We start from the raw sequence: 72089 nt of genomic DNA on the forward strand, positions 1-72089 counted from the left end.
TGCTGGGACGTCTGCACAGGGTCAGACCAAGAAGCGCAAGCCCGACCAGAGCCAGGCGGAGTGCTTCTTTTGCAAGAAGCAGGGGCACTGGAAGAGGAACTGTCCTCTATACATTGCCTCCCTGGACCCGAACAGGCCGAAGAAGAAGCAAGGTAATTATATGATAACACCTTGCAACTTTTTCATTTGTGATACTACTGCCTGGGTATTGGATACCGGAAGCCCTTATCATATTTGCAATTCGATGCAGGGTCTGCAGGTCAGTAGGAGATTTGATGAAGGCGAGAGGTTCCTGAACGTTGGAGATGGAAGCAAAGTTCCAGTTCTAGCTTTAGGAATCATGAACCTTGTAATCAATTCTCGTAATGTAATTCTGAGTGAATGTCACTATTGTCCAAGCTTTTTATTAAATATTATTTCTGTAGGCCTTTTGGCCATGTACGGTTATCAATTTTTAATAAAAAAAAATATTTGCAATATCATTTTGAATGGTGTTACAATGTTTGTTGGACAACTTAAATAATGGAATTTACTTTCTATCACAACCTGTTAATGTGGTTCAAACCTCCGGTAAACGTCCTAGAATAGATAATGTGTCAGAAGTCTACCTTTGGCACTGTAGGCTAGGTCATATCAATAAGAACAGGATAAACAGGTTGGCTCAAGAAGGAATTCTTGAAGTTAGGTGATTGTGAATCACTTCCAACCTGTGAGTCCTGTCTTCTTGGTAAAATGACCAAGTCACCTTTTACTGAAAAAGGTGAGCGAGCCAGTGAACTCTTGGGTCTGGTACATTCTGATGTATGTGGACCCATGAGCTCAAGTGCAAGAGGTGGATATTTCTACTTCATAACCTTCACAGACGACCTATCGAGGTATGGGTATGTCTATTTAATGAAGCATAAGTCGGAGTCATTTGAAATGTTCAAACTATTCCGAAATGAGGTAGAAAAATAAACTGAAAAGTGTATTAAAACTCTTCGATCTGATCGAGGAGGTGAATACCTTTCCAATGAGTTTCTGACATATCTTGGGGAGAATGGGATTCTCTCTCAGTGGACTCCTCCTGGAACACCACAGCATAATGGTGTGTCTGAAAGGAGGAATCGGACCTTGTTGGACATGGTTCGATCCATGATGGGGTTTGCTGGTCTGCCGATCTCCCTCTGGGGATATGCGCTCGAATCGGCTTGTTACCTTCTAAATAGAGTTTCGAGTAAGTCTGTAACCAAAATGCCATATGAGATATGGATAGGACGTAAGCCAGTACTCTCGCACCTTAGGGTTTGGGGGTGTCCGGCTTATGTTAAACGTTTAATTACGGACAAGCTTGGACCTAGGTCTGACAAGTGTAATTTTATAGGGTACCCAAAAGAGACCAAAGGGTATTATTTCTACCTAGCTGATGAGCAAAAGGTGTTTGTCAGCCTTAAGGCAATCTTTTTGGAAAAGGAGTTCCTTGGTGAAGGGACTGTTGCCTCTAAGGTCGAACTTGATGAAGTTCGACAGGTGGAAAAATCGACACAAGTTGCTGAACCTGAACCGGATTTGATTAGATCAGATCCGGAGCCCATTGTTCATGCACCCTTAAGGCGATCTGGTAGAGTACCACGTCAACCGGACAGATACTATGGTTTCTTGGTCCGGGATGGCGATCCTATCGAACTTGATGAAAATGATGAGGATCCGATCACCTACATGGATGCAATGCAGAGACCTGACTCTGAGAAATGGCTAGAGGCCATGAAATCCGAAATGGAGTCCATGAAGGTCAACGATGTGTGGACATTGGTTGACCCACCCGAAGGAGTAAAACCCATAGGGTGTAAGTGGGTCTTCAAGAGGAAGAGGGGCGCAGACGGAAAGGTGGAAACCTATAAAGCCCGTCTGGTTGCCAAGGGATATCGTCAACGTTATGGTATAGACTATGACGAGATATTTTCTCCTGTGGCAATGCTCAAATCCATTCGGATTATGCTTGCGATAGCTGCCCATCTGGACTATGAAATCTGGCAGATGGATGTGAAGACAGCTTTCCTAAATGGAGAGCTGGACGAAGAGGTGTATATGATACAACCTGAAGGATTCACATCCACAGATGAGTCTAAGGTGTGCAGGCTACAGAGGTCCATTTATGGACTTAAGCAGGCATCCCGGAGTTGGAACATACATTTTGATAGGACGATCAAGACGTATGGCTTCGTTAAGAACGGAGAAGAGCCCTGCATTTATAAGTGGGCTAATGGTCCAGTAGTAGTATTTCTTGTATTGTATGTGGATGACATTCTCTTAATCGGGAATGATGTCCCTGCATTACAGGGAATAAAGATTTGGCTGTCGTCACAGTTCTCCATGAAGGATCTGGGAGAAGCTTCCTACATCCTAGGGATGAGGATCTATAGGGATAGATCTAAAAGGTTGCTTGGCTTATCCCAGTCCACGTACATTGATACTATGCTGAAGAGGTTCAGCATGGAGAATTTCAAGAAAGGCTATCTACCGATAGGCCATGGAATTTCTCTCTCGAAGAGGGATTGTCCGACAACACCTCAAGAGAGAGAGCGTATGGGTAGGATTCCATATGCTTCGACAGTGGGATCTATCATGTACGCCATGACATGTACACGACCAGATGTGGCATACTCACTAGGGGTAGTGAGTAGATACCAATCTGATCCAGGGGAGAATCACTGGAAGGTTGTTAAAACCATCCTGAAGTATTTAAGAAATACTAAGGACCAGTGGCTTGTTTATGGTGAATCGGACTTGAGACTTATAGGGTTTACAGACTCTAGTTTTCAGTCTGATCACGATGACAGCAAGAGTGTGTCAGGATTTATTTTTACCCTTAATGGTGGGGCTATCTGCTGGAAGAGTTCCAAGCAGCACACAGTGGCTGATTCAGTTTGCGAGGTGGAGTATGTCGCTGCATCAGATGCTGCCAAAGAAGCGGTGTGGCTGAGAAAATTCATCACCGAGCTCGGAGTAGCACCCTCCCTTGTTGGTCCAGTTCTGCTCTACTGTGACAGCTCTGGAGCCATTGCTCAGGCGAAGGAACCAAAGGCACACCAGCGGACGAAGCATATTCTGCGCCGCTACCATCTCATCCGAAAAATTATGGATCGAGGTGACGTCGACCTTCAGAAGATCGACGGAAAGGAGAACCTGGCCGACCCATTCACTAAAGCCATTGCGGTGAAGGAGTTCGACGACTACAAGTCGAAGATGGGTATTAGATACTGCACCGATTGGCTTTAGGCCAAGTGGGAGATTGTTGGGAATAGTGTCCCAAAGCCAATCGTCAGCCTGTTGACGGTTGTGCTCATTTTTGTATTAGTACATGAATTATAAATTAATAAAAATTATTTTGATATTTTTCATCACAAAATATTTCATCTTCTAATGAACTCCTATGTTGTGGTGAAGTCCTTAGGACTATTTAGACTCGACAAAGGAGGATTTGTCGTTTAGTCCTTAAATCTGTTCGCGACCAAATGATACGTTGTTACCAAGGATGACAACGTTTATCAAGCATAGGTCGTTGTTAATGTATAAATAGGGACTTAACTTGATAATATTTTTATGGAATAATATTCTACACAAACGATGGAATTGTAAGAGGCATGCTTCATTGCCTCTTGTGAAAGAGCCAATTAAATTGGATTTATGGGAGTTACTTATTCGCCAAGTCAATAAAACAAGACGTAGGAGCAAAATCTCTGAACCACATAAAATAGACGTGCTATTATTATATTATTTATTTGTACCATTTTCATTACACACAATACTCGACAATCAACCAAACTCATGTATGAGCACTCGTGTGAAATAATGCTTGAATTGTTTTGTCATTTTGTGAGAGTTTTGTTTTAGGTTTTCATCTATTAACCTACTCCCCCTTTAGCTAATTGCATATCACTATCACTCGATCTTACAATTTGTATGAGAGCGCAAAGCGCAAGGCTCCTCTGTGCTGCTATTTGACAAGTTTAACATCTTAGAGCAATGATCAACATGCACTTTTCACCACCAAAATCTGAAGGGGATTTAAATGCATGGAGAAATAGGTCTATTTTTGTATCAATTTTGATGTAGCACTTGCAATCAAAGAGGGGAATAAGGCTTTGAGGTATCAAGATGTTAATTTAATAAAGATGGAAAGATAAACTGAAAATAAAAAGATGAGTACATGAATGAACAATTAGGGGGAAATATGTTATTCATGATTGATAGTTAATGTCATATTTATATACCATCTATGCTTATTTGTATAATTTGAGTGCCTATATGCATGAAAATTATTGTAATTTATATGGTAGGCACACTTTTGTTACATGATTGGCACCCTTATAACTTATGTTGGCATGCTTATATAGAAAAATTTAGGATAACACCTCAATCATCTTATAAAAATTATTAGAATAACTGTTATTTTCTATTGAGACATTAGATGATAAGTTAGATGCGATGATGATACTTCACACCAAAAGTATCAAATTTATATATTAATCATGTAGAAAAAACTACTCTACCCAATCATATACGTGTAGTCCAATATAATTATGATATGAAATTTACTTATAATGAACTAACCCATTAGTTTTGGCACGATACCATTTTGAAAAATTATAATTTTTGGCATTAAGTATCAAAATCATTCATAGATTCATTAAAATTGCCTATTTGTGCATTACACATGTAGCCCAATTAAATTTATAGGAATAGACAATTTATACATAGATGTGCATTTGATACATAATTTAAGTGCTTAACTACTAAAATCTTTAACCAATTTAATTTTATAGAAAAAACAAAAATTATGATAATCTTACATGAAAATAATTTTTTAGAACATAGAAACATATGTTCATATGAATTTTTATGATTTTCAAGTTTTATATACTTTTCTATGAATTTTCAATTTAGAGCATTGGAGTTTTAGGGATCCAGTTGATGCAATAGAAATATAGTTGACTAAACCTTTGTTTAGCTGATTGGATGGGTACTTTAGTTGACTAGTATAGAACTGATGATTTCAGTATATTTTGTCATTTTGACATTTTTAAAGATCCACTTCATTTTTTAGTGTCTCATGCCATGTAAAATGTAGTCAAACATGTTTAGCCCAATTTTCATCATTTAAAGTATAATAGAATTAAATTTTGATACATAGTGACACACATAATTAATTAAGCGTATAAAACTAAGTGTTGAATTATTTACAAATTGATCATTTGATAGTACATAGGTGTATATTCTGCTTCTAGAGTGCTTATCGTGCATGGTTGTATGTATTCTCAATCCTTTGATAGAATACATATATGATTTTCATGCTTTATTGTAAATGAGAATTATATTATGACTGAATTACATGTATGATTTATGCTAAATTGTTTACACGCTTGATCACTGTGCCATGCTTATTTCTTCATCTTTGTGATCGTGTTTGCAAAAATGTTTTCACTCTAGAGGTGACAATCTATAGATTTATCCGATTGTTTACCCAACCTTCTTCAATAGTGATGACAAAAAGGCGACAATCTCTTGACACTTCAGAGTAAATTCATTGTACCTGCTTGTAGATTGTGAAAGTCTTAGGAAAAGTGATTCCATGCTTTGCGATTGCAATCGCAACATCCTGAACAAGCCATATTCAGAACTTACTAGCTTGCGGGGGAGTAAAGATATAAAGGAATAGGGATATGTATTTTACATTCACTGGTCTAATCCCCGTCTTCCTTCATTGTACCTGCTTGTTCACCATTTGAGGGAGAATCAAGTCTCAGAAAAAGTGATTCCATGCTCCGAGATTGCAATTGCAACATCCTGAACAAGTCATATTCAGACCTTACTAGCTTGAGGGGGAGTATAAGATATATAGGAATACAAATATGTATTTTACATTCACTTGTATAGTCCCTGTCTTCCTTGTTTGTTCCGAATTTTCATCATGATCGGTGAGTTTTCTTTTAACCACCTTAATCATTAATAGTCTGGTCCAGTCACCGATCCCATTCCTCCATGATGGTTTTCCCTTGTGATGGTTCTGCCTGTACCTATTTCTAATTATAATCGAAACATTGTTCGACTGTTTCGTTTCCTGTCAATTTTACAGTGTTTTTCAAACGCAATGTACATTTTAGTTGTTCGGGTGTTTTCTTTGTTTCTTCTTGCTGCTGTATGGATCGATATCAATCTGACTACTAGACTACTTGCTCAGGTATTTGGAACGGTCACTAAACCTTTAATAAAAGCTGCATTATCATACTCAACACATGGTGAAGACACTATTATGTCCAGCTTAGAAGATATGCGTACCTTACTCCTGGAAGATTGCACTTCGAACAACAATGAAGCTGCCGCAAACACAAATGTGAAGAATAGGATCGGCATGTTGATGAGGTATCCTACTTCGACCATTCACTACATGTGGAGGAAGTTCGATGATGGATTCATGAGACCAGTTTTTGGTGGACGTGGTTTCGCTCCTCCTCCCAGCTCACTGCTCTCTGCCGCCCATGGCGATGATGATGATGTTTGAGTGGTGTCCCTTAAGTAAACAACTACTAGCAATAGAAGTAAATCCAATCCTTAGGATGCACAAGCTTGTATATCTAAAAACTGTAGTTAATATATGACCTTGTTGGCTTAAAGTGAAGCATTCGTACAGTGTATGTGATCATTATAGGGGAAGGATAGGAAGGAACAGCATCTGATTCCTCCTCCATTACCATAGTTTTCAAACAACTAAGATATAGCGTTCTGGATTCTCCAATGCACTTGTAGTTCTGGATGCTTCTTCACATGATATTGCAAATTCAGTGATACTTTTTTGAAATTAAAGAACAATCTCAATTAAATTTTGACATTGCCTGAAACTATCTTCTAGAAATTACACATGTTACTGCAAATTTTAAATGTTTTTAGATACCTTAGCTTGCACCTTTTATAACAATATTATCCACTTCATGTAAATTATAAAAGTAAAATAAATGTATTTAAATTGTTTTCTTAACTTTATATATACAGTTTGATTTTTATTATTAGATTAAGCAGCCATTAGATTAGCATGCATTTTTATAGTTTAAATGATGGATATTTATTATTAGTGAGTAAAAATGTCAATTAAATTAGGAAATAGTGTTACATGTATGATATGGTTATGGAGTTTGTCAAAGAATGATGAAAACAATTAAATATTATCTTTTTTTAAAAAAATTTACATTACACATCATTATTAATTTAGAAGATATTAGAAATATTCCATCATTATAAATTTAGTAAATATTAGAATATTCCAATGCGTCGAATGAGTGCCATTCTACTGACGCGACGCGGCACTTGAGAACAAAATTAATTGTCATACATTTTTGATAAATTAAAATTTTAAAAAATGCTATTTAATAAATAAACTTTTTAGAATCTGTCGTCCTAACAGTCTCATACGGTCGATCTCTTAACTATCTATGAAAAATAAATAAGCTCAAATTTATAGCTAGTGCAGACGCAATAGAAATATTATTGAAGGTCACTGGCCAACAGTGGTTAAATAGATAATGACAAATTTCCTCGTAGCAACATGATTTAATGGCAATGGTAAGAATTCATGTTTATGTTTGTGTTAAGATCAAAGCAATAGAAAGATATTTACAATAGAAATAAAAATAAAATAAAATAACACAATGCTAATGCAATACAATGAGTTTAGCATGATTTAAAATATTGAGTTCCTACTTCATCGTTTTCTCCCTCTAGTGCGACAATATCAAAATAAAAGATTACTAAAATGACTCTTGTGTAGCACCACATAGAGCGATAGAGGCCGCATATTTGTAAAATTTATTTTCTTTTTGAAATACTAAATTAGAACACAACGGAATAAACAAAAACACAAGTATTTAATTGGTTCACATCTCAGGATGCTACTCCAAAATCTACTATCTGTTAGGTAGATCGTTTCCTAAATACCTTTAACTTTCTCCTTTTTAAAATAAATTCAGAGACGAAGAAACCTCCTACAATCAATGAAATCACAATAAGCAATTAATGTATCTTAAAATGAATGCGATGACAAAATATAATAACAAAACACTTGTTACCAAAGTAGAGATTCGATGCTCGTTGGAGTGTATTGAAATTGAGCACCGAAGAGCCTTTGAATCATATCTTTAGAAAGAATGACTTGAGTGCTTTGAGAATTGCTTGAAAAATTAATTATCTAAGCCTCAATTTTGAGGTGTTTTTATAAGATTTTTTTTTTTATCAATTGATCAAAATCTTATCTCGCTCAATTCGTTGATCATATCTATTTTTCGGTCAACTAATCAACAGTAATAGTTGATCAAACATATTAGTGTCAACTTCTTGTTCAGATTTGTTTGCTGATCAAATCAACATCCCTCTCAATCCATTGATCAGATCTATTTTTGATCGTATGATCAACAATATCGGTTGACTAATCCTCCTTCGATCTTATCTTCTGCTACGCAGCATACTCCACTTATTTGATGCCACATCGACCTAGTCTGCCACCTCAGACTTTGATCGACTGAACACACTTGTTCGGTTGATCGAACTATCCAAACACCTAATCAACCCCTTTCAATCAACTGAAATCAATTTTTTGCAAAACCCAATTAGCACAACAAATAATAGATATTTATATCAGAATGCATGTTCTATTGATAGTTAAAATTGTTTGACCTTGACTTTGAAACATATATTGGTTTCTTGATTGGATCATCGTCTAGCTGTAGGATTTTCCCCATCCTAAGAAAAAGACGTTCCTGATAACCTTTTGTTTAGAAGGACCTCTCTTGAACTTACTTTGCTTACATAGTCAAACGTCCGATCCTATTGATCCATTTGAACTTTATTCTGCTTAGTGTTCGATCAATTTACCAGGGTTTTCTTCTAGTTGATGTCTGATCAACCCATTTGAACTTTATTCTACATGTTCTAGAGGTTCATAGAGTTTTGGTCATAAGAGTTTCCTTGAAAGTGACCCCCCCTAATATAACTACCATGAAAGTGGTTGATTCTCTCAAGGCTTTCATGATTTATCATAGAGCTTAAAATGTTTATCCTAATCCACTTTATGAGTTATGATTATGATAAACACATTGATATTTTTGTGCTTTTCTTCACCCCATAGACACATCCGATTATCTTTGGATGAATCCCTTTATAATCATATGTTGAGATAAAAGGAATTGCATTCGTCAACATTCATCATAATGAAATCAAATCCTAGAATTGCCTTTCAAACTAGCTTTCTCACCATCTTCTCTCGATCGCTTTTGGTTCTTTACCACAACATATCTTTTCTCGATCCTCTATATAATCCACTTCGTGAGTTCAACAACACAGTTCCAATGGATAATATTTTATTACTTGACGACACCGTGTATTTGCAGTACAACCGACATTAGTATTTTTATAAGATTTTTTCGGCCGACCGATAAGCCATATTTGGTCGATCGATTAAAATCTCATCCCACTCAATCCTCCATTCAAATCTATTTTTTCGATTAACCAATCAATAGTAATGGTGAACAGATCATATTCATGCTAACTTTTCATCAAGGTTCATTTGCCGATCGGATCAACATCCCCCTCAATCCACTGATCAGATATGTTTAGTCGCTTGATCAACAGTACTAGTCTATCGATCCTCCTTCAATCTTATCTTTCGCCACGCAACATACTCCACTTATCTGCATGGTAACTATCTTAAAATTGTGTATTTTCTAAACTACATATTTGTAATAAAAATATGCATGGTTTAATAACTTTGTATTGTTATACAGTCAAAATTGAAGAATATAATATAAGTCATGAAAATATCGATGATAATACTAAAGCTGCTTCATTGGTGTGTTGATAAAGTTGTTACAAAAGGTCGAATTGCATCCACAGATCCAAAAGCAAAAATGCATCATATTCCTCTTGGTATATCTTGTTGGAAAGTTTGGATAGAATTTTTATGGAGAAGGTGGATCTAATTCGACCAAATGATGAAATGCTTTTCCTCAAGGATATAATAGGAAGCACAGTCGCTTGGTTATCTAATGTGATTGACATAAATTCTATTGATTATAAAGTCATATACCTTTTTATCAAAAAAATCATGTTATTAAATGAATTTCTAGTTACAATTTGGATTGTTTTCACTAAGTGAATTATTATTTTCTTAAGTGTGGAGCTGATGGTTGTATGTGATATTATAATTGTTTGAGTTTTAATTTTATAATTATGTGTATGTGGTATTATAATTGTATTTGGTATTTGTATGTGGTATTATAATTGTGTATGGTATTTGTAGGTAATATTATAATTGTATGATGCTAACAATTATATATGGTAACATGACACTCTAATTGCAATGCACACCGTGCGCTGTGAATGTTGTTGATTGTAACATGCACCATGCACTGTAAATGCTATTAACTGCAATGTGCACCGCGTGTCATGAATGTTGTTAACTACAACGCACAATGTGATGTTGTGAATAATGCTAACTGCATCATGCACCGTGCGTTGTGGATGTTGTTAACTACAACGTGCATCGCACACTGTGAATTGAGTTAACAACAATGCGCACCGTGCACTGTCGATGTCTATGACTTTCAACAGTTTGTAGTTGTGTAGCATATAATGCACATTGGGGATAACCTAAATGCATGTCGCGAAAAGTCAATTTGTTATAGTGAGAAGACTTTTTATTCATTTTTTATTTACTAGTCATCTAAAAAGAGTTTTCAATCAACTGTGTATTGACTTAACCGCATCTAAGTTCAAGTGAAATCTTTTTTCCTACATCCCAAGATATATGTGCACTCACTTTCCTCTTGACACTTTATCTCAACCTACCAAGAAGTCATTCAGGCCTCTGACATTTCATCATGCCAAGAAGCCTTCATGCTTCAGTCTTCATCGTGCCAAAAAGCCAAGAGACTCCTCGTGCCTTTGAGATGTGTTCTTCTTATTGATTCTTTTATATCATTTTAATTCTACTACTTTTTATTACAAATTTTTAAAATTTTACTTTTCCACTGGAAACTATAAGCAATGTAGGATCCACCGGACAAGAAAGCAGACAAGGCTCCATCTCCTTCGATATTTAGTGCTCTTTAATTGTAATTATAGAGTTTAGCTTTATGTAGAAAACAAGGGATCAAAACAACAATCAAGCGAGCATTATTTAGACGAGACGACGAATGAGCAGACTTTTGTCAAACAAAGGGGTTGAAGTGTATCCATGGGACATACAACCATCGATAAATATCAAGAGTGAACCGTTTAGTAAACATCAAATTTCAAGAGGACAGTCTTTAGTAAAATGCCAAAAAAAAAAAAGTATACATGTATATGCTCAAGTTATTATGGATAGTTTTTACATGTGAAAGATCTTAAGATTTCTATGTCATGTTTTAGTCTAATGTTGGGTGGATATGCTAAATGATATATATATATATATATATATATATTTACATGATTCTTGATTTATGCTAAAAAGTATATCCCATGTTTATTTGGTGTTAATGTAATTTGAGATTTTCCACATTTTCAATTTAAACAATCCCAAAGAACAGTTTTTTGAATATTTGTCGGAAAAAATGAGATGCCTTCACTGGAAAATCCTTGGGAATATAGCTGCTATTTTGAAGCAATCAGCGCCGCAACTTCTCTGTAGAAATCACAAATTCTTTAAAACAATATCAATGAATAAATTTTATCAAAGAAAACCAAAAAGCATTCCCAGTAAGAAACTTTCACCTTCTGTATAGGAAAACATTTAGGGTTCCTCTTTGAGAAACACTGAATATTGATTCAGTACTTTACAAACCCTGTGTTTTTCTGTGCTTTGCCCAGGAGTGATTCTATGTCACCTTGGCACAAGCCAAGAGTCTTAGCTACTGCAAAACCACAATACATGCCGTCGACAGCGGCGCTGACAATGCCACCTGCATAACCTGCGCCTTCACCTACTGGGTACAACCCTTTCAGCGTCGTGCTCTCGTAGGTATCTATGTGCCGGCAGATCTGAACAGGGGAACTGGTTCTTGTCTGAAACCACATATAGAAAATGGTCATTGGCAGCACGTAGGCATCAGCATAATGGATTATGCATTTGAAGATAATTTTCAAAGTATAAATCAGCCATGAGGATGAGGACATTATTAGTTTTGGTATGATTGTCATAGAAATTGACTACCAGTGGATCAAGATGATGATTTACTTCATACAATTAATCATCCAAAAGAACCCAATTGCTTTCCTTAGGATTTAATTTACCAGGTTGAATCTCTTGGGACTAGAAAGCTGGACTGCAAAAGTGCAACTCACACATGGATTGACAATCCTACATGGCGATTTGAGGTGGAGGGTGATTCAACACAATTGATGATGATACAAAGTGCAAAGTGATCGTGTGCAACACACCATGCACAATGCAATGTAGTGCATCACACTACTCTGCAATACCACTTGTGTGACGCACATAACTCATTCCCATTTGCACACGATGCCTTCAATAAATTCACCTTTTACCAAGAAAACTTTATGTAAAAATCTATATTTAAATTTCTCAATCTCCTTCAAATTTTAGAAGGTCCCAATAAGATCCAAGAGCTCTCTTTTTTCTCCTTCTCAAATGTTTTGGAAAACAAATTATTATCAAAAATTCCAACAAAAAGTGTAAAAGTGCAATACCAACAATAATGAATGAATGCCATGAGCTCCTTAAAAGGGAAGTTACGTTTGCACATCTGATTTTACTTGAACTGATGGGTAGTATGAAAACAAGGAGAGAACAGTTTTTATTTTATGTAAAATTGAGCAGAGAACTAGAAATAGCTGTGGGTGTCACAATTGTGATGAGAAACATAAATTGTAAAAGTTGAAGTTTAATATGATTATGCCCCCCAAAAGAGATTTCCTGGTGGTCTGTTAAACAATGGAAATGGATTATGATTAATGACTGAGGAAAAAATAGAGAGATTAAAAAAAATTACTGGAAGTTAGGAAAAAATGATGGGGAAAAGAAATCCTTAAAATGGTGTTAATGATTTCAGTGGCTAATATTATCAACTTATCATCTTAGCGAGACTAAACAATAGTATGATGATCCCTCCCACCCAATAAGCTGGAAAATTACAGGGAATAATTAACGCTTGTTTAGGAGAAAAGAGAAAAATAAGCTAACATTTTCAAGAGATGCAATACTATGTTTAACAAAGGAAATTTACATTACCTCTACACCATGAAGGAGAGCATCTTTGGATATGAAGCCTGGTAGCTGAATTCATTGAATCAAACCAATTCAGTGAGTTTAACCTTGCTTCTACAATCACCACTATGATCACAAAAAGTAGATTAGCAATGCAAACCTCTTTATTAAACATTAGTATTGAATGCTGCAAAGCTTCTGTGATGCGAGATGGGAAGAGTTCATGAAGGTTTGATGCACGAACACCCATGCGGTAGCTTGATGGTGGTAGAGATGTTCCTGGAAAGGGAGGCAAATTAGCTACAAAGTTACAAATAACAAAATGTAAAACTTTATGATTACCTGACAATTTATTGGCGAGAAAATCAGGGACAGTTTGCGCAGGGACCACAAAATTTCCACCTCCCATTATAGCTGCCCTTCTTTCAAACTCCCTCTAATTTAAATAACAGTTTCAATGAATTGATATTAAAGCTATCTGGTTACTGCAAAAGAAACAAACCAGCTTCCACAAAACAAGCAGCATAAAAGCCATCATCAATGTATTCAAACCATGTGATGACTTCATATGGAATTAGAAAACATGTCACAAAAGGTTAATATCATAACAGGAGTAATATCATGACATCTTGTCAGAGCAACTATGTGATACAAAGGGTAACACATGTCAAAATAACCACTCTTTAACAAGCATTTAGATTGCAAGTTCACATCCCTGTTCCAACACAAATTAGTCATATAGATCCAATAATTTGACAACTTTAGATGACATAGCATGGGGCAAAAATCCTAACATCACACACAGAGAAAACGTGAGATATTATTTTCTCAAAAGACAAGGACCTTTATATATACTTAATCTAAAGATTAAGTAAACAATTAGCCCTCTTAATTTTACTACCAATTAAAATATCAAACTACTTGAAAAAATAACAAATCAAATTAAAATTATTACAACTTAACATTGAAATTTAAAAATTCAAATTGTCGCCCCCACTTTTCTGCATCATTCTTCCGTGAAAAAAGAAGTAACTCTATCAAGGGGAAAGAAGGCACTCGTTGAATCAGGTTTTCAATGTCAAACACAGGTGCAAAGTGAGAGATGCATGTAGGTGTCATTGAGCTTGCCAGATAGTCACTATGTTATATTATATTATAGATATAAGGGTGTAGTTAAAATTTCAAAAACTCTTTGGACTTTTTTGCAAAAGTGCAATTAGAAAAGATCAACCCCCATTTCTTCTCCCCTGTGAGCCTTCTCCGAATTTTATCCCTAACCCTAATTCTTTTAATATGCAAAAAAATGAAAATCCCTAAATTTCCCTCCTTAACAACACCATCACCACTGCTCAATGCCACTATTGCTACATGTCGTCGCCATGCCACTACCTTGCATCGTTGCCACTCGTACAGGATCTTGCTGGAACTTCTAGCGGAGAAAGAGAACAACGAAGGCGACTTGAACCCTTCAACCGATTCAAGTAGAGGTGCTTCCTATTTGTTTCCTTATAACCACCTAATGCATGATTAGATATACAACATGAATAATATTAGATAATTACGAGAGAAAAAAAGAAATCATTAGATTGCTTATCACGAAATAGGAATAGAAAGAAAAAAATTGTAGTGTATGTTCTTGCTTGTTTTATAAATTAATTTAGTGCATGACGGATAAAAAATAAATACTAATATCCTTGAGAATTAAATTAGGCATTTATTAGGAGAACAATAGAGATAAATTCTTTAAGGTTTAAATTATATCCTTGTTAGAAGAAAAATTAATTGCAAACTCATACTCTATTACTTGATCATGTCATTTATGTTTGCTTGCCCTTTTTACTTTCTAATTGTTGTTGCCCTATTAAAATTTATTAATGAGATTTACAATAGACAACCTGAAATTTAGAAATAACATAGGGAAACTTAGAGAGTCCATTTAAAGACACACAAACCATCGTAAGAAATATAAGTGAATGAATAACATAAATAATTATGTCGAAATAATCAGATACAACTAAATAATACGAGAGAGCTTTAGCTCAACGTTCATAAGAAAGTAAGTAATTTCTCAAGTAAATTAACAAGGAAACAAGTAACCCTTATGCTATAGAGCTTCAGTTCTATAATTTATAAAAGTTGTGAGATTATTGATGCTAGATTAAAAATATAATAAATTCATATAATTAAAAAACATTTGCTTTGTGCTCAAAAAGGACTCTTAAGTTTTTTTGCACGATCATAGGCTTCGATCAAATTGCATAAGATGTTTTACTCATTGGGTGAATTGCAAGTCATTCACCCTATTCATATGTGAGGTGCATTTTGAATGAATTGTTGGTCGTTCACTTTATATAGTTGATGAAATTCATTAAAAAGCCAATTAAAGAAGAATAACGAGAAAGGAGTAATAATGATGCAGGAGAATCTGAAAATTTTTATTACTATTTTTGATAATTTTTATTTTTAATAATTTTCAAAATTTTTGGTATTTAGAATAGTTTTGAAAATTTTTATTTTTTTTATATTTGAGGATTTCAAGTCCATTTAGGATTTTTAGGATTTCGAGTCCATTAAAAAAATTTCCTTTCTATTAGGATTTTTTTCTTCCTTTACAAGTTAGGGTTTAGATCTATATAAGCATCTTGTTAGTTGATATTTAGGGAGAGAAGTTTTTGGTTTAATAACATTTTTTAACAGTATCGTTTATTTCCCTATCTCCTGGTATTCTTTCGAATCAATAGATTTTAGAAAATTATTTCTGGCATTCGTAGTTGAGCCAACGAATTCAATATTGCTTGCAGGATAATCACTATCCCGTCCAGCGTTAGTTGATATTAGAGCCAGGTTTCTCTGATGCCATTACTGATTGTCGTCGGACAAAATGGGTTTCTGGTCTTCAATCAACACTTCATCTAGGTCTATCTCCTCTTTCGTTAGCATTGTCATAAATTGGATCACCAAATATTTCAATCATGTCATCGTTTCTACCATCTCCTGTGATCGAACAATTGGAAGAGTAGGACTAGTCGTACTCGATGTTGTCGAAGTTCGAATCTTCATGGTTGTCTTTTCCGCTGTAGGAGGAAGGGGGGATATAGAGGCGCGGACGGTCGGGAGAGTAGGACTGATCATACTCGATGTTGTCGAGGTCTGCATCTTCATGGTTGTCATTGTCGCCGTCGAAGGAAAGGGGGGTGTAGAGGCGTTGTGAAGTCGGTGTTCTCTCAAAGTTGTAGGTGGCGGAAAAATTGATCCTGAATCCCTCGAAATCGGTGCTTTGAACTGTTGGTCTTTTTGTAGGAATGCTTTGTATTGTTGCAGATTCCATAATTGAATTGATGTTCACAGTTCAGGACTTGGATTCTGGTGGTCCTCTGATCTCCTTTTTCTTGTCACATGTGTCCTTGACCTCATGAAAAGTATCTTTCATTTTTTTCATCTTCTCCCAATCAGATATCTTAATTTTGCCTTGTTTGTCTCGTGAGCGTCACAACTGCTCCCACCATGTTGATGCTCGATCGGTGAGTTTGATGACGATCAGTTTGATTTTTACATAATCGGGCACTTCCTCATAATAAAAAATTCTCTCAACTTCGTTAAGCCAATCAACAAATTCCTCAGTCCCAAAAAATTCGAAAAAATCAACTGGAAATCCAATATCTTCATACGGCTTCTTTCGACCATGGCTTTCACGACTGTGATAGGAATTTTTAAAAGTGGAAGAATTAGAATAAGAGAACTTACAATCTTTTAGATTTTGCAACGTTAGATGCTAGGATAACTTTGCAACTTTTCTCTATAGATCAAGAATCTCGTCTTGGGTGCTACGATCATGGTGTGAGACTTCCTCAGCTAGGACCTGTCTGTCACGACCACGATCACAACCACCACGACGATCCATCGGATCTGAGAGCTCTGATACCAATTTATGCCGGGTGGGATAGCGATTATCCTGCGGACAATATCAAATCCATTGATTCGACTACGAACGCCAGAAACAATCTTCTAAAACTTGTTGATTCAAAAAAATACCAGGAGATAGGGAAATAAACGGAATTGCTAAAAAATATTATCAAAAAAATTTCTCCATAAACACCAACTAACAAGATGCTTATATAGACCCAAAACCTTAACTTGTAAAGAAAGGAAAAAATCCTAATAGAAAGAAAAATTTCTTGACAGATTCGAAATCCTAAAAATCCTAAATGGACTTAAAATCCTCAATATAAAAAAATAAAAATTTTCAAAACTACTCTAAATACCAAAAACTCTAAAAATTATTTAAAATAAAAATTATCAAAAATAGTAATAAAATTTTCGGATCCTCCTGCATCAAATAATTAAATGATGATCAAGAATATAAAAATATTAACTATAAACTATGTCGTTGCCTTCAATGATTTTGTTTTCATGAACTTCTCTTATTCTCCACTTTGCCCTTTGTACTCACTTTCCCTTTTCCTTTGACCTCCAATTTTACATACTTGAGGGAATCTTCGAGGTTGAACAGTATTATAAGATGGTCTTACTCAGAGATGCTCAGTGATAGTATTGGAGAGGGTTTCTCTTAAGAGTAATTTATTTTCTTTATGTTGATTGCATGGGTTGTCACTTTATGCATTTTGATATTTTGGTACTTAATCTATACATTTTGTTGTCGCAAGAGTTTAGTTGTGTTAGTTGTGTCATGAGTAGAGTCATCATGTTAAGTTGAATAGTGTGTTAATATTCTTCTGCATTATTAAATAAATAGTTAAATATCCATGCTTGTTATAGCCATATGCACCCTTAAGAGCATCATTTGTGGTTTTTGATGCAATGATGGGGAGGCTATCCCTTATATAGGGATGGAAGTCTTTGGGTCATGACACTAGTGGAAGAAGCTAGATGTCAAGGTTGACAGTGTACATGTTGATCGAGTAACCCACTAACTTAGAATCCAATGTCAAGCAAACTTGGGCAAAAGGAAAGCAGAGTGCTTCCAAATTGCAGTAGTGTATGGAATGACATGAGGAATTTCATGATAAGATGATGGGGATTGTTGATGGATTGAGAGTGAAGATGGTGGAAGGAGGATGCAAAGAGTAAATGCTAGGAGGAATTATGATGGATCAACATGAGAGAATAGAAAAATATCAAACATCAAATGGGAATTGAGCTTATATATCAATTGACATAGCACACTCTGAAAACCCTAGCCTCAGAGAGAGGGAACCTCATATAGACAAGAAGTGGAGATATTATCTCATAAGTAAATATTACATAGACAAAGATGCTTGTGTAGACTTGATCCAAAGACTTAATCAATTACCCCTATTAATTTTTCTAGCAATTCAAATATCAAAGATTTGAAAAAAAAAAATAACAAATCAAACTGCAATTATTATAGTTTAAAACCTGAACAAAATAATTCAAATTATTTGCCCTTTTTCTGCATCATTCGATTTTTGTGAATCATTAGATGCGGAATTGTATCATGTGGTTGTAGAATCCACTGCCCATAAAACCAAACACAAATCCATTAAACTCAGACTAACTCGCAGATATTGAATTGTACATGTGACAAATGGAAAAAAGAAAAAGAAAACAAGCAACCATAGTCAAAATTAAACTCTCTGCTCTAATTCTCCAGAAATTTGTTTATCCTCTATTTCTATAGCATTCTCTTGTAAAACCTTCAAGTAATGCTGGCTCTTAAACTTATGATTAATGTTGAATCAGAACCTAAATGCCAAAGAAATTTAGTTGACATTGCATTGATTGTCATTACAAATGAAGGGAAAATGAGATGATGTTACTGCATTAATAAATTGATCAATCTAGTCAAAGTTTGACCATGCACCTATCACTAAATTAGTATCTAACAACATTTGCTCAAACTGTAGCAGTCAGACTGCATCTCAAAGTATTCAGATAATTTCTGTATTAAAATGAAAGGTATCCTGAAGCACATTGGAGGTATGTGGACTATACCTGAAACTCAAGACCTGCAAGAGGACCATGGGATCTATCAAAATCGTTTGAACAAACTGTTACAACTAGTGCCGAATTTGCCCACTTTGATGCACGTCGAGAGAAGGACATGCCATTTATGCAAAGTTCCAACGGATTTGTGCTAGTTAGAACAACCTGCCAGGATGCACTTCAACAAAATCTATATTGGTTCAATTGCTAAAATACATATATGTTATCATCAAGAACCAAACCAAAATGTACCTGTCCACCAGGACACATGCAGAATGAGTAACAACTATGAGTTGGATCTTCTGGACCATTAGCAGCGTAGTTATCTTGATTGATGTACTTCACCAGCCTGTAATCTGCAACGGGTACTCTTCCACGACCATTTCTGACTTGGTTAGCCAATGCAGAGTACTACAATATATACAAGGAGTTAACTAGAATGCCCATACCAATTCTTAGATCAATATACAAAAAAAAGTAATATATTAGCAGATTAAATATCCACTTCTATCAACCACAGTCCAACATAAGATCTTATTGTCAGATCCTGATGATCTACTTATTTTGATCGAGGACAAGTGTATCAGATAAAATAAATGATACCAATCATGATTTCAATGGACAGGTTGCTGCCAGTGTATCAGATGCCAAAGGCAAAATAAACCCCGCATACCAATCATGATTTCAATATCTCTTGTGATAGGAACATGGATTGACACACTAGTTTCTGCTTTTCTACATGTTATCTCATTTTTATATTATTTCACAAAGGAAAATAGTTTAATGCTAACTTGATGTAGATAAATTTAAAACAATGTTATTCTGGGGGGGAAATGATTACTTGATTCTAATACATTCAGTAGACAGGTGACAGCAATATAACTTCGCTCCAAGACGTACCAGGTCAGCTTACCTGAATTCTATTAATAAGTTCTTGTGGATGTTCAATTCGCAATCCAACCTGAGAAGTGCTATATGATCAACATACAAGTTATTAGAAAGTCTACATACAAAAGAGAATGAACGCATGAACTAATCAAAGAAGAACCCAAGCATCAATTGCACATGAGGATAAGAATTATTGCCTCCATAAATGGTTCTAAAATATCTTTGTTTGGGCATAAAAACATAATGAACTTACAGCAAAATCCTTGGGAACCAACTCTATATCATGCTGAAGTAGCATTTGGTACACATCTCGTGCTGAGTGACCCACTGCCAGAACGACTCCATCACAAAATAATTCGTGATTGTCATTATCAGAATTTTCTGAAGCATCACAAACTCTAACTCCAACCACTTTACAGTTTTCTACAATAAGATCCTTCAATTTGGTGCTGAACTTTATATCAACCTACTTATAAAATTGATGTTATTGAAAGTTAATAGCAAAAAATGAAGTTGAACATAGTCCATGCAAGTCTATAACTAGGTGATCAAGCTTCAAGTGATGTTGCATACACCCAATTCTTTTAGATGATATCGGAAGTTGCGTAGCAATGGAATTAGTCGATCAGTTCCAAGATGAGGCTTCCCATTAATCAAGATATTTGACGGGGCTCCAAACTGAACAAAAGTCTTCACTACCTGAAGAGATAGAGATATAATCCAAAGTCTAAAATTGTATCATCGACAATAAACAAAGAGAATATACAGAGCAGGAGCTGGTAAATGGCATCCAATTACTAATAGCAATTTGAGTCTAAGTATATCAAGTCCAGGTAGTACAAGACCATTCAACATAATGGTGCTATACTATCAAGACATTGCACATGTTCTGTATCTGAGAACTTAATAATTTCTGCCAACAATCAATGATCTTAAATTGTGGTAATGGGCAATAAGAAGATGATGAATATACCAAGATCTAGGAATCCACGAATATCAACAACTGCAAAGCTGTGTAAAATCTCACTTGGTTAAAATGAAAAAATGCATTCAAACAAAAAAGACGCATTTAAATCACAAAGGTACAAGTATATTTGGCAGAAGAAAAGAAAAGAACAGGAAAAAGGGAGAAGCAAAACAAATAATATAGGAACATTTTCTTGCGAATATTTTAAAATGCCAAACCAGAACAAGAGTTTGATCCTCACAGCTTGAACACTACGGCTGTTCCTTCCAATTCTTGTAACAAGTTTCCCATCACTCCATGTACCTGCACCACCCTGCTGCGGCTAAGTATTCCATGATTTGGTTAGCGAAATCTGAAGTAGGTTTCTGCATATGAAAAATCACTATTTGTTTCTACAAGCAAACAACAACCAAGCCTTATCCCACTAGATGGGGTCGGCTATATGGATCCTCCTACGCCATTGGATTCTATCCCCAACTAAATCATCATCTATATTTAAATAAATTTTATCATGTTTTATCATTTCTACAAGCAAGAAATTATTAATATATTTGAATAGAAATTGTAGCTATAAGAGGCGAACATCCAGCCTGCACCAAGACAAGAAGCAATGAACCTAGAGCATACCTCTCCAAAGCAAAAGTTACTTTCTTTGTGTAGAATTCTCCTCACCACCAAAGCACCAATATCACGCCCTCTTTGCTCAACAGGTTGACCCCTTTCTATCAAAGTCACTTCAGCACCAAGTTCCCCAAGAACAAGAGAAGCAAATAAGCCTGATGGTCCACTGCCAACAACTACAATTTTTGGTCTCTTCGAAAGCAGAACCTTGTGAAATGTGCTGTTTGAAGTTTCACAGCTATCTTTTTCCACAACTTCATCATGGATATATTTTGACTCATGCAATATGTTGAACAAATCAGTAGGTGTTTCTTCCTTAGACATATATTCTACAACTCCAAGTTTAGGCTCTAATCTAGCTATGAAGTCCCAAGTTCTAGGCTCCAGATTCAGAATTTTCTTCACATCCATGTCCACACTGTACACAAATTCAGCTTCCTTCAGAACCTGGAGAACCAAAGAAATTAGCACAGAATAACATAAGGGAAGATGAAGTACTAAATGTAATTGAAACCACATAGTTAAGCTGTTTAACACTGCCAATGTTACACATGTTCATTGTTACATCCCTAAGGTTGTGTTCCTTAGAGTGGAAGAGAATGAGAATAAGACAGAAGGAAGAGATGGAGAATGAGAGGGAAAAAAGGGAAAATCCACTCCTTATACTCATTCCCTTAAGAGGGACAGAAAAGAAAGGAAAAGAAGAAAAATTCTATCTTTTGCCCGTTTTCAACCTACGGAACACCCTACTGGCAGCTCATGTAGCTTACATTGCTCATCTTTACAAGCACAAGGTGGGCATGACAAGAGGATGATACTACTCACAATCCTTCCTATGCTTGTGTTGTTGGTGCCCATTCTAGGCTACATTCCAAGGTAGATACAGCTCTACCTTGCAGCAATAGCACGTGAGTCTGTCACTGTTGCCTTGGGTATGGAGCTCAATAGAAGAGACTGTTAGTATTGGGAGCACCGCAGTAAATCCAGTATTTTGATGTATGACTAAATGTAAAGTTAGGTTATTATGAACTGATGATTTTATGTAAAGTAAGCAGGTTACTTTTGACAAATGAAATTCTGGTTGGGAATCAGGAAAATGATCAAGTCCTAGAGAAGCTAGGTAAGTGTGAAATCCTGATTAAGAACTAGGTAGTTGGAAGTTTTGGTTAGGAACTAAGCAAAAAAAGAACTAGTTAGGAACTAAGCAGAACAAGTTTAAGTGGAGGCAGCTAGGAACTATGGCTTGGCAGAACAAATCCAAATGGAGGTAACTAGGAGTTGTGGCTTAGCAGACAAGTCCAAGTGTAGATAGCTAGGAGATGTGGCTTGGCAAATTACACTAAATGGATCAGCTAGAAGTTGAACATCTAGCAAAAGTACGCGCAGTCAAAGTGAATCAATATCATACTGATTACGCGTATCAAGTGTAGGGAAGCAAAATTCGACGGTTCTAAGTGACCAAGAGGTCGGGCGACTAGCTGAAAATAACCTTCGACTGTTGAAATCGAGATCTCGCAGGCTACTAAAGCGAGGGGTGAGAAACCACAGCGTCCAAGCAACCGTAGATGCTTCCAGACGATCGATATAAATGGAATCCTACATATGGAAAAATCATATCAAAGAAGGAAACTGACATATCTCTAGGCAACTGGGGGAAGTTTGGTTGACTGGAATCGCATAATTCATTTATTACTGGATAATCGTTGCAATCATGTCAGCATACTCCCAAGCAATCGGGGATAGTCCTATCGACCGAGAGGTGTCACGTCAGCATCTGAAAAAGACCTATAAAAGGAGCCACGAGTGAGAGTTTTTCAACAATATAATTCTCAACATGCTCGTGCTCATGCTCACATTTAGTGTTCTTCAGATGCTACTTCGACCATGTGCTACAACATCGCAATTCACTTTCCGAATACGGCAACTCGAGCGTAATACTATCATTATATTATTGTATTGTATTCTTGTATGCTTTACTTTTAGATTCTTTTTAAGGTTTCTCCACCTCTAGAATTTTCTAGAAATGAGATAATCGTAATAAGAATCAATTTATTTATACTGTGCATCCTTACAATTTGTGCTATAGAAATTTTGCATACTTAACTAAGTTAGTCATATACCTACTTCAATTGTTTATTTTTTTCCGTTGTATTAATCGTCCATATTGTTTAGAATTATTCATCCTTTAAATCTCATAAAATTCGTAACGCTATTCACCCCCCCCCCCTATTGTCAAGTTCGATCCTACAAATTGGTATCAGAGCGGATTAAGCTGATAGTACATTAGGAAAACCCGATTAGGTGGAACTATCTGAAGCTAACTCACCCTATTCTAAGCCAATTAGACTAAGGGATTGTACTAAAGTTAGTCAAATTCAAAATTCTTACTTTAGCTTTATCTTAGAAAGTGATCGTTGCTCTAATATCCAAGAACGCCCATGTACCTCACCACCACTAGCAAGCTAAGTTAGGAATTTTTATTTAACTAGCCTAAAGCAAAATCTGAATCTAACTTAAAACGAATTTTGCATTTTAGCTCAGAACCAATTAAACCTAAAGACCCAACTCTAACTCAACTAATTTTTAAACCCTAAATGACTTTACAAAAAGGTTTAAGCACAACTCGTCCTCCACTCTTCAATGGCAATAACTTTACCTATTGGAAAGGAAGGATGGAATACCATCTCATAAATGAGATAGAAAATTAGACGATCATCGAGGTAGGGTTTGAACTACCTAGACATTCAAATGATGAGCTAGCCGAATTTAATCAACGGATAAATGACATCAAAAAGAAAGCTAAGTAAATGCTCGAGCCACAACTATACTCAAATGTGATTTGACTCAGGAGCAACTAAGTAAAATCGAACCTTTTAATAGTACTAAAAAGTTATGAGAGAAGCTCATTGAGTTTCACAAAGGCTTAGCCGACTCACGAACCCCCAAGAAGGACTTATTATTAAGTCAACTTCAAAGTGTCCAAATGAAGGATGACGAATCCGTTAGTCAACTACATGATCGATTCAAGGAAATCTTAAATGGCATTCACGCACTCGGCGAACAAGTTGATAATCACAACTTGATTCGTTATGCCCTAAAAGTTTTCCCAAGGATAATTTTGTGGGCATCTATGGTAGATGCTTACAAAGTGTCTAAAGATCTATCTCTAATCAAATTAGATGAATTTTTCTATGACTTTGAACTCCATGAACAAACCAACTTAGACTAAAAAGAAAAAGGTATAGCCTTAATTGCTAAGAAACTCAAACTTAAATCTAAACTCATACCTAAGAAAGAATATCCTCTCATGTATGTTTTCACTAGACTAACCTTTCTTGCATCAAAGGATTTTCTGACAACAGTGAAGGCTTCTTCTGGTAACATTGCAGCAACCTGCAATCAGATAAGTTAATTCACTAAATCATCAATTCAATTAGGCAAACCAAACTAGCAAGATATTTGGAACTACATAAATTTTGTTTAGGAAAAATAGAAACAAAAAGTATATATAGAATCAAGGAAGGTGGTTGAATAGCGTAATAAGAAAGGTTCAACTTAAAACAATTAAATACAATGATAAAAGTTAGTTAATAAGATTAATAGCAGTGGAAATATAAATTGTGTAGTAAATAATGAAAGCAATGGAAGACTCAACTTTTTACATGGTTCGGAACTCTCAATTCCTACTCCATTGTCTATAGACTCATAAGGTGATTCAACCCTTGAAAGCCACTAACATTCACCTTTATGGAACCTTCTAGAGATGGAGAAACCTTTTTATAAAAAGATAAGTGTTCTAAAAGATTTGCAGCAAATATAGAGCTTAGAGGAAAAGACCCTAAGCCCAGGAAAAAAATAAACACTAAAAATAATTTGTTGTGTAGAAATAATTAAGGAAAAACTTTTTATTAGAGAATTGTTGTATAATCATGCTCACCTTGCACCTCCTTTTATAGACCTCTAAATAGCCATGAATAATTGCTCCTAGCTATTTTGAATTAATGTTTTGAATTAATGTGACTATTTTAAGCGTAGAACTGCGAGAGTCTCGTCAGTTGTTGTCTTCAATTGACTCAAATCAAGAGTTTTCTAGTTGACTATTATCCACGTGAGTCGACTATTCTCCATGTTAGCCGACTCCGGTACCTATTAGTCGACCCTTTAGATAAGCATGTAGGCTAAACTCTCGAGCAATCTCGATAAGTTGACAAAATCATCTTATTAGTTGACTTCAGTTGTTCTCAGTCGACTCCAATTTAAGCATTGACTCACTTTGGATAAGTTCTTACTCCCAACTATTCTCTAACTATTTTAAACGCACTGAACTGCAAGAGTCTTGCCAATTGTTGTCTTCAATTGACTCAAATCAAGAGTTTTCCAATTGACTATTATCCATGTCAGCGAACTCCAATTCCTATACAATTGACTTAAGTTGTTCTTAGTCAACTCCAATTTAAATAGTCGACTCACTTTGAATAAGTTCTTGTTCAATAGTATAATATTTCGAATTTCAAATAAATCTAATCGACTAGTCAATTGATTGACTTGCCTTTAGTTAGCTACTTAGCCGACTCTATTACAAACAAAAATATAATAAACATTCTGTTTGTTCGGAACAAAACTTTAGTCAACTAAAGTGAAATTAATTGACTCATCTGAGGTTCAAGGTTCAGTTGACTCATCTTAGAACATAAATTTTCTATTCGCTAGAAATGAATCTCTAGTTGAATGTATAATTGACTAATCATTTGACTCAACCCAAAAAACCTTAATGTTTGCTAGCTCAATTGACTTCCTAGTCGTCTAAACTCAATTTCGACCCCGAAACACCTATATCTTGCTTGAATCAAACTTACCTCTTTGACTTCTAGTGTTAAGGTATCTCGTCAATCTCAACCGATTTTAACCTCACCCTGTCATGACTTCTAATCAGCCAAGAAATCTTGCCTCTAGATCTCCCTCGTCTGCCAATGCCTATTGAACTTATCTTCAAGCACCTATTCACTTTTCTTCTGCCAAACGTGTGGGTAATGTTGATCCACTTAGATTTTATTTATCTGTCAACACTAGTTGAATCTTTTTCTGCCAACACTTGCTAGATTTCACATCTGTTAAATGTTCAATCAACCTCACCTTATTTAGACCATGTGTTGCGCCTAAAATGTCAATGTCAAGCAACTTGCACTTGAACACTTGACACAACATTAATAACAAAAATGTGAGCCTAACTTAAAACCTTTACTAAACACATCAAAAGTATATGGTCAAACTTGACCACTTGGTGCATGATTGCACCAACAGTATATACTAAACCCTTGAGAAGAAAATGAATACAATCAAACAAGTGTTTTGATGGAGCAAAAGGTTTGGATTAGATAAGGAAAAAAACTATAAAAAACAGAGACAATTATATAAAATAATTACTTCAGCCCATATCTTCAATTTGTTTTTTATGAAACAACCAACTTGACAAGTATTTACAAGAAAATGATTTTTTAAGATGCACGCACAAGTATGCCCTCTATATGAAAGAAAAAGATAAAAATTTCTTACTTGTTTGCATTTATGTGAATGATCTTATTTTTACCAAAAATATTCAGAAAATATTTGAAGAATTCAAGATGGCTATGGGTGGTGAATTTGAGATGAGTGGCATGAGACTCATGACTTATTTCTTAAGAATCCAAATAAAGCAAATGAAGAATGGAACTTTCATTTCACAATAAAGATATGCGAAAGAGATTCTCAAGAAATTCAACGTGCTTAATTGAAAATCGGTTAATACCTCTATTCAATTTGGAGCACAACTATCCAAAGTGAAAAAAAAAAAAAAAAAAAGAGAAGATTGTTTCAGAAATCTTATTCAAAGCTTAAGATACTGGACTTGTATAAAACTTTATATTTTATTTGCAATTGGAGTTGTGAGTCGATTTATGGAGAATCCAAGTGAGTCTCACATGTTGGCAGCTAAGAGAATACTTCAATATATTAAAAGTACTCTTGACTATGGCATGCTTTATTCATCCTCTAGCAACTAATTTCATATTCTTTTTGGGAAATAATGCAATTTCATGGAATTCAAAAAGCAAGCTATTGTGATACTTTCTAGTTGTGAAGCTGAGTATATTGCAGCTACTTCTTACACTTATCATGCTATATGGTTGAGAAGATTATTAAAGGACCTTCATTTGGAGCAAGAAGATGTTGTACAAATCATGATTGATAAAAAAATCAGCTCAAAGTTTGGCAAAAAATCCATTGTTTCATGAACATAGTAAACACATTGACACACGACAACATTTTATTGGAGAATGCATTGCAAAGAAAGTAGTTGAATTGGAGTATGTGAAGACTATAGATCAAATTACTGGTATCTTTATAAAATCACTCAAGTTTGATGATTTTCAAAGACCAAGGTTTATGCTCGGAGTCAGGAATATTCAAGTTTAGAGGGAAGTGTTAGAAGTTGAAGAGTTAAACTTGAATACATGAACCATAATAAATGAGTCATGTACATGAACCAAGAGATATATGAATTTTGTAATTCATGTATCTAAATAGAATAAGTACATGTATCTAATTAACGAAATGTGATCTAGAGATTTTTATTGTGTAGCAAAAATAGTCTTGTAATGTGAAGTTAAAAATGAAGTCATTTTGCAATATAACTCCTCTTTTCTGCCTAGAAAGCTATTTGAGAGCCCACAACCTTCCAACAAAAATAACGAAACAAAATTTTGCCAGTCCTTTAGAACTTCTGCCGAAGCAAATAAAATTTTCACTTTTATTTAAGCCAAACCATACTAAATGTCAGGCAAAAAAAGAGAAAAATTAAAGACTAAAAATTTAAAACAAAATACTCTAGCTTGTGTATTAATCCCATTACACAGCAATCACGAAGGAGATAATGAAGAACTACCGGGAACTCGAGGACTTTGGCAATGGCTTCAAGAAGAGGTGGGGAGACGCCGATGAAGTCCTTCCCGGGGTCCTTGTGGACAGGCACACCGAGTTTGGAGAGCCTCCAGAAGCCGACCTCCCTATTCTTGATGTCGGATTCGCGCAGCGAGCGGTTGACCTTCCGAAGCTGCTTTTTCTCGGAGGGGTAGCGCTGCTTCCCAGTGCGCTTCGCGCATCGGACCGCCAGTGATCTTACAGAGATCGATGAGGGAAGAAACGCGCAGTAGGGTTTAGGAGCAGGGTTTTGGGGATGGCAGACGAGAGTGAAGGGGTAAAGCTTTGCAGCTGCGTCCATGAGCACGACAACGAGAGGGGTTTCACCTCCAAGGAACCTTATCCCGCTTTTAAAGATTGGCAAGTTCCCCATCTTTTTAAATTCGCACCTACATGTGTGCAAAATACAAATATACCCCTTCAAGCCCCTAACTTCAAAGAAAAATGATATATAGTATGAAAAAATACAGCATGAAATCAATATGACACACTCAATTGCATGGCTGCGGATCTCACTGCATAAATGTGGAATTCACTGCATACAGTGTGTCATATTGATTTCATATTGCATTTTTTCATACTGCATATCATTGTTTAACTTCAAAATTAAATATTTTGTAATCCGGAACTCTTAGTTTCGGAAATTTATGAACCAAGCCCCTGTATGCTATAAATTCTTAATTTTTAATTTGTATATTCTTAGCTGGTCCCTTCCAAAACAAACAAATCCAAATCATGATTCAAGTTTTTAGAAATTCACGAACACCCCCTATGTTCTTGAGAATTTTAAAATGCATCCCTCCTGCGTTTAAATTTTCAAAAGTTATCATTTATCTCACCGTGCAATCTAGTCGTGGTTAAGGTTGACCATAGTCTAAGTCTATAATTTTGATATTTGAGCAATATAATTTTTGAAGTCCAAGTAAGTCAAATAAATCAGACACTTAGCATTAATTAGAAGTCGAACTAGTGTTGGCATTCGAAAATCTAAGTGGTTCTTGGTTGATAAGAAGTCTTAATACATCAAAGTTGTCCTAAAATTAATCATGGCTGAGGAAGTCTAGATAGATTAAAAGTGATTAGATGTTAGCAAGACTTGTAACAGTGAACTCTAGGCAAATAAAGAAGTTATAGAGAAGTGAACTTTATGCAAATGTGGAAATCTTAGAAGTGAATTCTAGGCAAGTGTAGAAGTCCTAGAAGAGTGAATTATTAAGAAGGTGTTGAAGTCTCAGAGAAGTAAACTTTAGATAAACGTAGAAGTCCTAGTATATCAAGTAGATCAGAAACGAGATAGGTGAAAAGTCCCGATATGTAAGATAGATTAGATACTAGATAGGAGTCTTAGATGAGTGAACTCTAAGCAAGTGAGGAAGTGGTGAAGGAGTGAACTCTAAACAGGTGTGAAAGTCTTGGTAGAGTGAATTTTAGACAAGTATAGAAGTCTTGAAAAAATGAATTTTAAGTAGGTGTGAAAGTCTTAGAGGAGTAAACTCTAAGTATGTGTAGAAGTCTCGATAGCTAATAGGTCGGGTAAATTAGATACCAAGTAGATAACATAATTAAGAGTTTCATCCTAATTCTTTTGTAATTAGTAAATTTTGTCAAGTAAATTAGATACCAAGTAGATAACATAATTAAGAGTTTCATCCTAATTCTTTTGTAATTAGTAAATTTTATTTTTCAAGCGACCGAAGAGTTTCGAGTTGATCGTTGCTTCGATCCATTGAAATAGAGGTTCAGGCAACTGAGCACAAGGACTCCGTTCGAGAGCTGACGTGGCAAAGATGAACTTATGTCATGGTGATTGTAGATTAATCCAACCAACCAGAAGACCCAATTAGCATAGAAAAGTGCAACTTATCTGAATAGATAGGGTAACCAGATAAGGGGTTAGGTCAATCGAATCACCCAAAGAATAGCTATATAAAGGGCTTCAAAGGACATACTTATACATTAAAAAGAAAATCAAAATATACTCTCAAAATCTCTCATAATTATTGTTGTTCATCTGTTCTAGAAGATGTCAGGATGAGTATTGTTGCATTCAAAAGAGACACTTAGAACATTAAAAAAAAAATCAAAATCTACTCTCAAAATCTCTCATAATTATTGTTGTTCATCTATTCTAGAAGATGTCAGGATGATTATTATTGCATTCGTGGCTTCTAAAGGGCAATCTATCATTATCAAGTTTTTATAACTTTTACTCACTACATTTCATTAATTTTATTTGTACCCATTTTTTGTATTTGTGTATTGCTATAAGAATAGAGATTTGAAAAAAAAAATCTTCCTCTAGAAGGTGTCTGACAAAGAAACCATAGTGGACTCATGGTGAGACTCATAGGTCATGAAGTAGGAACCTAAGAGTTTCAAATTACATAAAACTCAGTGTTGTGCTTATGTTATTTTATTTATTATGTTTTTATATTTTTGTTGCATACTAATAATTGTAAACAAGTACGATTGACAAAATTAAAAGAAAAGATGAAGTGCTATCCACTCTCCCTCTAGTGCTCTATCATTTAAAAATATTCTTAGTTCCTCAAAAGTTTAATATTTGATAAAATGAATGGTTCACATTTAACAAAAGGCAAAAATCAAGAGGATGCCTCTTTTTTTCAAATCATCAAAGGAAAGCCCCACTTTAATTTTTTTTTTTATCAAAAAGACATCCCACGCCACTATTCAATCATATATAATTACTTAACGACCCTTTAGCACTGTTCAATATCGTTATCTCCGATCGAAACTGTAGCTGCTTGATAACTAACATTTGATATATTATTTTGGATCTTATACTTGATAGTTTAATTCTCTCGTGTGCTTAAATCCTTCTTCATATTATATTTTACGAGTAAGGATATATTTTGAACTCATTATAAATTTTCCATCATTTATGATATTATTTCTTAAAATGTGAACTTAGTTTTATAGGAAATTAAGATAAGCCATGGACTCGAGCCAAATCGAATCAATCTTAGCCCAAGGCTAGGGTTAAGGAGTGAGTTTGTTCAAGATTGAAAGGGATCCAGTTCAATTGAGATTGGGTTCACCTCTATGAAGTTGGTTCAAGTATTGAAGGGGTTCATCAAGGAAGAAATTCGGTTCATCTTGGGCCTGTTCATCATCAAAAGGTGGTTCACAACTTGAGAAAGTTGTATGGACCTCGCAGCCTAGGGTTCTGATACCAATAATATTGTCACGCCCCGAGAGACTGCTGGTCAAGAAAATTCAGACAACATCTCCCCTTATGACAATTCAAAATCCCTGGTACATTATGATATAGGCCCACACAGCTGCTCACTAAAAGAAAATCTCAATGCATACCGGTATGACTCACAACAAAACAAAATATAAACTCCAAAAGTCCAAAATAAAAGAACTCCGTAACCAGAACTATAACAATAAAGTCCATAGGTATGAACACAAATCCAACAACCATAAGAATTAAATCAGGCGAATACTCCTTCTGCTGTGAGATGGGGGCAGACTGGCAGAACTCTAAGTTTCATAGATAACATCTCTATCTACTACCTGGAGAGGAAGAAAAGAAACCCAGGGTCTGGGCAGTGAGTATACAATACTCAATGGGTACTAGACATCTAGTGTACAACTAATATATAAACATGAATATCAAAAAGATATACAATCTCTCCAAAATGATATCAGCTACATCACAGTAGATGCATTATATGGGTACTTAGTGAGCAAAGTCAATAATACTACATATATCTCATCAGCATCATCATATAATAGGTAATAGGTAAAACATCATGTATGTAATGTCATACAATGCAATAACCATATATCATAACAAGTGCAACATACCACAAACAGATGCAGTAAAATAAACTACCAACAAATGCACGTACATCACATATGCAACACACATCACATGTAACATGCATGGTCATTGTCTGTACTTGTCATCCCTAGACACCCATACAATGAACTGGGACGCATGACAGGATAACTGCACACACTCCAATAATTAACCACTACACTCGAGTGGGGAGCGGGCAAAATTTCTTAGGGAGCTATCTAGCTACTCTTGGTCGCACCCAACATAGTGCGACAATGCTCTCATCCATTTACCACTATCTCAAAGTGGTCAAGCGAGCGCCAACCACAACAAACTACTATCAACTATACCTACTACTATCATGTATATGTTATGATGCTCAGGTCAACAAGAAATGATTACATTTACCTAGACATATTCAACATGCATCTAAAGAACAATATTTATCCACTCATGATAAGTCATCAATCAGGCATATATATTAGTAAATCCGTGGCTAAATGATACAACAAATAAATGAGATTGTAGTGATAGTGACTAAATCATATCACAGGTCAACGACTATGTACCAAGCATCGAGTGTAATGAGGATAAAGTCAAGATATCTAACAATTGATTTATAATATGTCATGCACCACAAATGAGATCTGAACTGACCAAATACATAAAGTACCCACCTGGTATACCGAACGTCGAAATAAGAACCCCCAATACAATCTTCGTATATAACAGAATCACCTAATCAAGATCGTGCAAATTACAATATATAACACCCACTAAATATAATAGGACATTTAATTTTGCAGTAAAATATATCCCCTAATATACAATAGTCTATCTCCCCCACTTAACTTATCTTACTCCACCCCTTTCCAATCCCTTAGTCACTAATAATCACATGAATCCAACAACAAGATCACCTATAATCAAAACTGTTAACACAACTTCACACTGCTACAAATCCAATTAAACTCATTCCACACCTAAACCTCAGTCGGATCTAAAACTATTGGGAAAAAATAACAATCAGTAAACTAACCTGATCTCAAGCTAATCCATCGAAATCAGTGGTGAAGCCATCAACAACTGGAACAGATCAATCGCCAATGCGACCCCTAGCTCCACAGATTCCCAACAGAAAAGAAAATCCTAATAGAATCCATAACACGCAAGAACTTCAACATCCAAGACAACCACAAAACTTGTCACTGTAACAACACCTAACCAGCTTCAAAGAGAACTCACCTCATAGATCTGTTGCGCCCTAGAACCTTGATCCTTCTAAGCTCCGATTCTACCCCGGTCGAGACCCGCCATCCCTCCACCGATCTGCTTCCAACGAGCTGTGAGCACAACAACTCAAAAATCTATATAACTCCCAATGATAACCACCAATGACCACACACAAACTAGGTATTCAAACTTATCAGCTGATCCCCCTCAGATCTGAGCTCCCGTGTTCTCGTCGCGATGATCACTGCCACCCGACGGATCTAAGCCACCCCCAGAGAGAGTCAGATTCGTCGGCTAGAGCTCCTGGTCACCACAACCATTGCGGCGTCTGCACCAGCCTCGGATGAGAACGACCGCATGATTGGAAGGGAAGAAGAAGCTCGCGAACTCAGGCAAAAGAAACGTCGATAGCAGCTTAAAACATCCGCTTAACGGGTTAACAGGTATCGAGTTTTGAGATTAAAATAAGCTAGATCCGATCCACTTACCCAATTGGGCTAACTAAATGGGCTTCAATAGTAGAACCCGAATTTGAAGCCTAAACCCAATAATGACCTAGACCTTAATAATAGTCATTAAAGGTAAGGTTTAATGAGATATCTAATTAAACTTGTTTATCTCATTTAATCCCCCAATAAATCAACTTAGACCAATAATAATACTAATTTATTTTCCAACTAACCCCCTTAAATCTAAATTAAATGGTCATACCTCACATCATTAAAGGAAGTAAAAGAAATCAAGCATATACATTTCCTACCACTCAACATCAATGACAATGGAGTCCCATGCATCACATCCAAGGAAGAAGAAGAGACCATAATTCAAGTGAGAGCAAAATCATATTATTCTCACCATGGATGAATTGTTAGATGCAAACTTTATCATAATTATATTTATAAATATGGCTAAACGAGAAATGTTCATCTTAAAATGGTTGTTGGAAATTTAGAGAAAATAATTAAATGACACTACTTGTGAAAAATGCAATAATTTAATGTAGAAAATAAGAATTTTAAAGAACAAGTTTGCCCATTTAAAAAGTATTAGAATAGCTTACCAAATGCTGAAAATCCTTGACAATGATCCTTGAGAGACACAGGGCTAATTTTAGCAAAAATTGGATTGGTTACAAGGAAACTAATTAAAAAACAAAAGTCCAATCTTAGAGATTTGATAGTGGTAATCAAATAAAAGTTTATTCTAGGAACTGGGTTCTATGAAGTCAATGCTGAATCATTTAGGTTAAACCTAAATTAGTTTCCCAAATAATTCACTACTCCTCAGAGTATTTTAGAAAAGTCAACCATGTTCAATTTCAACCAATATCTTTATATTAAGGTTGCCTCATTGATTTAGAAGGTTAGATTTGCATGATCACATTGCAAAGTTTGGATGCATTTTTTATGTCTTGGACAAAACATATATAGCAAAGTTTGCATGATCACATAGCAATGTTTTGATAAATTTTTAATTTGTATTTGAAAGTATTGATGTCATGTCCCGAGTGACGGCTGTCCGAAAAATTTTAACAATATTTCCCTTGTAACAATTCAACTTTCCTGAATACATTTTTAATATAAAAGCCCACACGACCGCTCTACAATCCAACAGACTACACTACATACATAAGGGCCCACACGACCACAACTATAATCCAACATACATGTAGAAATAGCAAACTACAACAAATCCACATACAACAATGAAAATGTCAAAGTATATCAATAGTGCTCACAATAAAAATCCAACGACAAACTCCACAAACCACACATCGAAAATAATCCGAATGATACAAACAAATACCAACTGAAAACCACACAAGAAACCAATGACTCTTGCTATTGTGAGATGGAGGCAGTCCGACAAAACTCCAAGCTTCAATATAATATCCTTATCTGCTACCTGAGGAGACAGAAAAAAAAAACTCTGAGTTTGAATGGTGAGTATAAAATACTCAGTGGGTACTAGATAGAAGTGCACAACATAAAAAGGTATCAAAGGAATATAAGCATGGATATCAAATGTATACAGTTTCAATATAATACTTAATGAACAAGGTTAACATACTATGTACAACTAACAGGTATCATACAATAATGTATGTCTTGTCATACAAATGCAACAATCATATAACAACAAGTGCACAACCACAATCATATAACAGCAAGTGCATCAACTATAAATGCAGTAAACAACTAACAACAAATGCATGCATGGTCACTGTCTACTTTCGCCACCCCCAGTCACCCACTCAGTGCAGTGAACTTAGGTACACGACAGGACAACTACACCCCCTCCAACAACAGACCACTACACATGAGTGGGGAGAGCAGAAAAATGTCACTGTCTGCAATCAACATCCCCAAACACCCACACTATACAGTGAACTGGGGTGCACTACAGGAATCACCTGCTCCAACAACAGACCAGCTACACCCGAGGGGGAGGGGCAGTATTCCAGGAGAGCTATCTAGCTAGTCCTAGTAGCACCCACACTGTGCAGTGCTATAATGTTCTCACCTACACTGTGCAGTGAGAGTCAACAACAACAACATGTTATGATGCACAGTTCAACAGATAACTACTACATCTACCAAGATATATACAACATTAATCAACCAAGTCATCACAGATCAACAATGAATAAGGAGACTGTATTGATAGCAACAAGATCATATTAAGGTCAATGGTAAGCAGTGAATCCAGCAACGACTATAATAAGAATAACAATAGGATAATCATGCACTACGAAAAGACCTGTATTGACCAAGCACAAGAGTACCCACTTGGTAAAACGCACGTCGAAATAAGAACCTTTTCGTATAACGGGATCCACAAATCAAGGTCCTGTAATTTATAAAATACAACATCCTCTAAATACATATTATATTAAATTTTATGACAAGGTAAACCCTAATCAAATCTAAAGTTAATCTAACCAAATCCAACTAAACCCATTCCAATTCAACTCAAATTAACCTAATTAAATCAAATTTACACAAATTTAAAAGCCCAATAGCCCAAATTAACAAGCCCAATTAGAAGGCCCAATTAGCTATTCATGGGTTAATGGGTTAAAGGTTTTTAGGCTTAAAATGGATCCGAATCCAATAAGAACCCGATAAGAAGCCATCGCGACACCTCCTTCCCGAACCCCGCGACTTCTTCCTCTGCTTCGCACGCGAGTCCTCTGTTCTCCTCCCTTGTTCTCGATCGCGCGACCACGGGCGCCCACCAGTCGAAGCTGGCACGAAGGAGAGCAAGGCAAACCTAATCGGTGAAGGGCTCCTCTAGCAAGAAGCATAACCTCGTATCTGCTTCAGTGTGACTGTGGATTCTCGGAGGGCAGCGACGGCACGAATCGGAGAAGAAGGAGAGAATCGGTAAGGGGTTTCGAGTTAAATTTTTGATTTAGATTGGTTCTTGAGTTGAGATCTTGATTTTTCTTGAATTTCAGAACCTAGATCGGGAATGATTTCGAGTTTTGGCCGGCTGTGGGTTTTGTTGGAGTTCGGACGCGAAGCAAGAATGGAGAAAGGAAGAAGATCTGGAAGAAACTAATCGGTAAGTGTAGTTTGGATTGGATTTTGAGTATTGCTTGATTTTTTTGGGCTTAGATCTATGTTGTTTTGGGTTTCCAGAGCTTGATCTTGAATCGGTGGAATTCTTTGGTTTTGGTTGTGAGGAAGAAAGGAAGAGGAACCAAGTGGATCTAGGGCAAAGATCTTGAATTGAACCAGTGGTGAGCTCCTCCTTGTTGAACTAATTAAACTGTAAATGGTTTGAGATCAAGAAGTTGGGTACTGTTTCGATTGAAAGTGATCAGTTTCTTGAATTGATCAGGCTGTCGGATTGGGTAATTAAAGGAGTCAGCAGAATTGAGGATAAGGAACTGATTCTTTTGGAGGTAAGTTTTCCTTGTTAGCTTTCTGTTGATTAGCAACGAGTTGGAGCAATTGGTTTGCATTATGATGTATGTTGTTAGTGTGATTAGGATGTTGCATGAATAGGATCTGTTTGGTTAGGTTTTGATTTATGATTAAGGCTAATGGTTTAGTCATATTCTATTCTGTTAAGAACTTTGATAAAATAATACCTTAATTGATTCGGTTCTTTGAGGATGGATTGATTAAGTTGGTTGGTTAGCTTAGGGTTAATTAAACCTGAAATCATTTAGGTTAATGAGTTAATACAAGTAATTTATTAATTGGTTAATATAATTAATCAATTAATTAGTTACATTGTGTTAATGGAAACCTACTTGGTTCCTAGCATGGATTCAAATTTTAATCCTACTAGGTTAAAATGGGTTTATGAACCTAATATGAGTTATCCTGGATTTGATTGAATACGAAATTAGTTGTATTAAACTATTAATAAAACTAATTGATGGTTTGATTAAATCCTGATAATCATAATCCAACGGTTAGATTGGTCTAACCCTAAATGGAATTAAACTGACTCTAAAATTGATTTGGGTTTTCTTGGTGATATGACTTTGCATTTAGGGATGTATTATTTTCTTGCAGGACCTTGAGCAGTTATAGGACTTTCGTATTATACGAGGACATATTTCTGGGAGTTCTAGGATTTGACCTGCGATTTATCAGGTAGGTAATTTACTGTATTTGGTCAATACAGTTCTTTCTATTTTCGGTGCATGATTCTTTGACAGTTCTTGTAGTTGATACATTGATTCTATTCCTGTCTGTTATGAGTATACTCCTGATGTTACTCATGTTCATATCATGCTTGACCTTATGTCGGTTGATCTTGGATTATTATTCCTGACTGTTGTTTCTATCCTTGATATGACATTTGTGATTATTATTGGTATGATTCTTTCTTATGATACCTGAGATCATGATGACTTATACCTACACTTATTAATTAGTATGGTAGGTGTTGATTACTATGATTTGAGTATCTCATCATGATGCATGATAACGATTGTAAATCTCAATGTTGTGGGTCTATCGTGTTGGTAGATTACTTTAGTTGTATATCTACATAGGTGGTTATTATATCCTATTTCCATCTTGGTGATGGCGACTGTATAGCAGTGTACGCAGTCGACGGCTGTATGGCAGTGTACGCAGTCGAGTCGATGATTTGACCTCGACACCGAATAGGGGTGGTACTCGGAGAGTACATGGTTGGTACGTCGGTGATGAGTATTAGAGGACAGATATCGGCCATAGGATATGTAGCTTATCATAGCTACGGGATCACCGAATGCGGAGCACTGATCCCCCGATTTGGATCATCGGACTACTTTGTTGTAGGGCGCGGAGTACTGATCCCTCGATGTCAGACATTCCCAGACTCAGATGCTTGCACGAGTTCTGTAGTGAGTGTGGTAGTTGCATCATGCATATACGCATCATGTGCATGATATCTATGTATTGGACTGCACTGATACTGCATATTGATTGTCTACTTGTTTGACTCTTGATTGCTGCACTATGTTTGACATGTCATTCATATGGTGCATTACATGAGATCCATGTTAATTGTTTATTATCTACAGAGACTTTATTGATACCTTGTTGACCTTTGGTATGTATCTATCCTTTTGCTATTTCTTTTATTCATGCACTGTCTTTCTATATTACCCATTGAGTATTTGTACTCACATCTTTTGGACCCTGAGATTTTTCTGTCTTCCCAGATATCAAGTAGGAGCTTACAGAGGATGCCAGGGATCTGCCAGCTCTGCCATCTCACGATAAGGACTTTGTGTGTGTGTTGGATATGGTTGTAGTGTGTTGTGGTATCATGTGTATGACTTGTTTACATTTCTACACCATCGGATTTCGAATTTCGTTTCGATGTTTTCGAAACTATAGCATGTTTTCTATTCGTGATTTCGTACTTGTACTTGTTACGTTTTCGCTTACGAAACTTTGGATTTTTCGTTACTTTACGAGTTTATTCCTTAATCGTTGTGTAGAATTAGAATTTCATTCATATGCATTGTGTAGGATGTGTACGTGGCCGTGTGGGTCACTTTTACTTTCATTACTTGTCTAAATCCATATTTTGTAGTATGGATAGACTGTGTGGGTCTTATTATATGTCTGTATTCAGGGAATTGTCAGTGATACTGGGGAGGTACTGTCGAAATTTTTCGGACGGTTATCTCCCGGGTCGTGACAACTTATTTGACATTTATCAAATAAAACCATAGGATATATATCTAAAGTGATACAACGAGTATCTAATTTTTATCAAATGTTACTTGACGTGACCCCTTAAACACTTAAATAACAATAGAATACCTAAAGTGATACAACAAATACCTAATTTTTATTAAGTGATACTTGTGATGGCCCTTTAACTACTCAAATTTGGTTTAAAACTACACTTGAAATTTAATCTTGAATTTGATACGTAATTTGATATCATACTTATTTGTATTCATCTATAATATTTATTGAAAATCATCCACAATTCGTAATTTGATATCATACTTATGAGTATTCATTTATAATACTTATTAGTATTCATTTATAATACTCGTTAATTTCTTGCAGGCATAAGCAATTGCTAAACCAAGGAAGCAGTTCTGAATATTGTTCAAAAATACCTACAAGATCTAGTGGCATTTTGTGATTTGTATTAAACAAAACTAGCGTTAGTATAAAAGTTTATTACTTATATAATAACAATCCATTTTTGTGGTTAAAAATGGATAAATGTAGGGGTGCAAACGAATCGAGCCGGTTCACGAGCTTTTCGAGCTAGTTCGAATAATAATTGATTCATATTCGAAATTATCGAATTCGAGCCGAACTCGAACATGTTCGATAATTTTTTGAGCCGAATTTGAATTTATAATATTATTCGCGAGCCACTCGAATTAAGACATTTCGAACTAAAGTTTTATTTTGTTCGAATTAAGGTTCGAATCGAACTCGAATAATTTAAGGCATTTCGAACTAAAGTTTGATTCTGCTCGAATTAAGGTTCGAATAATTCGAATCGAACTCGAGCTCGAATCATCTTTCGAATCAAACTCGAGCCAAAATTATTGATATTTTCAAGCTTCAAATCGAATTCGAATATCATATATATGTTTCGAGCTCAAATTCAAATATCAATATTTTTATATTATTCGATTTGATTCGATTCGACTCGTTTGCACCCCTAGTTAAAAATTAGATGTTGGTTATGTAATTGCAACTGCAAAATGCATTATGAAGTAATTTATGCATTAATTATTAAACTGTTGTATTTAGTGGTAGTTTTATATATGTTGTTATATGTTGTGGTTTCATGCAACTACAAATGCACCTTGGCAAATTTTTCCCAAAAATGGTTTGAAAAAGTACTCAATTTTAGGCTCTTGAAACTTAATTTACCCCAAGTGATACCCAATTTTATGATTATTTAAAAAAATACTCAATTATTTATTTTTTAAAAGAAACATGTTCTCCACTCACCATGGAATATGAGTAAGTACTTATTTGACATTCATAAAATAAACAAGAGACCATTTTTGATACTCATCCGATCATTTTTGGTACTGTAAAAAATAAACTCGACTGATTGCCCGTGGAGTAGCAGAGAAGCGAGGGAAGCTCGATTATTGTGTGTGTGATTCAGGAAATAAAAATATAATACCTAAATAGGTATAAGAAGTACTTAATATTAATCAATTGGTACTTATTTTGGCCCCTTAAATATAAAAAAAATTCGGCATGAACTTCACGCACGAGTAACATACCATCACTACAAAAATATAAGAAGAAAAGGGCAAGACTAATACCATAAATCTAACACTCAAAGGTCAATTCATACATCAAACATGAAATTATCATCCCACCAAAATACTGTTCTACAGATTCATAATATCATGACACCAATTTAAAACATAATTATATCTCCATCATCATCAAAATTTAACAACTGTCATACAAAATCATCGAAGCACTGATTTTGTATGATAAGTCATTTCAATCCTTTGAACAAGCCTCGTTTATCAGACAAAATGGTCAAAGCAATCCAAGCTCTATACCCTTCGATTGATGTATCCCATTCTTGTTTCCAAAATGTTGGATTATCTCGGGCAAAGCATTCACTCCATAGACAAACATAAACACCACAATTCAAATCATTTCCTTGTTGCCGACTCTTTACAGCAATTACTTCACCTATGCCAATATCACACTGTTCCACATTCCAAAGATATATGGACAAAAATTTTACCTGCACAACCAATTCAAATAAACATATTTATCAAATCAATCATAAAAGATGTGTACAAATTTTTAAAAAATAAAAGTAACTTATTTTTTTATCTAACTTACAAATTTCTTTGCTGCACCTTTGTAAATAGGGCTACTAATAGAATTTTTCAGCGTGAAAGATTTTTTGCTTGGAGTATACACGAGCAAGAACCAATGTGCTTTGTAATGCATAGGAAAAAATATGTATTTACAACGTTCTAGGAGCTCTTTCTTTAGCTCTGACAGCTTGACCAATGAACTCTTGATCAACTTTGATAAAAATACTGAAAAATTGTTATATGTAACTCTCTTCTGCTTGGTATTTTCGAGCATAGTAATCACATCAATCTATAAAAAATTAAAAAATAATCATTAACTATCAATATGATGACGATATAAATCAAATACTATTAAGAGTATGTACTAAGATATTGGGAGACATGCAATATATCATGCCTATAGTTATTTTCTTTGTTGCTCAAAAAATTGAAATAGGCATGAATGAGATTAGATCGTAGTTCTGTGCCAAACAAACATTGCAATAATTCATTCCCATACAATAATGCGTCATCATCTTGCCAGACTATACCACTACAAAGTCAAAATACCAAACTTAGCAACTTAAAAAACATAAAATGATTAGCCAAATAAGATTTCAGAAAAATTAAAATAATATAAGATATTTTTACCCCAAAATATCCCTGTATATGTACTTCTCAATAATATTTTTTTCTTCCATTGATATTTGATCATGCCCATGAAAGTCTAATCTTCCTCAGAACTTCTGTAGAGCTTTCTCTACAGCACTATCAGCAATATCCTGAATATCTATACTTATATCATCCTATATAGAAACAACAGAATATAGAAATATAAAATTCAATCAAAAAAAGTAAACACTACAACACTCGTCAAATATATAAAATATATGTAGGTATTGTAAAAAATAATTACTGAAACTACCGATCCACGACTTGGGTGAAATGTCGTTTACTCTTTCGCTTTGGGGCAGTACTAGGGGGTGTCATATAGTCCGGATCTTTCTTTTTTTTCAATCTATTTGTTCTTCTCTGAACAGTCTTCACAATAGATGATTTTCTTCCAAATGGGGAACGCAATCAAAGGATGCTGGGCATCTGGATTGACCGTCGTATGCGCTTCCCGATTTACCCTGGTGGTCGGTGGGAAACTTTCGTAGGACCGGGCCGGCCACCCCCAGGGATTGAGTCCATGAGACTGACTGGGATTTATCATTTTTCTATGATGGTCTTTCTCTTAACACATTTCATCCCCTTGAAATGTCGCTTAAGGAAGATAAAACCCAATTTCAAATCGATGTTAACCAGTTGGCCAACGCTAGGTAAACCTATAACAATTGAGAACTCCCTAGAAGTGAATGGCACCATGATATTGCTTCCAAAACAAAAGTTGCATGTCTCTACTTCGAAGCGTTTAAGCATTGCATAAACTCTTGAGGTGCTTATAGAAAGCTTTTGAATCTTTAACCAAGGTGCAAGAGGTGAAGCCTTAATCTTCTTTAATTGTAGTTCACCCAATTTGGGAACCAATTGTTCCATGACTGACATAAATTTTGTTGGGGAACACCTTGAGTAACCTTCTTTTCCACTTGGTCCAGCATCTCCATCATTATCATCCGTGTGTTGTTTAGTCTTTGTCATTTCTAATTCACAAAAAACTTAATTAGCAATGATTTCAATAAATATTTTCATAAAATAAGTTAATAAGAAACACAATGTAACATATTAATCTACGTAATACATTCAACAATATAGAGCAAAATCAGTACCACAATAAGTATCGATTGACGAAAGCCACAAACATATGCCACTTAATATTAACTTTTAAATAATTTTTTTGACATCAAAAAATTATCAAATTTTGGTATTTAAATGGCTAAAATAAGTATTTATTGACTAACATTAAGTACCTTTTCTACCGATTTAGGTATCATTGTTTTATTTCATGAATAACACAAACAATAAGTGAATCAGAATATTTAATGAGTCAAAATAAGTACCTATTAACTCATATTAGATATAAAATCTTTTGTAGCAATTTAGGTATCATATTTTTACATCATGAACGCCAAACAAAAGCCACTATTATTAACTTCAAAGTGTAATTTTTTTACAACACCAAAAATGAATTCAGAATATTTTAGGCACAAAATCAAATACCTATTGACTCAAATTAGATACTCTTTGTATCAATAAAAAAATTATGTAATTATCACAAAAAATTTACCTAAAATTGTATGTAAAATCAGTACCACAATAAGAACTGATTGACGAAGGCCACAAACATAAGTCACTTAATATTAATTTTTAAATAATTTTTTTAGCATCCCTAAATAATTAAATTTTGATATTTAAATGACTAAAACAAGTATCTATTAATTAACATTAAGTACCTTTTCTACTAATTTAGGTATCATTGTTTTATTTCATGAATAACACAAACAATAATCAAATCAGAGTACCTATTGACTCACATTAGATATAAAATCTTTGTAGCAATTTAGGTATCATATTTTTACATCATGAACATCAAACTTTGGTATTTAGATGGCTAAAATAAGTATCTATTACTAACATTAAGTACCTTTTCAATTTAGTATCATTATTTTATTTCATGAATAACACAAATAATAATTGAATCAGGGTATTTAATGAGCACAAAATCAACCTATACCTATAGATATAAAATCTTTTTAGCAATTTAGGCTCATATTTTTACCAATAAAAAAATTATTATTAACTTCAAAGTATAATTTCTTTAACATCAAAAAAATTGTATGTACAAAATCAAATACCCACAACTCAAATTAGAACCGATTGTACCAAAGCCAAAAACATAAGTCACTTAAGTTTAACTTTTAAATAAATTTTTTAACATTCCCAAATAATTAAATTTTTGTATTTAAATGGCCAAAACAAGTATCAATTGACTATCATTAAACACTTTTTCTACCAATTTAGGTATCATTATTTTATTTCACGAATAACACAACCAATAATCGAATCAGGGTATTTAATGAGCCAAAATAAGTACCTATTGACTCACTTTAGGTACAAAATCTTTTGTAACAATTTAGGTATCATATTTTTACTTCATGAACTTCAAACAAAAGTCACTATTATTAACTTTAAAATATAATTTCTTTACATCCCAAAAATCAAATCAGAATCTTTCAAGCACAAAATCAAATACCTATTGACTCAAATTAGATATTCTTTGTATCAATAAGTAATTATCATAAAAAATTTACCTAAAATTGTATGTAATCAAACATATTTACCTTGTTTAATTTTTTTTGCGCACTTGCTCGTTGCTCTCCTTGCTGCTCTTATCGCATTTACTTGCTGACGTGGGTTGCTAGTGGTTGAAATAAGGGAGACAAAATAGTTTTCAAGAGGGCGAGCAAACAGTTTGGTCAAGTGGAGATGCACCAAGGGTCTAGGGTTACCGTTGGGAGAGGGAAGACGACAACTTGTTGGGAAGAAAATCGCTGCTATCACATTTGCTACCGCAGGTCGCTAGTGGTCAAGGTAGGAGAGCCGATGGTTTTCCAGGGCGCAAGCAAATGGTTTGGTCGAGATCAATCGAGAGTTTCTGTTGGGGGAGGGAAGAAGATGAGTTGTTGGAAGATGAATCGGTGGGAGAAGATAGGTGAAAAAAATTAATTAAAACTATGTAAATAACAAGGGTAAAAATGGAAATTCAGTCTTATAGAGAGTTAAAACTAAGATGAGGTAGTTATCAGGTATCAAATCCTAAAAAAAATATATAAAGACTGAATCTAAATATAAACAAGAGCAAAGGGATTTTACTCTAATTCGCTCTAAACGCATGAAGCGCAAACGGGATTGCGGCATTCGGTCGAACACTCGTCGCTCTACGGCGTTATCAATGTTGTCCTTCTCCGTGGGTCCATGCCCTCGACTCCAAGGTCGGCTTCCGCCTCTGAGCTTGGCAAGACCAAGAGCTTGGAGCTTCCATGCTCCTCTGAGGATCCAATGCGGCATTCGACGAGCCGGCGCGAGGAAACCACTCTGGAGAGACAGGGTGATGTCCACGGAAGCGATCCAGGTGGTCCAGGCCCTTAAGTTCGCCAAGGCCTCCTCCTCCTCCTCCTTCTCGCCTCATCGGGTAGACAACGTGATCGATGCTCGATTTGGGAGGCTTTTTAGAAAGATTTGGGCCTGGTCTTTGGTTCAAGACTATAAATAAGACGGGAGGGGGCGGCAAGATCAATCCAAGGAGAATAGAGAAAAAGGCTTTCCGAAACAAAGCTCTCCTTTCTTGTTTCTCCTTGCCGCCGCCCACCACCTTCTTCTTCTTCCTTTATTTCTTTTCCTTCTTCTTCCCTTGCTTCCTTCCTATCCTTCTTAAGGTGGCTGAACATCCCTCTCCAAGAGAAGTGGCCGGATCCAAGAAAGGATACAAGACGAACCGAAGTTGCTGCGAAAAAGCAAAGCGATCCAAAGGTTCTTCATCCGGAGATTTTGCAACTCCTTTATTTATGGAGGTTCGTTGTCCACCCAACGTCCAGGAAGAAGCTAGGAATACAGTGGAAGATTCCGAGGTCATCTAAAGGTTCTGGTATGATTTATTTTCCGCAGTTTAATTTCGTACTAGAACAAACCATAGAAAGTAATTTAGGAATCAGCGATTCTAAAGGATCGATTGATTTAGTCTTTTGTAGACTTTGTCAATTGATCCAGACGGGATAAAATTTCTGTCCTGTGGGGTTCTATGCTCTTAGGAGCGGATAGTATCCGGCACATAGGATGGAGATCCAGATCGCCAACAGCCTGACGAGGTCTAATTGGATAATTTGGGAATCCCTACAATTGTGTAATGATTGAGGAATGATAGAGGATCCGTCAATCAATCAATACCCCGAGGAATCCGAAGTCCTAGAGTCGTTTGCCACACATTGTCACAGTTTATCTTCGAATTAAGGTTTAGGAGAACACTCCTTCTCCCCCACACCAAACCAATTCCAATGAACTCTCCACTCTTATTGTGCTAGGATAGTAATTAATTCCACGGTCCCTGTGGATTCGATATCTTTTATTACTTGGCGATATTCCATTTGCAGAACACGCATCAGACTTCACCCTTTACCAAGACCCGGGACTTCACCATTTACCTTTCCGGGACTTCACCATTTGACCTGGACTTTCCTCAATTCACACACCATTCTCTCCCTTTTTTGACAAGCATAAAAAAGAATACAAATTTAAGGAGGTAGACATAAATAAGAGGTAGAGCTAAATCCCAATAAGGAGCCTTATGCATTAATGAAATTGTTTTAGGCACATGCTCCCCCTAAAATCCTACTCCCCCTATAATATGCACCAACAATGTATTTACGACACCTAAAGTATAGGTATGATCAATCCTATAGACCATAAAAATGCTCCTAGAGCATGCATCAAAGAATAGTGGGTCAAAGGATACGCAAATTGTCAAGAAAGGGTCAAAATCAGAGGATTTCAGTCATATCAGTCGACTGATCACTACATCAGTCGACTGAGCATCAGTCCTCATCAGTCGACTGCTCTGTTAAATAAAACTCATAGATTTATTGGTCGAGTGAATTCTGGCCGCAGTCGACTGGACCAGTCGACTGATGTCTGCATCAGTCGACTGATGCCCTGAAAACAGCTCTATGTAGCGAACTTCAGAAATACCTTAAAAATTCTACAAAATTCAAAAAAATTTAAAATTTTACGAGCAAGTTTGTTTTCACATATATTATCAAGGAAAAATATAAATTTATGAAAAATGATTGTATTTTATGAGTTTGACATAAACTTTAAAGTTTGGCACAAACTTGTACATTTTGTATCAATTCTCAAGTTCTGTTATCAACCCATTCAAATTGCCATTGTTTATCAACGTTAGATATTCATTAAAATGGTTTGAAATTATTTAAAATGTCCAACTATGATCGATGGGCAAGATGTTCATTAATTAAACATTTACTTTTCCCATAGTTGGTCTAAGATGAATAAATTGATACATTTCATGCCTCATCAAGATGCTAAAAAGCATAAGTGAGATATGAGTATCATCCTAGCATCTCACATAATATTCAAATGAAGAAATACACAAGCAAGCCTTCCTAGGGTCTTGTGAGACGTACATAAGTAACTTCTAGCTATGGGATCATGCAAGACTAAGGTCATAATTCTACAAGTCACATGCCAAGTTCTTTCTACGTCACTATCTAATTTTACATTTGTTCCTATAGAAGTAGAAGCTACCTTAGTATTTTTCAAACCAAATTTCTTAATAATTTCTTTAGCATATTTGGTTTGGTAAACATGAGTTCCTACCTATACAACATGAAACACATCACTCTTTGGTACCCAAAAGCTAGATTCACTAACATTTTGTAAATATTTCTTAGGGACCCATGCTTGTCTTATTTTACCCTTAGTGATTGGTTTGTTGGGTGACCCTTGTCTTCCTACTAGAGAAATATAGGCAAACTCTTTAGGCTTATATCCTATTCCAGCCTTGTTGTAAATCGCTCTTTGACTATTTAAGATCATATCAAGGGTTTTTGATCCATTTGAAAATTTTTCTAAACACTTCCTTAATTCAATAATCTCATCATTCAATTTGGCATTTTCTTCATCAAGTTCACTAGAGTCACTATCATTGTTCCTAATGGTTCTAAGTTCCTCCTTTAATGCCTTAACCTTAGACTTCGATTTATCCAAAGCATTTTTAAGATAAGCAATAGTTCTATAAAGAAAATTTACTTTGGCAGAATCCATTACCTCATCTTCACTTGATGAAGATTCGTCGCTACTTGATTCTTCCTCCTCACTTGAGGTCTCTTGGTCACTTTCACGTCCCATCAGTGCCATGTGTCTAGTGATGTGGCATAGTTCTTCTTCGTCATCCGATGACTCGCTACTTGACGTATCCCATGTGGCTTGGGCCACCATGACTTCCTTCTTCTTTTTCTCCTTCTTTTTCCTTTCCTTCTCTTCTTTCTTCTTCCACTCCGGACAGTTTGTCTTGACGTGCCCCTTCTTATTGCATTCATAGCAAGTAACATTATGATTAAAACTTGAACTTTGACTGTTTTTACCTCTTGATGATGTAAACATCTTCTTTACATCCCTCCTTGTGAATCTTCTTGATCTTCCCATCATCTTCTTGACGTAATGGACGACCTCCTTTGCCGACATCTCCTCATCGCTATCCGAAGATTCTCGATCGGACTCGGATGAGGGCTCCTCCTTCTTTTCCCTCTTCTTCTTCTTTTCTGCAACCAAAGCTATACCTTTCTCTTTGGCAGACATGTTAGCTTGTTCATGTAATTCAAATTCACAAAATAACTCATCTAACTTGACACTAGATAAATCCCTTGACACTTTATAAGCATCAACCATCGATGCCCATAGAGTGGTTCGAGGGAAAAGCTTGAAGAACATACCTCACTAGATCGCGATTGTCGATCTTCTCACCTATGACATGGAGACCGTTCACGATCTCCTTGAACCGCCCGTGCATCTGGCTCACCATCTCGTTTGGCTTCATCGTGAAGGATTGGAGTTGTCCAACCAAGAGATCCCTCTTGGCTCGTCTCGATTCACTTGAACCTTCATTTAGTTCGATGAGTTTCTCCCAAAGTTGTTTGGCCGAGTTGAATGGTCCGACCTTGCTCAGTTGTTCTTTGGAAAGCCTGCATTGCAAGGTGGTTGTGGCTTTTGCATTTGCTTGAGCCTTCTTGCATACATCCTTGGACCATTCTTTGGTAGGGAGAGGAGCTCCAGAAGCATCCTTCGGTTTCTCAAATCCATCTACAACACTAAACCAATTTTCAATGTCATTCATTAGATAATATTCCATTCTACCTTTCCAGTATGCAAAATCATTGCCGTCGAAGTAGGGCGGTTGTGCGGTGATGTATCCCTCTTGAAACCATCTGATTCTTTTGGTTGAATATTAGTTCGCGCGAAAGGGACCTGCTCTGATACCACTTATTGTGATCGGTGCGTTCGCTAGAGGGGGGGTGAATAGCGTTTCTTCGATTTTTCCTGCGAAATCATTAGCGGAAGCAAAAATAAAAGCAAAGAAAAGATCACAATCGCTAACCCGTTGATTTACTTGGTATCCACCTCTACGAGGTGACTAATCCAAGGATCCACACACATAGACGACTTTTTCCACTATGAAAAACCCTCCTTTTCAAAGATCTCTTTGAAGGCGGAGAAACCCTTACAAATCAAATCTCTTTCTCTTACAGAAATGATTAGTGAAGTATGGAGGAAGAATATGAAAGACAACACTTGAAGATCTTACAGAGATGAGAGAATAAAACCACACAGTCTTCAATCTTGAATCTATCTTTTTATATTTTTCGTGATGCCAGTCGACTGCTCTAAGGGTCAATCGACTGGTGGGCTTCAACGGCTAGTTAATCTGCATTTAATTAACCAGCCGTTGCTCCAACGATCATCTATCAGTCGATTGATGAACAGTACCAGTCGACTAGAGCAGTCGACTGATGAATAGTACCAGTCAACTGATCAAGCTGAAACTCCCCTTTCAGCTTCTTCTTCAGCCCTTAGCCTTGACGCAAGCCTTCAAACGCCTTCCACAAGACTCGTGCCCTTCCTTGCACTTGCTTGAGACGTTTCCCTCAGCTTCGTTGTGCTAAGTCTCCCTTTGCCAAGAGGCCGCGCCTCCGGGACTTCACCTTTGCCAAAAGGCCGCGCCTTCGGGACTTCACCATTTGCCAAGAGGCCGCGCCTCTGGGACTTCACCATTTGCCAAGAGGCCGCACCTCCGGGACTTCACCATTTGCCAAGTCTTCCAACCTGGACTTTCATGTGAACTCAATTCACACACGTTAGATCACCAACATTGCCTAACTTAAACTCATTTTAGCTAAACATTAAAATCTAATTCACTTGGGGCAAGATTGCACCAACAAGAATCCCACGAGATTTCTAGCTTAGTGCATCAGCTACCACATTAGCTCTCTCTGAGTGATAGTTAATGGTACAATCATAATCCTTCAGATACTCCATCTCAACATTTTTGTCTGAGGTTCAGCTCCTTCTGAGTGAATAGATACTTCAAACTCTTATAATCGGTGAATATCTTGAAAGTAACTCCGTATAGATAATGTCGTCAAATCTTCAAAGCAAAAATAATAGTGGAAAGCTCTAAATCATGAACATGATAGTTCTTTTCGTGGTCTTTTCAGCTGACGAGAAGCATAGGTAACCACCCGATCATGCTGCATCAACATCACTCCCAATCCGTGGAATGATGCATCTGTGTAAAGTGTAAATCCATCTTCACAAGAAGGAATCATCAAAATCGGGGCACTCACTAACCGCTGGTTAAGCTCCTAAAAGCTAGTCTCACAAGTCTTTGACCAAATGAACTTCATCCCCTTTTTGGTCAGACGAGTTAGCGGTGTAGCAGTATGAGACAAACCCTCTACAAATCTCTGATAATATCCTGTCAAACTAAGAAAACTACAGACCTCCTGAACTGTCTTAGGTTGCTCCCAACTAATAACTGCCTCAATCTTCTGAGGGTCTATAACAATACCTCTGCTAGATACTATATGCCCAAGAAATCCCACAGAAGATAACTAGAAAGCACATTTGTTGAATTTCACATACAACTGCTCACGATGTAATATCCCTAATACAATACAAAGATGCTGCTCATGCTCTTCCTCTAATCGAGAATATATCAGAATATTATTGATAAAGACTATAACGAACTAGTCCAAATATTCCAAGAAAACTTGGTTTATTAAATCAATAAATACGATTAGAGCATTGGTGAGATCGAACGACATCACCAAAAACTTATAGTGTCCATATCGAGTACGGAACATTGTCGTCTGCACATCTTCATCTCGTACTCTAAGCTGATGATAAACAGACCTTAAGTCAATCTTAGAGTACACGCAGGAGTCTTTCAACTGATCAAACAAATCATTAATATGCGGCAAAGAGTATTTATTCTTAATCGTGACTGCATTCAACTGACGGTAATCAATGCACAATCTCATAGATCCGTCTTTCTTTTTGACAAATAGGACTGGGGCTCCCCATAGTGATACACTAGGACGAATGAAACTTTGGTTCAATAGCTCCTGTAGTTGGATCTTAAATTCCTCTAATTCCTTTGGTGCTATATGATACAGAGCCTTAGACACTAGTGTCGTGGATGGAATCACCTCAATAGTGAAATGTACTGCTTATGAGGTGGAAAGCCAAGAAGCTCGTCTGAAAACACATCCTGATAATCGCGGATAATACAAACATCGGATAGACGAGAAACACCATCTTCCTCTGTTTGCTTCAGAAATAGTAAATAACCTCAGCACCCACCTTCTAACATTTTCTGAGCTTGTATAGCAGAAATGAGAGAAAATCTATCATTCCAAGTACCAAAAAATTCTCATGTTGGGATGTATACTATAAGCCTTGCTTTTTGTATAAACATCTATTTTACAATAATATTGAAATGAGAATCACCTTGGTCAAAATGTTTGCATTTCTTATGTAATGCAGTTGTCCACTTAATTTATATTGTAGATAACATGGTGTGTGGTGTCACACACAGAAGATCATGTTATCGGTTCCTTATAAATTATAAATAGTAGCTCACAACCAAGATGGATAGGGACAAACCATTGGAGTGGTTGTAGTGTAATTGGTATTAGTTTATCTTGACTATTAAATTACACTAGTACACTTTGTGTGTATTGAGCAGGACCGTTTGAGGTCGTTCGATTTATACTGACTATATAATCGAACTAGACCTCAGTTATTATGGATGTGCATGCTCTTAATCCCGATATAATAACAAGCACATATACTTAGTATGTATTTCTTTAATTCATCAAAGGGTGAGATTTATTCGTTAAATCAAAAGGCCCGATGAGTTGGGAGATAATGCTATGTATATGGTGTGTTGTTGATTATAGAAGGAAACTGTGTCCTAATATTTAGGCTGATGATGTCCCCTTGAGGAGCTCATAAGGATTATCATGTAAACCCTGCAGGTGGACTTAGTTCCGCATGATAATAAGGTTGAGTGGTACTACTCTTGGATTCAGAAGTTAATTAATTGAGTTGTCAGTAATTCAATTAATTGACGGACATACGATATCTTAAACACAGGGAGATTAATGCACTCATGATAAGAAGGAGCCCATATTATAATATGAGATTGGTGCGGTAGTTCAATAATAACCCTTTAGTGGTATGAGTTATTATTGATGGACTTGAGTTGGGTGTTCAGGGAGAACACAGGAAGCCCAAGCCCATCAGGAGGCCAAAACCAATTCCTCCTCTAGGTCCCTGCTGTAGCCTCTGGATAAAGCCTCGAATCCACCTAAGAGAATTCTGTAAGAATTTCGGTTAGGAAATTCTGTTAAGAATTTTTCTTGTGAAAAAATTCTGTTTCTGTTAAGAATTTTTCTTGTGAAAATTTTTTCTGAATTTCTGTTAAGAAATTCTGTTAAGAATTTTTGTTATGAAATTCTGTTAAGAATTTCCGTTATGAAATTCTGTTAAGAATTCTATTTCTTCTAAATCGTAAACAAAATTTTGATATGATTTTTTCATAGAAATTTTGTTAAGAAATTTTGAAAATAACAAAACTTAATTAAGAAATTTTGTTAAGAAATTAACAAAATTTTATTAAGAGATTTTGTTAAGAAAATAACAAAATTTAGTTAAGGAAATTTATTAAAAAACTAACAAAATCTTATCAAGAGATTTTATTAGATTTTTTCTAACTAAATCTGGATAAGAAAAATTTGTTAGATTCTTTCTAAATTTTCTAAGATGGCATAGCTATAAAAGGGGAGGTTTAGGAGAGGGAAAGAACACACAAATCTTTCCCCTTCTCCTTGTTAGGGCCGGCGGCAACAATTCAAGATTTCCCCCTTCCCTTTGTTTTGCTAGGGCCGGTGCCCCCTTTACTTCCTCCTCCTCCCTTGTTGTGCCCAAGCCTCCTCCTCCTTTCCCCTTTGCTAGGGCCGGCACACAAGCCCTTATCCTTGCTAGGGCCGGCGGCCAAGAAGAAGAAGAAGAAGAGAAGAAGGAAGGGAAAAGGAAGAAGAAGGAGAGTTTTTGCTTGCTTGCCATCGGATAGAAGGAAGAAAATTTGGTGGAGTCATCTTGGAGGATCGTTGCCCACACAACGTCCAAGAAGAGGAGAGGAATACAACAGAAGATCAAGAGGTCTTCGGGTAAAGAACATCTCCTACACAATCTCAAGAAGAAAGGTACAATTTATTTTTCTGCTGCATAAATTATTTCTTTATATATATGGATCCTGAATACCAACACAAGAGCCCAATGATCTTAATGCATCGATCAAGCACCTAGTTGATCGAATATGAGGGCTGCTTGATAAGATTCCGTCTCCAAAAAATTTTTGTCCGGCAAGAATTAAACGGAACAGAATTTCAGGCTCCCATCAATGGTATCAGAGCATTGGTTAGGGCTCTGTGTGTTTGGTTTCAGTTAATTTATGCACTTTTTCATACATAAATTTAGGCAGGATAATAGTAGGAATTGCAAATAGATTAACTCTGTGGTTGCAGGATTCCTAGTTCCAACTATTATGGCCTAAATTGTGATATGTATGTATTGTGTGTTGTGCATGGATGTAATGTGTGATTGGAACCCTCGGGCATGTCGAGGTTATTATGCATTATTGTAATAATAATTAAGCACAGCGGGACGCTGTATAGTTTTATTTACTGTTCAATCTAGAAAATATGTAAACTCCTTCGTGGAGTATAGGATTGATAGATGTAAATATTTTAATTTACTGTTCGATCTAGATTACATGTAAACTCCTTCGTGGGGTATAGGATCGATGGATGTAAATTTTATTTTATGTTGTTGCGGCTTTCTTTTGCGTGGTGATGACCAGAGGCGCAGCAGAGAAGGAAAGATAGACGCGACTACATCCACTGGCGGCATATTGAAGAACGGCGGATTTTGAAGAGGCCATAATAGTTGAAAATTTACTTTTTCATATTTATTGCCTTTTATGCTGTTTAATATGCTATGCTTTTATTTGTGTGCTTTATATGCTATTATATGGATGCATGCTCTGAAAATTCCTCAAAATTCAAATAACTAAGTGGGAGAGGGATTATTTAATTTAATCCCATGGTCTCCATTACTGGTTTGTAAGTGATGCAATTCAAACTTGCGCGTTGGCTCTGAGTGCCTTCCTCCATATCGGATGAGTTTGTTTTGCAGATCACTAGATCAAACTTCCTTTATGGATGATTATAGGAAGTTATTTAGGAGCGTGTGATCTTCTCCATCTGAAGGGGCACAATCCTAAATAATGGACTTAGTATCAAGTAATGGTGCACACTTAGGCACATTTAATAGTATCCTCCCCATCGGAGTCACTGCTATTATCTGTGCGACCAAAGATAAACCAACTATTAATTTTATCTATCTTAGAGATAATAAAATTAATGGGTAAAACCTCCTCTTACAAATGCTTGAATTCGTATACGTCCACACGATCGTGGCATACGTAATTCCCGGTGTTTGAGGTGTTGGTGAATTTAAATTATATTGTTTGAGGAATCAATATAATTTTAAATTCTAAAGTTTTCTGACCAAGTAATTAATTTGTGATTCTCAGGATTTCAGTATGGCTTTCAACCCACTTGCTGTCATTCTAAAAGAAAACAAACTTACTGGTCCTAATTATATCGATTGGAAACGAAACTTGGACATTGTCTTGACTGCTGAGGAGTACAAATTTGTACTTCACGAACTCTGTCCTAGCGTGCCTGAAAGGGATGCTACCGAAGAGGAGATAGAGAGACATAGGAAATGGGTTAAGGCAGATGAGATGGCGCGGTGTTACATCTTGGCATCTATGTCAAATGTACTACAACATCAGCATCAGGCCATGCCTACTGCCTATGACATGATGCTCAATCTCAAAGAACTCTTCGGACATCAGAGTCGGGCTGCCAGGCAAGAGGCCATGAGAAACTTGATGACGACCACCATGACTGAGGGGACACCCGTGAGGGATCATATCCTCAAGATGATGGCTCATTTGAATGAGATGGAAGTCCTTGGAGCTGAGATCGATGGGGAAACCCAGATCGATATCATTCTCCAATCGCTACCTAAGAGTTTTGAGCAGTTTCGCCTGAATTACAACATGAATAAAAGGGATTATTCATTGGCGGAACTTCTGGCAGAACTCCAGGCGGCAGAAGGGCTATTTCGTCAAAGTTCTCAAGTTCACATTGCTGAAAAGGTTTCTGCTTCTAAGCCGAAAGGCAGAAAGAAGAGGAAGAGACCAACTGGTTCGGCAAAGAAGGTGAATGGACCTCAAGTGGCTGGGCCGCAGGCAGGTGTGAAGAAGCCTAAGGGCAAGTGCTTCACATGCAAGCAGTCTGGACATTGGAAGGTGGACTGTCCTCGTAGAAAGGAGAACAATAAAGGGTCTTTATGTACCTTATTTTAGAAAGAATCTAATTTCAGTTTCTAAATTAATAAAGGATGGATATTCTGTTTATTTTGATAATAAAGTTATTGTCAAGAAAAATAGGGTTAATATCTGCTCTGGTACATTGGTTGACAATCTATATACTCTTAATCCAATAACTTTCATGATGCAACAGAAGGAAATTAATAACACATCTTCTAACTCTAATAAGAGAAAAGAACCTTCGCAAGTAAACCAAACATATCTTTGGCATCTAAGGTTAGGTCATATTAACTTGAGTAGAATTCAAAGGTTAATAGCCGATGGACCTTTAGGTTCATTGGTGGTGGAAAATTTTCCAACCTGCGAGTCCTGCTTGGAAGGTAAAATGACCAAGAGGCCTTTTAAGGCAAAGGGGTATAGAGCCAAAGAAGTGTTAGAATTGGTTCATTCTGATTTGTGCGGTCCTATGACTATCCAGGCGAGAGGTGGTTTCGAATATTTCGTCTCTTTTATAGATGACTATTCGAGATATGGATACATTTACTTGATGCACCGCAATTCTGAGTGCTTTGATAAGTTCAAAGAATACAAGGCTGATATGGAGAAACATCTTAGTAAAAGTATCAAGACACTACGATCAGATCATGATGGCGAGTACCTCTCAGGAGAGTTTAGGAGTTATTTATCAGAAGCTGGGATTCAATCCCAACTGTCTGCACCAGGTACACTCCAACAGAACGGTGTGATAGAGCGAAGGAATAGGACTCTTATGGAAATGGTTAGATCGATGATCAGTTATTCAGAATTACCAACTTTGTTTTGGGGATATACTTTAGAAACGACAGCGTACATTCTGAACTTGGTACCTTCTAAGTCAGTACCTTCTACTCCCATAAAATTGTGGACCGGATGTAAGCCTAGTTTGAAACACATTCAGATTTGGAGTAGTCCAGCACATGTGCTGAAGGGAGACGCTGATAAGTTAGAACCGCGTACGAAAGTTCGCTTGTTTGTGGGTTATCCTAAGGGAATGAAGGGTGATTTATTTTATAGTCCTAAAGATCAGAAGGTCACATGGAAGCAGTCTGGGCATTGGAAGGTAGAACAATAAAGGTAAATCTTATTCATTAGTTGTTGAAACATGTTTAGCGGTGTTATCTACCGGAACCTGGTGTGTAGATACGGGTGCCACTGATCATGTCTGCAATTCATTGCAGGGTTCCAGGAAACCAGACGACTACATGAAGGGGAGATCACCGTCTACATGGGCAATGCTACGAAAGTGGCGGCTGTTGCAGTGGGAGATGTTCATTTATCTTTTGAGAGAAATAGAACTTTGATTTTGAGAGATTGTCTTTATGTACCTTATTTTAGAAAGAATCTAATTTCAGTTTCTAAATTAATAAAGGATGGATATTCTGTTTATTTTGATAATAAAGTTATTGTCAAGAAAAATAGGGTTAATATCTGCTCTGGTACATTGGTTGACAATCTATATACTCTTAATCCAATAACTCCCACGATGCAACAGAAGGAAATTAATAACACATCTTCTAACTCTAATAAGAGAAAAGAACCTTCGCAAATGAACCAAACATATCTTTGGCATCTAAGGTTAGGTCATATTAACTTAAGTAGAATTCAAAGGTTAATAGCCGATGGACCTTTAGGTTCATTGGTGGTGGAAAATTTTCCAACCTGCGAGTCCTGCTTGGAAGGTAAAATGACCAAGAGGCCTTTTAAGGCAAAGGGGTATAGAGCCAAAGAAGTGTTGGAATTGGTTCATTCTGATTTGTGCGGTCCTATGACTATCCAGGCGAGAGGTGGTTTCGAATATTTCGTCTCTTTTATAGATGACTATTCGAGATATGGATACATTTACTTGATGCACCGCAAGTCTGAGTGCTTTGATAAGTTCAAAGAATACAAGGCTGATGTGGAGAAACATCTTGGTAAAAGTATCAAGACACTACGATCAGATCGTGGTGGCGAGTACCTCTTAGGAGAGTTTAGGAGTTACTTATCAGAGGCTGGGATTCAATCCCAATTGTCTGCACCTGGTACACCCCAACAGAACGGTGTGGCAGAGCGAAGGAATAGGACTCTTATGGAAATGGTTAGATCGATGATGAGTTATTCAGAATTACCAACTTTGTTTTGGGGATATGCTCTGGAAACGGCAGCGTACATTCTGAACTTGGTACCTTCTAAGTCAGTACCTTCTACTCCCACAGAATTGTGGACCGGGCGTAAGCCTAGTTTGAAACACATTCGGATTTGGGGTAGTCCAGCACATGTGCTGAAGGGAGACGCTGATAAGTTGGAACCACGTACGGAAGTTCGCTTGTTTGTGGGTTATCCTAAGGGAACGAAGGGTGGTTTGTTTTATAGTCCTAAAGATCAGAAGGTCATTGTTAGCACCAATGCCGATTTTTAGAAGAGGACTATGTAATAAACCACAAGCCCATAAGTAAGATTGTTCTAGAGGAAACAAGATGGGGACATGTCTACTTTAGTACCAACGGTACAAGATGAGATACCACAAGTAACTGCACCGCGTGTCACAAGTGATACACAGTTACAGGCAGTGCCTCGTCGTAGTGGGAGGGTTGTTAGACAGCCTGACAGATTCATATTTTTGGGAGAGTCTTCGGACTTGGTCCCTGGTGAACATGAACCTGATCCCTGGACATATGATGAAGCACTCCAAGATAAAGATGCAGTATCTTGGCAAAAGGCAATGAAATCTGAAATAGAATCTATGGATTCTAATCAAGTCTGGGAGCTTGTAGAACCACCAAATGGTGTAAAAGTCATTGGATGCAAATGGGTCTACAAAAGAAAAAGAGGAATAGACAGGAAGGTGGAAACCTTTAAAGCAAGGCTTGTTGCGAAAGGGTATACTCAGAAAGAGGGAATCGATTATGAGGAGACTTTTTCGCCGGTAGCCATGCTTAAGTCTATTCAGATTCTTTTATCTATAGCAGCTCATATGGACTATGAGGTTTGGCAAATGGATGTCAAGACAGCTTTCCTTAACGGAAGTCTTGAAGAAAACATCTATATGCAGCAACCAGAGGGATTCATTGCAAAGGGCAAAGAGCATCTTGTATGTAAGCTTAATCGGTCCATTTATGGACTGAAGCAAGCTTCAAGATCTTGGAACATCCGGTTTGATGAGGTAATCCAGTCTTATGGATTTATTCAATGTCCGGATGAGTCTTGTGTATACAAGAAGTGTGACGGAAACGTGGTGGTATTTCTTGTACTATACGTAGATGACATTTTGCTCATTGGCAACAGTGTCAAAGTGTTGTCAGACGTAAGGGTATGGTTGTCCAAGCAGTTCGATATGAAGGACTTGGGAGAATGTGCACATATTCTTGGGATCAAAGTTATAAGGGATCGCAAGAAAAGGATGTTGTGCTTATCCCAAGCTTCGTATATCGATACTATCCTAGCTCGTTTTAGCATGCAGAACTCCAAGAAAGGTTTTCTACCTTTTAGGCATGGAGTACCTCTATCTAAAGAGATGTGTCCTAAGACACCAAAGGAGATAGAGGAAATGAAGGCAGTTCCTTATGCTTCGGCTGTAGGAAGCCTGATGTATGCAATGCTATGTACGAGACCGGATATCTATTTTGCCGTTGGCATGGTTAGCAGATATCAAAGTAACCCAGGACAGGGACATTGGACTGCGGTAAAGCATATATTGAAGTACCTGAGAAGGACTCGAGATTATATGCTGGTTTACCAAGCAGATCAATTACTCCCTGTGGGTTACACGGATTCTGACTTCCAATCAGATAGGGACAGCAGTAAATCTACCTCGGGGTATGTGTTTACTTTAGGAGGTGGAGCCATAACATGGAGGAGTGTTAAGCAGAAATGCGTTTCGGACTCTACCATGGAAGCTGAGTATGTAGCAGCCTCTGAGGCAGCTAAAGAAGCTGTATGGCTCAGGAACTTCTTAATGGACTTAGATGTGATTCCTGGTTTGCCCAAAGTTATCACAATTTATTGTGACAACAGTGGTGCAGTTGCAAACTCGAAGGAACCACGAGCCCATAAGGCAAGTAAACACATCGAGCGCAAGTACCACCTGATACGAGACATCGTAAAGCGAGGAGAAGTTGTCATCGCCAAGATTGCATCAGCAGATAACCTAGCAGATCCTTTCACGAAGGCCCTTCCAGCGAAAGCGTTTGATAGGCATGTGGAGGAGATGAGAATCAGATGTATGACAGCATTTATGGCAGCATAGTCTTTTAGTATAAGTGGGAGATTGTTGGGATGTATACTATAAGTCTTGCTTTTTGTATAAACATCTATTTTGCAATAATATTGAAATGAGAATCACCTTGGTCAAAATGTTTGCATTTCTTATGTAATGCAGTTGTCCACTTAATTTATATTGTAGATAACATGGTGTGTGGTGTCACACAGAAGATCATGTTATCGGTTCCTTATAAATTATAAATAGTAGCTCACAACCAAGATGGATAGGGACAAACCATTGGAGTGGTTGTAGTGTAATTGGTATTAGTTTATCTTGACTATTAAATTACACTAGTACACTTTGTGTGTATTGAGCAGGACCGTTTGAGGTCGTTCGATTTATACTGACTATATAATCGAACTAGACCTCAGTTATTATGGATGTGCATGCTCTTAATCCCGATATAATAACAAGCACATATACTTAGTATGTATTTCTTTAATTCATCAAAGGGTGAGATTTATTCGTTAAATCAAAAGGCCCGATGAGTTGGGAGATAATGCTATGTATATGGTGTGTTGTTGATTATAGAAGGAAACTGTGTCCTAATAATTAGGCTGATGATGTCCCCTTGAGGAGCTCATAAGGATTATCATGTAAACCCTGCAGGTGGACTTAGTTCCGCATGATAATAAGGTTGAGTGGTACTACTCTTGGATTCAGAAGTTAATTAATTGAGTTGTCAGTAATTCAATTAATTGACGGACATACGATATCTTAAACACAGGGAGATTAATGCACTCATGGTAAGAAGGAGCCCATATTATAATATGGGATTGGTGCGGTAGTTCAATAATAACCTTTTAGTGGTATGAGTTATTATTGATGGACTTGAGTTGGGTGTTCAGGGAGAACACAGGAAGCCCAAGCCCATCAGGAGGCCAAAACCAATTCCTCCTCTAGGTCCCTACTGTAGCCTCTGGATAAAGTCTCGAATCCACCTAAGAGAATTCTGTAAGAATTTCGGTTAGAAAATTCTGTTAAGAATTTTTAAAATTCTATTAAGAAATTTTTTAATGAAAAATTCTGTTAAAAATTTCTGTTAAGAATTTCTATTAAGAAATTTTGTTAAGAATTTCCGTTATGAAATTCTGTTAAGAATTCTATTTCTTCTAAATTCTAACAAAATTTTGTTATGATTTTTTCATAGAAATTTTGTTAAGAAATTTTTTAAGAAAATAACAAAACTTAATTAAGAAATTTTGTTAAGAAATTAACGAAATTTTATTAAGAGATTTTGTTAAGATAATAACAAAATTTAGTTAAGGAAATTTATTAGAAATTAACAAAATCTTATTAAGAGATTTTATTAGATTTTTTCTAACTAAATCTGGATAAGAAAAATTTGTTAGATTCTTTCTAAATTTTCTAAGATAGCATAGCTATAAAAGGGGAGGTTTGCAAGAGGGAAAGAACACACAAATCTTTCGAATTGTTAGGGCCGGCGACAACAATTCAAGATTCCCCCCTTCCCTTTGCTTCCTAGGGCCGACGCCTCTTTTCCACTTCTTCCTCCTCCTCTTGTGTGCTTCAAGTTTCTCCTCTCCTATCCTTTGCTAGGGCCGGCGCTCAAGGGTATTATCCTTGCTAGGGCCGGCGGCCAAGAAGAGAGAAGAAAGAAAAGAAAGAAGGAAGGGAAAAGGAAGAAGAAGAAGGAGGTTTTTCTCTTGCTTGTTATCAGATTAAGAGAAGGAATTTTGGTGGAGTCATCTTGGAGGATCGTTGCCCACACAACGTCCAAGAAGAGGAGAGGAATACAGCAGAAGATCAAGAGGTCTTCAAAAACATCTCCTACACAATCTTAAGAAGAAAGGTACAATTTATTTTCCGCTGCATAAATTGTTTCCTTTATATATGGATCCTGAATACCAACATAAGAGCCCAATGATCTTATGCATCGATCAAGCACCTAGTTGATCGAATATGAGGGCTGCTTGAAAAGATTCCGTCTCCAAAAAATTTTTGTCTGGCAAGAATTAAACGGAGCAAAATTTTAGGCGCCATCATAAGGTTCACATGACCACCTACCAATCCAACACATGCATTTGAAATAGCAAACCACGACGTATAAATCGAAATGTATCATAATCAAGCAAAATATAAACCCACAAGTCTATGATAATAGAAACTACGCAAGCGGCAGTATAACCACAAGGAAATCTATATAAAACAGATACAAATCTAAACCACAGATACAAATGAAACTCCACAACTAGAATTCAAACAAGTTCATTGATATGGAAATGTAAACCCAAAACTACACGAGGTAAAACAATCAAAATACTTCTCCTGCTGTGAGATGGCATAACTGGCAGATCTCCTCTGACATCAACTGTAATCTCCTATCAACTACCTGTGGAGATAGAAAACCCTCAGGGTCTGGGTTGTGAGTACAAAAACTTAGTGGATAATCAGATAGATAGTACATGCTCAAAGTATATATTCTAGAACAAAGGCATACAAAGGATTAATAATAATCAACCAGTGATCAGTACTAACAATGAGCTACTATTAAAGTAATATTAGTAATAGTCCTATTGGTAGCATATAGTCTATAATGGATCTAAAAAATGCAGTAATTTGTATAAATGACAATGTCTCACAGATGCATCAACCAAGAATCAACCAAGTATACATCTCACATCCAAATGCAGTATATATACGGTCCAACACATATATATTAAGCACACAATACAGTATATGCATGATGCAACTATCACCCTCGTCCCAGTACTCACATATATATGACGCTGGGGGTGTCCGACATCAAACTGCCATAAATCCAGCCCTACAACAAAGTAGCCTGGTGATAAAACGGTAAGTAGTCATGTATAGCTACATACATCCTATGGCCAATGTCTGTCCTTCATACTCGTCCTTGAGTATCACTCTTATACTCTTTGAGTACCACCCCTCTGCTGTGACCAAGACACAAGACATTGACTCGGCTGTGTACAGGTCATACAGCCACCATCCCTTGATGGTAATAGGGAGTTCCTAACCACCTATTCTATAACTTGCCACTATAGGCCAAATATCAATGACAATTTACCCACAACATTGGGAATTACAATTGTCACATCGCACCATGTATGATGTGATGATCAAGCAACAATAGTATGATGTGATGGTCAAGCAACAATAACTAACATTTACTATGCTAAATCAATATGCATAGGTAATAGAATCTCAATTGATCACCGGTAACATAAATCAGAGATAAACAACAATAGTCAATATAGATAACAAAATGTTTGAACATGCAACAAAAAAGATGTCACATGAGATACAATTGAATCAAGGACAAGTATAGAATAAACACGAGTATGTGTAAGGTATCCAATCAACTACCATAGTAAGATAACATGCATTAGGAAAGAAATTATTCTGTATTGACCAAATACAGGGATTACACACCTGATGTGACGAACGTCGATATAAGAACACCCAGAAAAATATAACCTCGTATATAATCGAACCCACAATCAATCAAGGTCCTACAAATAAAATAAACAACATTCACTAATAAATACATAGACCTAGCCAATTAAAGATCTAACACTTAACTTAATCGATTAAACTCCAATTAACTCAAGTTAGCCTTAATCGGATCATTAGGATCAACACAAGACAATCCAACAGATCCAAAGGTCTAACACTAACTTAACCCAATCCAAACTAATTAAAATCCATGCCAAATCCAATTTAACCATAATCCAATTGAACTCAACTAATCCTAACAGATCCACCCATCAACCACTGAAGCAAACCTAGCTCCACCAGATTTAAGATCAAACTAAAATAGAAACCCAATCTCACAGAAATCCAATCGAACAAAATAACTCCAATCTCCACCGACTCAAACCACAAACAATAGATCCTTAACAACAAATCAATATCTCAACATTCTAAGAAATCAAGAACAGATCCATCAAATGAATCAACCCCAATTTCAATCAAAACGTAGCTCCATCGATTCAAACAGAAACTCAACCGAATAGAATAATCGAGGAAAGAAAATCTACTAATCGGGTAAGAACCAACAAAACCAAATCCAAGATAGGAATTCAGATAAGATCCTAGCAAAACCATGACAAGACTTACCTCACATATTCTTGCCCTAGAAACAAACTCTAGTTCCAAGCTCCGATTAAATCCTTTGCTGCTGAAACCCACCGTCCTCTGATATGTTCCCCCAACAAATCAGTGAGTTCTCAAATTCAAAGAAAACCCAATAAAACACCCTAAACTAGGAATTCAACTAGGGATTAAACTCACCGATCAATTTCTCCTTAAATCTGAGCTCACTCTGTTTCTCATTGCGCCGATCGTCGCCACCCGACGATGCCAACCACTCCCGATGAGAACCAAGCCTTGACAGTTAAATTCCCCTGATCGCCGATGATTCACCTCAACGCCAGCATCGACTTTGGGGAAGCACGATTGCCTGATCAGGGAAGGGAAGAGGAAGGAAACTGTGAGCTGCAGAGTAAAGGAATCGTGAGCTTGGGAGAAACAGTGCCTGCGATTTAAAGCTCCTTAACGGGTTTTGGGTTTAACCTGACCCTAACCCAAAACCAATATCACATGGCCTTGCTAATTGGGGTGTAATTGGGCCTTTAATGGGGTTGTACTTGGGCTGGCTCAATTGTCTTAATGGGTTGAGTCAATTAGGGTTAAATTATTTAAAATTAACCCCAAAATTTCTTGTATCTTACAGGTGAGTTATACTCAGGACTTCCTAAATGACCCAAAGAGTTTGTTTGTAGTTACATTATAAGTTGTGGCTTATTAATATTTTTTTGTAGTTGTTATTTCTTTGTAAGACAGGTTTTTCCACCTCTAGAAAAGTTCTAGAAAGGAGATCAATAATGGACTCATGCTTGAGAGCGTATGCCTTGTATATACTAATCTTAGGAGGATGGGAACCAAGTAAAAGTCCTTATGTCTTTTTGTTTGTTATTAATTACATTATATTACCCTGCTATGACTAACTTTGAAAGAAACGAAGAAAGAAAGGGATAAGCGAATGATCAAGATTCACCTCCTCTCTCGACTGCACAGATCTTACAATTAGTATTAGAGCTGCCCAGCTCTCAATTGGACTAACCACCAAAGAAGCAAGGAGACAAAGATTGAGGGGAGCAAGGTATGAATTTAGATTGTAAATGTAAATTCCACATAACATATTTTAATTGCAGGAAGAAAAGATACTATAAAAATAAGTGTCCTACTCATAAGACTTGAATGACACTAGTAAAGGAGTAATCGATGTTAGGAGCTTGGAGGAATAAATAGCACATCATGTACTTTAAGTGTCAAAAATCGGGATACTATAAGAACCAATGTCCGGAGAAGAAGATGATGAAAAAGTGGGAATTAGAGGTTGTGATTCTAGCTAGTATAGTTAATTATGAAAAGACTCCTATGAATGATAAAATGGGGGTTTTTTTGCATTAGATTTAGTAATTTTCATACTAGTTCAAATTTAAGATGACTCAAAATTAATTAATTAAAAAAAATTCAAATAGTAATTTAAAAAATTCAAAATTTAAAAATAATTTAATTAACAAAAATATCAATTTGACAAATTCAAATCTAGATAAATTAGAAAACTTAAAATTTAATTAAATTAATAATAATATTAATTTGACAAAGTTAAATAATTCAGATAATTTGAAAGTAAATTTAATTAATAAAAATTTAAAAAATTCAAACCAAATCTACCAAGATAATGCTCAATTAACAAATTCATTCAATCAATAAAAATAATTCTATTTTAAATAACTCAAATTTTAATTAAAAATTCAAAAATAAATAATAATTTAATTAATAAAAATAATTTAAAATTAAATAACCAAGTCAATTTAGATATTAATCAAATTAATCAGAATCTTAACAATATCTTTGATCAATTCAATTAAGGTAAGACTAATTTGAATAAATCCTATTTAATCAATTAATAATTTACCCAACCAATGTAAAATTAATTTAATTAATAATATAAATTATTATCAAGATAAATCTAATAATTCAAATCTAATTAATTTAAAATATTTAGAATTAAAAAATCAAAATAATCTTAAAACTAATTTAATTAATTCAAATGATAAAATAAACTCAATTATTAATGAGATAAAATCAAATCCGAAAGATTCAAAAGTTATAAATCTTAAAAAGATAAATTTTGAAAATAATTTATCAAAATCTAAAAATATAAATTCAAAGATAAGGCTACAAATTTAAATATTAATAAGTCAAATTTAAATCATGATATTCTAAAGTTAATTAAAATAATTTCATATTTAAAATTAAAATTAAAAATTTCATAAAATAAAATTTGAAATAAGATAAAAGCTAATCTTACAAAGTTAAAGATTACAAATTCAAAAGAAAATCTTAACAAGATAAATCTTAAACATAATAATTCAAACTCTAAAAAATCAAAATTATATCTTAAAAGTTCAAATAATAAATTCTAAATTTTTAAAATATAAATTCAAATTTAAACTCTAAAAATATAAATTTAAAATCATAAACTTTATAAAACCTATGATAAAATACCAAATTATCCAACAATAAACCCTAAAAATTCAAAAATAAATCTGAAAAAGTTTAAATTAAATACTAAATTTCAAAAAATAAATCTAAAAATTTTAATAAGTTAAATTTAAATTTAAAATCCCCAAAATTAATATTATAATTAAGTATAATAAAGTAACAAATTAATACAATAATACCCAAGAAAATAATAAACTTAATAAAAAATATGTCAAAGTGAGTTGACATATTAACAGATTTATATGAAATGTATTAAATTAACAATTTGATACATTATTAGAAATCAACTTTAATTGTTTGACTTGCTTGATTCATTCATAATTGTCATTATTATGTATATGTTCAATTATTTAATTATGCATATAAATATCATATCATACATGCTAGTTTTTTATTTTGTGCTTAATCTAAAATGGCTAGATTGGAACATGATTGTTTGATACTTGACTACATAATATCAGGACAGGAGGAGATGATAGTACGTTAGGGAGACTTAGTTTAAGTGTGTCTAAATTGGATAAAGAGTATTTGCCTTGGTTCATTCAACTAAGAGGAACTGATTGAAGCAATATCACCACATTCTAAACTAGTTAGATCAAAGTTTATCAAAAAGTAGGTTAGTGTATAATTTTTTAAAAAGGCTTTGTTTGATGAAGTTATCATTGCTCCGATAACAAAGTGTTGGGTGTCTCTATGTGTGCTTAGAATTTTATTTCAGTAACAAGCAGCGGAAGCATAATAATCTAAATTATTACAAAATGTGCATTACACACATACGAGGATACACACATGTGTAGACATAATCGTAGAAATAAATAACATAATTAAATTATACCTATTAGATGACGTGAAGTAGAAATGACATCAATTAGCAACTTTTAGAAAGGTTTCCTCTACTCGTATCCACGCCGAGATCTTCGCAAGATGACTTTACTAAGTCAAGTGTCATGTCTCCATTTCAATACTAGTTGAAGGAGAGAGACAAAGCGATTCGAGAGAGGACCCATAGTTTGATTCGGTATCAAGCAGCACAAAGTAACTTCATGATATGAAACGAACGGAATGGAGGCAATGAAGCTACCTTTCGGAGGTCGGAAGACTCACTACCGATGAGGGGCAGCAGGCCTAATGGTGTCAGAGTCTTGACAATAACAATGTTCACTGGCACAAAAGCCAAGACACCGAAAGAAACACCCCGCAGCTAGAACTCTTGCTATCTGACGCCACTTGGAGTGCTGCCGGCTGTGACTAACAGCTATCCCACTCTGAGTGGTGGCTAGCTAGTGGAGGAGGGGAGAGTGGAGGTTGGACGATGGTGGTTCGCCGACGGCTAGTCCTTTTGGATGGTGGCGGCAGTAAGAGCGAGAGGGGACGGTAATAGCAAGAAGAGGCGAGAAGAAGGGGAATAAAACCTAACCCTCATGTTTTTCCAATTTGTTATTTTTCTCTTCCATCTAGATTTATTTATAGGTCTCAAACAAGTTTGATTTGCAAATCCAAACTCATATCCATTAGCCAAACCAAAACCAATAGCCTTAAGTTTGGTTCAAGACCAAACCATTTTGGTTCAAAATCAAGCCACCTTTTAATTAAAACCAAACTAATTAAAACCTTAAGTTTAGTTCAAGACCAAACCATTTTGGTTCAAAATAAAACCACCTTTTAATTAAAACTATACTAATTAAGTTTATAAATAAACCAAAGAGGGTCCACTCCATCTTTAAAAGATGTGGCTCATCCATATTTCCTTTCCGATTAAATATCTTTTATATTTACACTTCGTATGGCCCAACTAGATTCAATTTCTCTCGATTTGAGAATTTAATTCTCAAATTTATTTTATCTTTTGGATAAACTCATAGTGCATGTGACCTTATAGGTTTCTAATTTATATTGACCGTCCATAATTAACCACTAATCATGTATCGATCATAGTGATATCTAGTAATACATCATGATTCTCAATTAATTAGAAAATCACAGTTGATTCCAGAACCACTTCCAAACTCTTCAACAACTTCAGTTGTTCATGTGTTTGTTCCTTTCACTCATCTTATACCCGCTTAGTTTAGAACATAATCTATGTTATGTTTGAGAGGTGTCCTAAGATAATCACCTTATGATTATATTATTAAATTATTTAATAATAAATAAAGTTCACTTTTTAAGTGCGTAATTTCTTACCTTTGATTGGATTTTAAACTTAATTACTGAATGTCTGCAATATGATTCATAGCATAAGAGAATTTGTGATTAGATCACAACTTATGAGGATCTCTACATGTGTAATTATGAATGTATTGAAATTATCTCTAGTTGATGAATTGACGATTACAGACGTCATCGATTCTGTTGAGACTAACACATTTAAACTCCTTGATTCGACAAGCAGCCAATCTCACTAGATGGTGATATTGGATGTTGAGAGATAAATGTGGATGTTGATTAAAGGTAATCAGCTCATTGGAGTGACCTGCCTTGAGACTTCATATGATTCCTTTTAAGCACGTGTCAACGAAGATCTCAATGTGGCTTAAGTGCAAGTTTCCTTAGACTTGTAGTATTCAAGTCACCTTGGTCTTGTAGGCTTATAATTTGATATCTTAAGCAAACATCTTTAATAAGGTGTAGAATCGAGAGATTGGGTATAAGTTGAAGTGTCCGAAGGTGTTTGAATAACCCACAGAGGATTCACCGCTCTCTGCTATTAGAGACGTATACCCTACGACTGCTTGTTGGGATTATTACTGAAAGTCTTTAGCCAAAGCAACACATGTCAAGAGTATGACACTCTTGGACATATGTGCAAGTAACTTGAATCCACAGGATAAGAACGCATCTTGGATTAAGTATGATGTAGTTAATCTAGTGTGGATTGACACAGATAGACCATGTCATGAGCTGAGCAGGTATAAGATAGTGAAAGGAACGAGATACATTTATTGATGGGGAAGTCTTGAAAAACCGTTCCGGTAAATTCTTGCAGAACAAAAATTTTCCCGAAACGGTCTCAAGTTGCCCGACGCGTTTAGATCGTTAGGCTCTTGTGTTTGGTTTACAGGATCCAATTATAAAAGTATAATTTAACTAAAGCGGAAACATTAAATTATACCTTTCTTCCGACGTTTCGGAAGATCGAAGTTTGTACCCGAAGACCTCTTGATCTTCTGCCGTATTCCTCTCCTCTTCTCGAACGTTGTGTGGGCAACGATCCTTCGAGAATTTCTCCACCAGAATTCTCCCTTCGATGGCTACCAAGCTTCTCCTCTTTGATTGAAGAAAAGAAGAAGAAGAAGAAGAAGACTGGGTGATGGCTGCCGAAAGGATTCGGCTACCAAGAGAGACTTGCCGTGTGTTCTCAAAGCCAACCCACCCCCTTCTTTTATAGCCTAGCCATCCTTTATTTATGGTATAATTAGAGCCATAAACATGGTATAATTGTACCATAAACATGGTATGATTTGATTCGATCAAATCGGTGAGATTTGGAATAATTCCGGAAGTTACCATAACGAACCCAGGTCTTTAATCGATCAAGGAATCGATTAAACTCCGTAACTTTTCCTCGTTAACACTGGTAATCGATCACCCGATCGATTACCAGTCGATTTCCCGCTTGGTAATCGATCAGGTGATCGATTACCAGCATGGTAATCGATCCCTTGATCGATTACCACACGCGGCGAGGAAAACCATCGTAATCGATCAGCTGATCGATTACCAAGGTGTGTAATCGATCAGCTGATCGATTACACCACCTAGTGTGGGTTCGAATGCCTGGTTTCTTCACGAATTCTTCCAAGGTGGACTTGAGGTTTCCCAGAGGCTACAACAGGGACCTAGAGGAGGAATTGGTTTTGGCCTTCCGATGAGCTAAGGCTTCCCGTGTTCGCCCCGAACACACAACCTTAGTTCATCAATAATAACTCATACCACTAAAGAGTTATTATCGAACTACCGCACCAATCCCATATTACAATATGGGCTCCTTCTTACTATCAGTACATTAATCTCCCTGTGTTTAAGATATCGTATGTCCGTCAATTAAAATGAGTTACTGACAACTCGTATTTAATCGACATCTAATCCAAGAGTAGTACCACTCAACCTTATTATCATGCGGACAAGGTCCACCTGCAGGGTTTACATGATAATCCTTATGAGCTCCTCAAGGGGACATCATCAACCTAGATTATAGGACACAGATTCCTTCTATAATCAACAACACACCATGTACATAATACTACTTCCCAACTCATCGGGCCTTTTGATCTATCGATCTAGACCTCACCCTTTGATGAATTAAAGAAGTACATATTAAGCACACGTGTTTGTTATTATATCGGGATTAAGAGTATGTACTTTCTATAGTAACAGAGGTTTAGTTCGATTATATAGTCAGTATAAATCGAACAATCCTCAGATGGTCCTGCTCAATACACACTTAGTGTACTAGTGTAATTCTATAGTCAAGACAGACTAAGACCAAATTACACTACAACCACTCCGATGGTTTGTCCAATCCATCTTGGTTGTGAACACTGTTTATAATCTATAAGGGACTGATAACATGGTCTTCTGTGTGTGACTCCGCACACCATGTTTATCTACAATATAGATTAATTGGACACTTGCATAAAAACTAAATGCAAATATTGACTAAATGTGATTCTCATTTCAGAATATATATTTACATAGCTAGGATTCTAGTATACATCCCAACATGAACTTATTTTTACAGTATTGATATTTGAAAACCAACATCAAAGTATTGCCAAACCTTTAAAACAACACCACATAGTTTTTAATTCTCAAACTCAGTAATATAGCAATGT

At 36.0% G+C, this 72089-nt stretch overlaps 1 protein-coding gene across 1 annotated transcript; it reads right to left on the reverse strand.

Annotated features, from left to right (window-relative positions):
- Positions 1 to 11549: 11549 nt before the first annotated feature.
- Positions 11550 to 28926, reverse strand: LOC141830874 (uncharacterized). The gene is made up of 14 exons (XM_074718320.1): positions 28591 to 28926; positions 25002 to 25064; positions 21678 to 22118; positions 21292 to 21363; positions 20657 to 20782; positions 20337 to 20549; positions 20109 to 20156; positions 19448 to 19606; positions 19205 to 19360; positions 13574 to 13667; positions 13392 to 13510; positions 13256 to 13300; positions 11779 to 12069; positions 11550 to 11689 (listed from the first exon to the last, which is right to left on the reverse strand). The coding sequence occupies exons 1-13, from the start codon at positions 28924 to 28926 to the stop codon at positions 11833 to 11835; spliced, it is 2109 nt and encodes a 702-aa protein (XP_074574421.1). The 3' UTR covers positions 11550 to 11689; positions 11779 to 11832.
- Positions 28927 to 72089: the final 43163 nt, after the last annotated feature.

The sequence above is a fragment of the Curcuma longa genome, chromosome 6 (genome assembly GCF_044706935.1).
Source record: "Curcuma longa cultivar G26 ecotype Majalengka, Jawa Barat chromosome 6, ITB_CL_G26_1.1, whole genome shotgun sequence".
In the NCBI taxonomy this organism is placed as follows: Eukaryota; Viridiplantae; Streptophyta; class Magnoliopsida; order Zingiberales; family Zingiberaceae; genus Curcuma; species Curcuma longa.

Excerpts from the sequence above, each read along its gene's own strand:
- LOC141830874 (XM_074718320.1), bottom strand. The coding sequence starts at position 28,926 with ATGGACGCAGCTGCAAAGCTTTACCCCTTCACTCTCGTCTGCCATCCC. Across the intron at positions 22,119-25,001 it reads AATCCTTTGATGCAAGAAAG|GTTCTGAAGGAAGCTGAATT; the intron begins GTTAGTCTAGTG and ends TTGGTTCTCCAG. Across the intron at positions 20,157-20,336 it reads TGGTTCCCAAGGATTTTGCT|GTTGGATTGCGAATTGAACA; the intron begins GTAAGTTCATTA and ends AGCACTTCTCAG.